The sequence below is a fragment of the Argopecten irradians genome, chromosome 13, assembly GCF_041381155.1.
Source record: "Argopecten irradians isolate NY chromosome 13, Ai_NY, whole genome shotgun sequence".
Taxonomy (NCBI): domain Eukaryota; kingdom Metazoa; phylum Mollusca; class Bivalvia; order Pectinida; family Pectinidae; genus Argopecten; species Argopecten irradians.
This window is the reverse complement of record NC_091146.1, coordinates 15,130,238-15,202,326: the sequence shown is the minus strand read 5'-3', so window position 1 is coordinate 15,202,326 and position 72,089 is coordinate 15,130,238. Positions and strand designations below refer to the sequence as shown.

At 36.6% G+C, this 72,089-nt stretch overlaps 4 protein-coding genes and 1 pseudogene across 5 annotated transcripts; 3 read left to right on the top strand and 2 right to left on the bottom strand.

The window, feature by feature from the left end:
• Positions 1-1,811: 1,811 nt before the first annotated feature.
• LOC138305630 (integumentary mucin A.1-like) lies at positions 1,812-2,947 on the top strand. The gene has a single exon (XM_069245929.1). The coding sequence runs from the start codon at positions 1,812-1,814 to the stop codon at positions 2,928-2,930; it is 1,119 nt and encodes a 372-aa protein (XP_069102030.1). The 3' UTR covers positions 2,931-2,947.
• A 6,185-nt stretch (positions 2,948-9,132) lies between these two features.
• Positions 9,133-14,963, bottom strand: LOC138305629 (mucin-2-like). The gene is made up of 3 exons (XM_069245928.1): positions 14,868-14,963; positions 11,318-13,073; positions 9,133-9,323 (listed from the first exon to the last, which is right to left on the bottom strand). The coding sequence occupies exons 1-3, from the start codon at positions 14,961-14,963 to the stop codon at positions 9,187-9,189; spliced, it is 1,989 nt and encodes a 662-aa protein (XP_069102029.1). The 3' UTR covers positions 9,133-9,186.
• An 11,712-nt stretch (positions 14,964-26,675) lies between these two features.
• Positions 26,676-28,077, top strand: LOC138305531 (uncharacterized; annotated as a pseudogene).
• Positions 28,078-28,501: 424 nt separating this feature from the next.
• LOC138306006 (uncharacterized) lies at positions 28,502-34,278 on the top strand. Of its 2 annotated transcripts, none has more exons than XM_069246321.1 (2): positions 28,502-28,566; positions 32,856-34,278. In XM_069246321.1, exon 2 carries the CDS (start codon positions 32,924-32,926, stop codon positions 34,001-34,003), a length of 1,080 nt encoding a protein of 359 aa, XP_069102422.1. In that variant the 5' UTR covers positions 28,502-28,566; positions 32,856-32,923; the 3' UTR covers positions 34,004-34,278. The 2 variants fall into 2 exon arrangements, with proteins under 2 accessions (XP_069102422.1, XP_069102420.1); XM_069246319.1 differs by lacking the exon at positions 28,502-28,566 and adding an exon at positions 29,868-31,845.
• A 9,552-nt stretch (positions 34,279-43,830) lies between these two features.
• On the bottom strand, positions 43,831-62,800 carry LOC138306139 (uncharacterized). Its single transcript, XM_069246523.1, has 9 exons — positions 62,765-62,800; positions 61,693-61,753; positions 60,766-60,860; positions 59,661-59,732; positions 58,545-58,659; positions 55,922-55,969; positions 54,453-54,560; positions 47,211-47,442; positions 43,831-43,925 (listed from the first exon to the last, which is right to left on the bottom strand). The coding sequence occupies exons 2-9, from the start codon at positions 61,742-61,744 to the stop codon at positions 43,886-43,888; spliced, it is 762 nt and encodes a 253-aa protein (XP_069102624.1). The 5' UTR covers positions 61,745-61,753; positions 62,765-62,800; the 3' UTR covers positions 43,831-43,885.
• Positions 62,801-72,089: the final 9,289 nt, after the last annotated feature.

Below are 72,089 nucleotides of genomic sequence, written 5' to 3'. Positions count from 1 at the left end.
CATATTGTAATAGCTCTGGTACATACTGTATCTACGTAAAACTTTACAAATAGTAGGCCAAATTGTGATTGTGAGGATTTTATTAAATGAGATTATACATGCAGTTTGTAATACTATTTCGCCTTTGCATATTACAGAGTTAGCTCCCTTGTGGGTAGGTATTCATTGTGATGTCATAATTTTGTGGACGCAATTCACTTCATTTTATCAAGAAAATATGACGATACGCTCGCAAACACATGGCGTCATAATCAATACCAACCAAAAAATAAGGTTATCTGTATTATACTAATAAAACTATTCCAATCCAATTATATGTAACAACAAATAAATCTCTACCAGTTTGCATTAATAGCATTCCTATGAATACATTTACAGTTTGCACTGACATGGACTCAATAACCATGCTTTCTAGTATTATCATTATCAGTGTATAAAGTTAGCACAACATGCGCTGCGATTCTATTATTACGTGAATAGTCGATGGCGTAGCAACGTGGGGTCATGACCCCACTTTTGGCGGGAACATGAATGACTCGATTCCAATCAGCTGTTCAATCGAATTCGTTGACGATGACGGGAGAGAAAAACTTATGGGTATTTTAATAACAAATATGCAACTGCCGCTGGCAAAAATAATATTCATTTACTTGAAAAACTGTAAATATAAGGAATAGATGTTTATTTTTTGAGATTATGAGGGTATAATGATAATGGAGCCCGTGCAAATTTTATGTAACCCGGCAAATTTACACGTGCTCCATTATCATTATACCCTCATAACCTCAACAAAATAAACATCCATTCCTTAAATATCGACAACGATAGGGGTTAGAATGCACATAACGTCGCAACCAATACCTACCCGCAAGGGCACATAACATTGTAATGTATATATACAGAATAAGTCGATAGGTTTACAGGGTTAGATTTAAGTGATCATGATGATATTGAGATAGTAGAGATACTACAGATGAAAACATATATTGATAACGACGTATGATAATGGGAAAGCAATAGTTTTATAAGTTTATAACTTAAGTGAAGCTTTCGCTTCTTAGCCTCCTTAAACATCTCTTTAACATATTCGGCGTGTTGACTTCATTTTACTTCCCGTGTATAGTGCGTAATATAGGCCATATTCTTCTAGAATTTGACAAACCAGCAACCGATAGATATATATATTGATCTGCCAGTCCAGTGTTTATCATAACCTTTCGTTAAGTCCTTTGTCTAATTGAGTGCCACATGATGTTTAATAAATTGTGTATAATTCGTTTTTCTTATGTCATTGCATTCGTTTACTTCTCATTACTTCAAATGCGAACCAATGAAATACAAATGTTTGTACTATAGACAAGGCAAACTAGCCCTACAATACAATTACATAGCACTGTGTTTATGTCACAGCTGAATGGTGTTTTCAGGTTTTCAATTTCTTTTATATTGGAAGCATTAACTACATAACATTTAAGCCGACACATAATAAATCATAGGTAAAGGTCATATCAATTTGAAACGTAATCAATATAGATTATATTGCTCATAGCGATACATTTAATAAAGCCCACGTCATTTTCTCAGTTACATAATGGATTTAGTATTACGTTCATATACATATTTGGTGTTAAATACAAGTTAAAACTAAGATACAAATGTGTGAAAAAGTTGATTAGCTCTAGACTATCAATTTTTTTTTAGTTTGCATGTACCTTTTAAACAGCCATGATATACCTTGTTATGTTACTGAGCTTTATCGCTGTGTTTGCGTCATATTTACAGCTGTCGAGTCCTGCCAAATTAAGCCTGAAATGTCTACCTTCTACCCTACAACTGATGACGTCACAACTGGAGCAAGTACAACTCCTGACGTAACTACCATAGGATCGACAGTATATGACGAACCAACAATTGTTACAACAAATGTTGACGTAACGACAACGGTAACAACAAATGATGACGTAACGACAACGGTAACAACAAATGATGTAACAACGGTAACAACAAATGATGACGTAACGACAACGGTAACAACAAATGATGACGTAACGACAACGGTAACAACAAATGATGTAACAACGGTAACAACAAATGATGACGTAACGACAACGGTAACAACAAATGATGTAACAACGGTAACAACAAATGATGACGTAACGACAACGGTAACAACAAATGATGTAACAACGGTAACAACAAATGATGACGTAACGACAACGGTAACAACAAATGATGTAACAACGGTAACAACAAATGATGACGTAACGACAATAGTAACAACAAATGATGTAACAACGGTAACAACAAATGATGACGTAACGACAACGGTAACAACAAATGATGACGTAACGACAAAAGTTACAACAAATGATGTAACAATGGTAACAACAAATGGGGGCATAACAACAATGACAACACCAAGCGTGGACGAAACAACAATAGTAACGACAATTGATGACGTCACGGCTATAGTAATAACAACTGATGGTGCAGCAACAAATGGTGACGTAACAACAATGTCAACAACAGAAGCCGCCGAATCAACAACAACGGAAAATGCTGACGTCACATCAATGCAAACCACAAACGACGGTGTAACAGACAATGAATTGACTACAATGTCAACAATTGGCTTATGTTATTGCACATGTGTAGACTTGACAAACAGTTCTTATACATTTACGTCACATGAACTTCTCACGAGATTATATAAATTGCGGACATCGACTTCCGTACTTAAAAATGAGACGTCACTGTGGCGTAGAAAGTTGACATGCGCACACGACCCTCGCCCATCAGCTACAGCCGTAGGAGCGACTGGGACTCTGCTGCTCTGTTGTTTTATACTCATCATTTGCCTTAGTGATATCTTTACGCTTTTTGCTAACTGTTGTAAGCGAATTATGCGGTCAGTTGATAGAAAACCATGACATACTAAATGTTCTAAAATACTTAACGGCTAAGTTTGTTTTAGTTTTTTCCTTTTTCAATCATAAATTTCCTTGAATCAAGTGCAGGGCATTATTCAAAGACATTGAAAAAGTGATTTAAGGTAGACCGTCCCTTCTGGTTTCCTCTCAGGGATTTCGTTCATTTTTTGATATTTTGATTTTAGGTTTATCCTGATCACAAAAACCACATAAAAATCATATGTCACCGTGTTAATTTTTCTTCCAAGGTTGCTTAAAGATATGTACTAATGACATAAAATTCCGGATTTTAAGGATTTTTAAATAAATAATATTTCCTTCCTGTAACATCCCTTAACATATAAAGAATATGCCCGTAACATGTTCATACCTTCAGCAGGTAATATATAATTCATAACTACATGTATATCAAATTAGCTGGGTTTTCCACAATATCATTATTTTAAAATAAAATCCGAGCCCAATTTTAGTGAAAAATTTCATCAAAATAGTCATGTTTTCTTTTTTTCTGAAAAAATTATCTCAGGAAAATTTGATTTTTTATAATCTCCAGGAAGATTGACTTATTTGCAAAAATAAAAAAACCAATAAAAAGTATACCTCACCCTATTATTTTTCAAAATATGACCGATTTGCTTTCTAAAACCCCTTAAATTTTGGCCTGAAAACCTTAGAATAGGCATATCCGTAGCACTTTTCAATGTTTTATGTTATTCATTTACCCTTGTTAATTTTCTATAGTTTTTACATGTATATTATTGGAGAATACAAGATAACACAATAAATGTTGTTTGTTATTTTTTGTCATGGATAATTTGTGATAGAGTCAGTTTAAATACGTTTTCAATTAATTCCCATTTCCGAATTCCGGTTAAGTAAAACGGAACTCGGACCTCGGAACCAATTTCAGCCTCCAACATTTGAAAGTATTTGAATGCAAAAAAGACAATTCTAAACACCAAAAGGTCGGCCCAACATTTAGTCTTTAACAATGTGTTATCACCGAGAGATTCTGTACTTTGCATTAAAACTGAAAACAATGCAGATTAATTATTTAATCATTAATTAGCAAATGTACTAAGGCCTTACTATTCAAATTTCATATCAGTTAATCTAAGTATTATATAACCATATATGAAAGTATGAAAGTTCCGTTTACATAGTACGCTATTTAAAATGTCTGATTTTTATGTTCATATATTGAATCTGTATTTCATTAAACATCTGAATCTTAATGCACCCAAGGGACGGTTTTTCGACCTCTCGATGATAAAGGTTATACATGATTTTAGCTATTGTGCATGGCATTCCGAATATAATCTCTCATATTGTTTGTGTTATAAAAATTAGACCATTTTTGAAAAAAGATGCATTCGTTTAGATTTTTTTCTTCTTTTTTTGCAAATCAAAAATGTTATACAGGTATTTTATGTAAAAATATGGCCATCTATTACGGACTCTGGTAGACAATTCCATGTATCAACTACCCTAAACGTGAAAGAGTTTTCCCTTAGCTCCATGTTGTAACGTTGTTTATACAGCTAAAATTTATGGCCTCGAGTTCTTTCGTTCGTGTCATAAACAAATATGTTAGAGGTAACTCTCTCGTCGAATTTTTTGTTTACAATCTTATATTTGTATTTCCGTTTTCTCTCTGCTATATAACCTTACCAACTGCGAATTTTTTACACTTGCGTAAACACAGTGGTTGCCGCGCAAGAACACACACACCGGAACACTGACTTCCGCAAGTAGTGTGATTGTGCATCCGGTTAGGCCTATTGTTTCTGTATGAAACATCTTCAATAGATTGCATGTATGAATGTTATGTAAATCTTAAATTTTAAGTCAGCAAATACAAAATTAACAAATATTGTGTAAATGGGATGAAAAAAGATAAAGTCAATGTGGAACTATATTTTGTGTACTCTCTAAATTTGACAACATTTCCCGCCAAATTGAAGCCAGCTGTTCCGGGATTCCATCAATTGACCGGCTGGTCCAACGATCGTATAACATTGGAAAAACATTATTTTATTTTATTAAAACACTTGATTTGAATGAAATGGTCAATCGAATTGTAAATATAAGGAATAATTTTATTATTTGTTGTTTACCGGTGTGTAAACTGCATTTTTGTACAGATATTTCAACATGACGCGCTGACGCGCGTCATTTAAAATATCTGTACAAAACAATGCAGTTTACACACCCGTAAACAACAAACAATAAAAATAATTCCTTAAAAAAAGCGTTTATTAAATCCCCTCTCATCCTGCGATGTTTAAGTGTTGGGAGTTTCAGCTTTTTAATCGCTCTTCGTATGACAGATCTTTAAATCCTGGTAGAAGCTTGGTAGCTCTCCGTTGTACGTTTTCTATCATCTGACAGTCTTTAAGTTTATATGGGCTCCATGCGCTGGCTGCATATTCCAAGTGCGGTCTTAACAGTGCCTTAAATAACTGTTTAAACATCGTTTCGTACAGATATGTAAACGATCTTCTGATAATGCCGAGTTTGCTTTATTTATAGAATTTTGAATATGGGTCCGAAAGTCCAAATTGGCATCTACTGTTACTCCTATGTCTTTTCCAGTATGACTTCTCCAGATTGGCTCGCGAGACGATAAGTTCTGTTATTATTTGACGATCCCTTAACTTGCAGTACCTTGCATTTATTCGGATGAAATTTTAGAAGCCAGTCATCTGACCACTTTTGAAGATTATCCAGGTCTGCTTGAAGAATTTCCCGATCCTCTTCTTTTCCTATTTTGCGGTATAATTTAGTATCATCGGCGAATAGAGGACATGAGGAAGCAGTATTCTCTGGCATGTCATTAATACAGAGGACAAAAAGAATAGGTCCTAAAACGCTTCCTTGGGGAATTCCGCTAAGTACGTTTTGTAAATTAGATGCAGATCCGTTTACCACCACTTTTTGATGTCTATCACTTAGAAAATTTTCTACTCATTTAACAGTTCTTGTGCTGATTCCATAATTGTAGAGTTTGTGTATTAGACGGCGATTGGATACCTTGTCAAACGCTTTCATAAAATCCATATAGATGACATCAATTTCTCCTACCGTATCCAGCATATGCGTCCACTCATCTAGTACAATTAGCATTTAAAGTGTTGTTGATCTTCCGGGGAGAAATCCAAACTGATTTTTGCTGAATAAATTATTCAGTTGCATGTGTTGAACTATACTATCACGTATAAGTTTTTCCATTGTTTTAACGATGATGCTGGTGAGACTGACAGGTCGGTAGTTTCCGGGATCGGTTTTTGAACCCTTTTTGTATATGACTGTGATATTTACGTCCTTCCAAGACTTGGGTAGTTTACCTTCAGATAGGGATTTGTTGAAGATTATCGAAATTGGTGTACATAGAACGTCGCGGAGTTCTTTTAGGGCTTTCGGGTGCATCCCGTCGGGTCCTGGTATTTTTTTAGTATCTAAATGAAAAATAGTTTCTTAATTACGACTTCATTGATTGTTGTGTCTTGAAATACTCAAAGGTCTAGCTGTGAACGGAGGTAGTTCCCCGGGAGGTTCTTTAGTAAATACACTGGTGAAGAAATTAACCAATACTTCTGCCTTATCCAAATCACTTGCTGCTACTTGTGTTTGATCTTCGTTCAGTCCCTTTGGGTCCGAAATCCCCGATCTCACTTTTCTCTTAGCAATTATATATTTCCAGAATCGTTTTGGTTGATGTTTAGCGGTAAGTGCAATCTCCTTTTCCATCTCCTTTTTTGCCTTCCGGAGTTCCCATTTAACTTGGTTCTGAGTTTAGCATACTCCTTATATCGATCTTGTGTTTTCGTTTCCATAAACCTTGTCCATGCGCGTTGCTTTTTGTTAATTTTATTCGTAAGGTCCCTGTTTAAAGCCAGGCCGTTTTTTTTATTTTTGTGGATGCGCTCTTCCTTTTTGGAATATGTTTATCTGCAATATTATGAAAAATACGAAGAAAGGTGTTGTAAGCGTCTTCAATATCTAGGTTAGACAAGGTGTCGTCCCAGTCCACTTCCTGTAGTTCCTTCTTCATGTTGGTATAGTCTCCTTTGCGGAAGTTATAACCTGGTTGAACATTTTTGGATTCCGTTTTGCGGAATGCGTATTTAAAATATATAAGGACGTGATCACTGTTCCCTATAGGGCTATCATAATTAATATCATTTACCATCTCTTCTTCGTTACTTAATATTAAATCAAGGATATTTGCCTCGTTTCCCTCTCGGACGCGGGTGCATTTATTGGAATGTTGATGGAGGTAGTTGTCCCTTAAGAGCTCTATAAAGTTTTCTCCTTGTCTATCTCCCCTTGATATCCATGTGCTCCAATCAATACTTGGGAAGTTAAAATCACCAAAAATTAACAAGCGTGAAAACTCTTTATCTGCCGAAACTTTGTTAATTAGATTATGTAACTCATCATCGTTATCCTTATCGGAATGAGGACTCCTATAGATACAGCCGATCAACACTTTTCCGTTATCTGGCGATGGAAGTTTAACCCAGACGCTCTCTTTAAAGCTGGTTTTAATGCTCATATCCACTGGTTTAAGGCCATCCTTGATATATATACCTATCCCACGGTGTCGATTAGGGTCGTTCTCGTTGATGAAGAGTTCATATCCGGGAATATTTAGCTCTGCTTTGCTTGGTAAAAATCCGTAATTTTTGGGGTAGATTTCAGTTATACCTATAACATCTATACCGCTCTCGTTCTCTTGAACCCTTAGTTTTAACTCATCTAGTTTGTTTAGAAGACTGTCGGCGTTTGTGTAGCAGCAGCCCAGACTATCCTTAGTTTTCTCTCTGAGTTTTTGTTTTGATCTTCACAATTTTTCTGTTCCAGGGAGGACCTTTTGTTCTGTGGGTGAAACCCCCAGTTTCCGTATCGTTCCGTTTTTTCGCTTCCTCTCTTAGTACAGCTTCCTCTTCTCTAGATCTGTTTTAGTCAGATCGTTGCTAATCCGAATTGATTTGTAGTCTTCGGATGTTTGTAGGTTGCGTATACTTTTGAAGAACGCAATTTTATCGGCAATGCATCCAAAGGTGACTGAAGTGGGTCGTGTTTTCTCCTCCTGCTTTTTCCCTAATCGGATAATTTTTGGAATGTTATCAAGTGCCTCGCTTGTGACTCTACACGTCTTGAGCATCTTCGATACCACTATCTTGTCATCCCGTTTTGCCTCCTCGGCGTCTTCTTTTTCTACCATCCCGAAAATGATAATGTTGTTTTCTCTGCGTTTCTTGTCGTTGAGTTCCGACAGCACAGTAGATGTTGTAGTCTGTGGTGTGGGGGTTGTCTGGGGAGAGCCTGCCAGTTTGGCCAGTTCTTCCTTGATTATTTCCCGCACTTCTTCCGATCCACATTTAGATTGTACCTCACGTTCCAAGCTCTTAATTATGTCCTCGAATGCTGTCATAATTTCGGCACATTTGTTTTCCACTATAGATTCTATATGAAGGTTCTTCTTCACAGCCACAATGCATGGCGAACAGAACCACAGAGAGTCCGTTCGCATTCCAACATTTTGGCATTAGGGTCATTATCAACCTTCTGGCACATCTTGCAGAACCAAGAATCTGTCAAAACGGGTTGGAATTGCGTCTGTTCTTGCTTCCTCTTCGTTCCGAAGAACGCGTGACCACTGCCTCCTTCCTATCGGTCGCTTTGGCGGACCCTCCATGACCTCCAGCGGGTGGCATGGCGAAAGTCGGTTGAATCTAACTCCTTGGTAGACGGGGACTCCGAACACCACTCCCCGTGTGTAGAGATCGTTAAACACAGTCTCTATGACAATTTTCAGCACGTTGGACGTTGATAAACTATATAAAAACTAATAAAAAGTCTCCTATTTACCGGAGACCGGAACAATGGCGCCTGTTACCATGTGACGTCACAATTACAATAAAAAATGGTGACATCAATGCCTAAATAAAGAAAGAATCCGAGAATGGCGCGAAAATCCGACGTTATCATGACGTCACAATAAAGACGTCGACGCTGCATATTGATCTGGAAAATTAATGGAATCATTCGTTTAAAATACTGATCACATAACGTACAGTAGTGTATAATGATGATCTGTATTTTAATCCGATTGGGCTTGAAACTCGCTAAGAGGATTCCTGTGGCACTTAAAGGGTTAAATGAGTATACTAAAGAAAATAAACAACAATAAATGATCAAACAAAATGTTTATTTAACAACAATAATAAAGATTTCACTTATGCAAAATTTAGGCGCATTCGCAGCGTTCACAACCATTTGCGTCTTTACGATATTTTGGAGGGTTTCCGCATGGCAATATACAGAATATAGGCACGCAGGGAGTTTTCGTGGTCTGTAGATTAAGAACAGGGAGTGGCGCCGGTACTGAAACAATAACCATATAACATTGACTGAAGTATTATCTATCACTCGTGTGAGATTTACTTTTGTGAATTTTGCGATCCAAGTGAATTCGCGAAAATTTATTTCCGCAAATCAAAATCTACATCAGTTATATTCATAGAGGAATCAGTATTCAATTGTGAAACCCGCGAATATTAATTTTCGCGAATTTGTTTTGAAATGGAAATCGCGAAATTCAATAGCCTTTTAATAGTACTACTGCAAACCAAATTCCCTTTCGCGGCTACTAACTTTTACGGGGTTTTTTTCAAAATAAATTTGCGAAGACTAAATTCGTAGATAAAAAAAAGAATTCATATCGATTTAAGAAGTTTATATATTGATTCTAGAAGATAATCTTTCGCGAGTTTATATTGATCGAGAAATTCAGGAAGTAAATCGTACGCGAAGGAAAATATGTTTATAGTATAATATATCTGATATGAAACAATTGATAAGCTAAGACTGCCATTATGATATGTGTATTTTTGTTTTATTACTCTGTTTCTTTACAGCAGTCCTTACAACAGAAACTTGTTTTTTCAACTACACATCATCGTAGCCACTGAGATAATGGTTTATACCAGGTGAAATAGCATTATAAGTCAAACGTTTAATCCTGACGTATTGTTTTTCAAATAAGTCTAACAAAAAGCTGGGACAGGTTTTGAAAAACTGCAATGTTAACCTAAGATCGACGAACACCTCTTAAGAAGTTGACATTGTAAATCGTTAACCCGGCTATACTTCCGCATTTTTGACCAATCAAAATAGAGCTTGCCGATTATCGGGCAATAACCATACTGTATGTAAACATGACCGACGACAGTGCAATAGGATTAGAAAAGATGTTATACACGTGTAGCTATATGTGCGAAGTTTATAATGTTATAATGTGAAGAAAGCATAGTAAACGTACTAACAATACCTACTGATGATATGTCAGTGAAGATTTTGCTTAATATTTTGTTTAATTGTCATGGTGATGTCTTTGCTTCATGACTGTTTGAAATACTTCAATAGCAAACCTTGTTTCATAGGCATCAATGCATAAAACAAGATAATTATCGATTTTATATATGTTAATACGTTTTGCTTAAAATTGTTGAACATTTGAAAGGTGATATGCCCCTTTGTTTTACGACTGTGAAATTTTTTCGTTTTCTGATTGGTCTAGACCGCTCGGTCAGGTCTTGACAAAATGCAATGTCAACCTGAGACCGATGAACACCTGTTCAGAGGTTGACGTTGCTAATCCGGTAACCTGGCTATAAATAGACACAGGGAATTCCCTTTCTCTTCCACATTTTTGACCAATCAAAATAGAGCATTGCCGATCATCGGCCAACAGCCAAATCCAACAAGGCAGACAACAGTGAGGTAGAATTAGGAAATATAGAATTAGGAAATATATTTTAACACATTTTGTTCGAAAGTTATATTGTGAAGAATTACAGCAGACGCACATGTACTGAGGATACATGGATGAATATTTTCTTGTAATTTTTGTTTAATTACTCATTGCGCTGTCTTTGCTTCAAAATTGTTTCAAGTGTCAAATTTCGTATCATTGTAACTTGTTATCGTTTCATATAACAAAACAATTATCGACTTTTTGTAGGTTAATATGAGGAATTGTTAAACCCTGGAAAGGTGATATTTCCCTCGGTCTTCAAAAAGTCAATATTTGTATCATATATTGATATGTGTATAATTAGCAAAAATATTATACTTGCGATATCACTAGATATCATGCGGGTTATGTAACAGACACCAATAGAAACTGTAGAAAATAACATCATACTACCACAGTATTTCCTCACGTCATCATATCCGGTAATGTCATATTGGTAAGGGATGGACCACATATGTTACACGTAGTGAATGGCACAAACGCAAAACAGACACTGATACTTTTGCAACAACGAATTAAGCAGGGATTTACAAATACAGTTTGTGACTACTGACGATGTTACCTGAGTTGGTGGTACTGGAGCTTGTCGTAGAAAGCTTAGCTGACGTCACAACAGGAGTAACCGTGCTTAATGAATCTGTGGTCGGGGAGTTTGGAACAACGGAAGTCGTAATATCCGTTGTTGAATACGCAGTTGTTGTTTCAGAAGTGAATGTTGTGGTGCTTATAGTTGTGGTACTTGTGGTTGGAGTGGTAGTTGTGGTCGCTAGAATTGTCGTTGTTGTTGTTGGAGTGGTTGTTATGGTTGTTGGAGGTGTATTTGTAGTTGTTGGAGTGGTAGTTGTGGTTGTTGGAGTTGTAGTTGTAGTTGTTGGAGTGGTTGTTGTGGTTGTTGGAGGTGTAGTTGTAGTTGTTGGAGTGGTTGTTGTTGTTGTTGGAATTGTAGTTGTGGTTGTTGGAGTGGTTGTTGTGGTTGTTGGAGGTGTAGTTGTAGTTGTTGGAGTGGTTGTTGTGGTTGTTGTAGTGGTTGTTATTGTTGTTGGAGTTGTAGTTGTTGTTGTTTGTGTGGTACTTGTGGTTGTTGGATTTGTCGTGGTCGTTCGAGTTGTCGTGGGCGTTGGAGTAGTGGTTGTGGTTGTTGGAGTTGTCGTTGTGGTTGTTGGAGTTGTCGTTGTGGTTGTTGGAGTGGTAGTTGTAGTTGTTGGAGTGGTTGTTGGAGTTGTAGTTGTGATTGTTGTAGTTGTGGTCGTTGGAGTTGTAGTTGTGGTTGTTTGTGTGGTGCTTGTGGTTGTTGGAGTTGTCGTGGTCGTTGGAGTTGTAGTTGTGGTTGTTGGAGTTGTTGTTGTGGTTGTTGGAGTTGTTGTGGTTGTTGGAGTGGTTGTTGTGGTTGCTGGAGTTGTCGTTGTGGTTGTTGGAGTTGTAGTTGTGGTTGTTTGTGTGGTGCTTGTGGTTGTTGGAGTTGTCGTGGTCGTTGGAGTTGTCGTGGTCGTTGGAGTTGTAGTTGTGGTTGTTGGAGTTGTTGTTGTGGTTGTTGGAATTGTTGTTGTGGTTGTTGGAGTTGTAGTTGTGGTTGTTGGAGTTGTCGTTGTGGTTGTTGGAGTTGTCGTTGTGGTTGTTGGAGTTGTAGTTGTGGTTGTTTGTGTGGTGCTTGTGGTTGTTGGAGTTGTCGTGGTCGTTGGAGTTATCGTGGTTGTTGGAGTTGTAGTTGTGGTTGTTGGAGTTGTTGTTGTGGTTGTTGGAATTGTTGTTGTGGTTGTTGGAGTTGTAGTTGTGGTTGTTGGAGTTGTCGTTGTGGTTGTTGGAGTTGTCGTTGTGGTTGTTGGAGTGGTAGTTGTAGTTGTTTGTGTGGTAGTTGTAGTTGTTTGTGTGGTGCTTGTGGTTGTTGGAGTTGTCGTGGTCGTTGGAGTTGTAGTTGTTGTTGTTGGAATTGTCGTTGTGGTTGTTGGAGTAGTAGTTGTTGGAGTGGTTGTTGTGGTAGTTGGAGTGGTTGTTGTGGTTGTTGGAATGGTTGTTGGAGTTGTAGTTGTGGTTGTTTGTGTGGTGCTTGTGGTTGAAGGAGTTGTCGTGGTCGTTGGAGTTGTAGTTGTTGTTGTTGGAGTTGTCGTTGTGGTTGTTGGAGTAGAAGTTGTTGGAGTGGTTGTTGTAGGTTGTTGGAGTGGTTGTTGTGGTAGTTGGAGTGGTTGTTGTGGTTGTTGGAGTTGTTGTTGGAGTTGTAGTTGTGGTTGTTTGTGTGGTGCTTGTGGTTGAAGGAGTTGTTGTGGTTGTTGGAGTAATAGTTGTAGTTGTTGGAGTGGCTGTTGTGGTTGTTGGAGTGGTTGCTGTGGTTGTTAGAGTTGTAGTTGTGGTTGTTGTAGTAGATATGGGAGTAGTGGTTGTGGTTGTTTGTGTGGTAGGTGTTGTTCTTGGTGTGGAAGGTGTTGGAGGTACCGTTGTTTGTGAACCTAGAAAAGATTATAAATATTATAATTGACTTATAAAATGGACTTTACGATTTCACCTCAATAATAATATGGTAATCAATGATAAGGATATGCTACTTACCGCCACATAGACACCTAACACAACCTGTTCGGAAATCTGTAAAACGACAGCTCATTGGACAGTATGGATTGTAAGCTTCACACCCATTGGCTCCCTTGTTAGGTCCTCCACCATTGATCCCTCCTGTTAAAGTTCATACTGACGTTTATGTAGTGGTGTATGCTATATTATATGTTCGAATTCACTTATGATAAACACTGTACCTCATTTAGCGACTAAATATTTTCACGCTTTCATATGTATGACTCTTTCGCGGCAAAATATTTCGACCAAATATTTCGATTGATCTTTTCCGCTTGCTAAAAAAGTCGGTTTACATACAGTATTATATGTAACATCATTCAGTATAAGTCAAAAAGTCGGTTTACATACTGTACTATATGCACCGTCTTTCAGACGCGTAATGTCCTCCTTACCTTGATTAAACTGACCGGAACTCCCTCCACTACAAATAGGACAGCCCTTACTGTCACGGATGATCTGCCAGGAGGGACAGTTCCCGTGGGCCGGGCATCCTATTCTCAACATCAGACACATTGGGGTTAAAGGATTTCATTACTCTAAATGTGGTATTTCAACAATCCTTTTTAAATTATGTACTTCAGCCAAGAGGTTATTTCAGAAAACACATCCCGACTTTGAATAGTTATAACTTCTTCATGAAAAATCATAATTACACTCATTAAGATATCACGATAGGCAAGTTTTTCATCATTTTGTTATTTCTGTTTGATAAAACGCTTCAGATGTATGATGTAGGCCTAATTCAACTTTAATGAAAATGTCATATATTTCTTTAATCACTATTGAAGTTCCATACATTAAATAATGGTCAACAGAAAATTAAAATACAGGGAAAAAAACCTGGTCCAGGGTCGCTAACGGAGCCGGAAGTTGATTGAGATTGACTTCCGGAAGTGGAACTAGTTGATGGCGATCCAACAGACCCAAGGCCGTTTACTTCACTGCTACTTCCGCTTCCATCTATTAAAGTAAGGCTAACATGCAATGACGAAAGAAATAAAGGACTATGTATGGTTTTAGTCCATTCTGGCCTCCAAATCCGTCAATTTTTCAAAACTGTTATTTAGTATTTAAATTGTTGTATTTGACTATGTAGAACATGTATTGTATTGAAAGTTTTCTTATTTTGCAGCTTGAACAAGCTTAATATTTGCTGAGAATATGCACTTCCGATACATCTTAAGGAGAAACATAATGTTTGTTCAAAGTTATGCTCTATGGTTTCTTAGACCAAAACATGCCCGAAATCTTCAAAATTTTCACATTTTTATAATTTATGCATATTTTGGATAGTAACCATGGCAACTACAGCTGCAAAATTAGAAAAAAGGTGAATTTGGGATGTACTAAATATGAAAAATACAACAATTTAATCACGAAATAACGATTTAGAAAATTTTGTTAATTTTGGGGCCAAAAAGGGGCTCAAACCATACATATTCCTATATATTCATGATTAAAGACGCAAACATGTATCTAAACCAAAGAACGACTTATTTATATCTAAACGAAATAATTTTGTATTGTAGCAAAAGATGGCCACTTACCTTGGCAAGGACACTGGAAACATCCGTTAAAGTATTGTAGACAATGACAATTGAACCCGTTGTAACATCTTCGTTGTCGGATGGTGGAGGCTGCATTACAAATTGTAAATATTACTGATTTAATATTCTGTAGATACCGATAATGCATTCAATGGATGATAAAGTCCGTTTGTTTGTTTGTTTTAGTCAATGTCTTATTACCAGCCAGGGTTATACAAGGACGGCCTCCTATGTATGCGGTGTGTAGTGTCTATTTTGTGCGTGGTGCGTGTTTTGGAGACAGCGGTATATTCATGTTAAATCCAACAATGTTAAAGGTTAACAAGACGAGATACTTTTTAACATTGCGTCGTGTGACCTCTAACGAGCACGACCATTGATTTATGTTGCTGGGCCACAGCTGATCAAAATGATGTAAAATGTATCAAAAGTCACATTTTATATGTTGTCACCTACCTTTTTGGATTTATATATCATAAATACACATATTTGCAAGATATTTCCAACAATTTAGTCCAAGAAGCTATGATAAATGCATTTCTTATAACATTCACCGTATTTCACTTGTATTGACAGCCATTTTTAATTTATATAGGAATATTGAGATTTTATGAAATTTAGTTATCTTAATTTGTACACAAAACAAGCGGAACGAAGTAAGCCTCATTTCCTTTATGCGTTTCGCTAAATCTAAATTTTATGTTTTGTATTAACCATAGCAGCCATTATGTTTAGTGACAGTAGAATTGAGCACATCGACTTGCATACGATTTAACATGGATTTAACAATATATGGGTGTTGTCATACAAAATTATATGCCGGAACGGATTAACATATAATCAACAAGTAAGTCAATCAGTAACCTTTAATATATCTTGCCATTTAAATTGTCTTAGATGCGTTTAAACCCAGCGACAAATAACTGGGCGCTGCCAGCAACATGGCGGACATACGGATGTCGTATGAGGTCGCATATCCATCCAATGTAATCAGGTGGAATAAGACCTCATACACGTGTAGGAGTAATTCATGTTATGTCCCTGCGAGCGATAATTCATCCGTATTGAACAATATTTCATTTCACATGTCTGTCACATGTGTGGTCAAGCGACAAGCCACCAGCATCAACAGTATCAGCTCTTTACGATTTTTTTGAAATAAAGCTAGCAGACGTAAAATATAACCATTTACATCATACATATCAAAGTAGAGTCGTTTGGACTGGGGTCACGGGGTTCACCATGTCGTCATTAGCCCTCCTCCTCTTGATATCGTGTTCGAATCCGAAGTGAGGTAGGTATATATAACCGGAAATTGAGACATTGCTCTACACCCCTTTAAACATATCCTTTTTGACCATAGATATTATATGAAGCATATGTAGAGATCAACGAAAGTCGCAATCCGTCTTTGCATATTACAGAGTTAGCTCCCTTGCAGATAGGTATCCATTGTGACGTCATCATTTTGTGGACGTTATTTCTCCTAAACGTATGGCGTTACGTCTGCAAGCACATGAGGTCACAATCAATACCTACCCGCAATCAATATCTACCAGCAAGTACAGAATACATTCCATCTCTTTCGAAAACAACATCGGGTACTCCGGCTTTAATCTACATTTTGTACCACTGATAGCTATTTTTGTTTATTTTCGTTCTCGAAGTGTTAAACATGAAATTAGTTATTACTGTATTTAGTTATATAAGCTAATTATTTATTTTCGCTGTTAAAAGTTCAGTTATCTTTAAAGGCTCACTATCTTTCCGGAGCAAAATTTCCGGAGCAAAATTTAGAATATTATAACATAAGAATATACATATCGATGGCCTAAGATGTACATGTGATAACAACTCCAAACAAATGCAAGATTTCCTGTGTAATATATGATAACTGTGAAGATTCATTTCGCAGTTTTGCCGTCTGGCGCAGTAATAATCAACTACCGCGCGGTATTTAGGATGACGGCGGGAATCATAAGACGACCCGCGTTATGAAAATTGATATTTTATTTATCCTAATTAAATTATTTAGAAGGTGATGATAAGTGTAGTATTAACAGTAAGCTAATAACTTATGCGACTTTACAAAACTATCCATCTCGTTTTAAAAATAATAGCCGTTTTGGAAAGGTAGTGGGACTTTAACCTGTACCTCATTTAAGTCTGGACCAGTCCTTAGGTAACCACGTATATCAATATAACGTAACAGTAAAACAAAGATATACTCACCTTCTGTATCTAACAGCCTGCCGGCGATTACCAGCAGGAAAACATACACTATCTTCTTACTTTCCATACCTTATCATCTAATCTTTAGAATAGACTGACCATTACAATCCAGTCTTCTACAGGTGAGACATGGTCAAGACACCTTTAATTATCTACAGGTCACTTAGGTCATAAGGCCACATATCCTCACCTGCCGTGATAATGTCCGATTAGATTTAAGGACTACCTGTAAAAACTGGATATTTGTACAATTTTCCAAAAAGAAACGTTCCGGCGGTGTTACTTTTTTCAGCTTAATCTGAAAGAGTAGTTTATGGATCCTCGATACTCCTGGAATTACTATCACTGTCGTTACCCTCATCCTCGCTACTCTAGGGGTTGCTATCATTTTCATTATGTCTAACCTCATTCTCGATATTCCAGGGGTTACTATCACTGTCGTTATATGCAACCCCATCCTCGATACTCCAGGGGTAACCATCTCTGTCGTTTAATTCACTCTTATCCTTGATACGCCTGGGGTTACTATCACTGTCACTATATCCAACCTCATCCTCGGTTCTCCAGGGGTTACAAACACCATCGTTATATTCAACGTCATCCTCGATACTTCAGGGTTTATAAACACTGTCGTAATACCTCCCTAGACTATGTTATAGCAAACCTGAAGATTATGCGTGCGACGAGAGATGGGATAGGTAGTTTGGTCATTTAGTATACATCAAAATGAATCTACATTTGTAGCCTTGTGTGGGTGTTTAGGGTATGTTAGGGAAATTTCCCGAGGATGGCCGAAGATCAAGGCATTAAAGACATAAAGGATAATGATAAAAAGACACAAAATAGTAGAAAAAATCAGAACCGGAATAAGTCGAAAATCCAATGCAGAAAATAAAAGGCGAGGTACTTACAGATATAAAGCAGGTCATCAGACAAATTTTAGATGAGAGACTTAAGGAAATAGATTGAAAAAAAGACGCGAACTAAATGTTATGATCTATGGTTTGTGTGAATCAGAAATCGTCAACTAAGGAAGGAAGATGACACCAGACTCTAACAAGTGATAATACGGAATTGGACAACTGGATTTTAAGCATGTGATTAGAATTCGAAATCATAACAAACAAGCAGAGAGACCTAGACCTGTAAAGTCAGTGTTCAACGAAAAGGGATCCAGGAGAAAGCTACTACCACAATCTCATTAAAATCATATCTTGATTTCACGTCGGTCCGGTAAACCTCCTCTCTGTTGTATGTTGAGGAGGTTTTAATAAGATTGAAGCTACAACAAAGTGGCAGGAAGATATTGACCAGGACATGCTGAAGTCAATCACAGGCGTCTGCTTCTGGTTTGATATAATAACCTACCCCTACTATATGAACATATGGTATGGGTAGGACATTGTATTTTTCCAAAACCAAATGCAGACGCCTGTGAGTCAATCTACATTGCTCGTGATCTAACTCCGAAACAACGAGAGTCAAATAAAGAATTAACGAAGGACCTAAAGCAAGAAAAGAGCAGGAGAAAAAGAGAATCAGAGGAAACAAGGTGGTTAAAGACGATTTTGTTAGCTAAATGATATGTGAATATAAATACTACTATACGCATAGAGAAATTTTATACAAATGAATTGAAGGTGCACTACAAATGTAATCCAATATTTTCATTCCGAAAATATAATATAAAAATCAAAACTTTTAATGTCTACTGGTGACTTAAACCAAGGTATTCAAAATAAATAAATGTTATAAAGGAGAAAGTGAAAGTGAAGGAGATAATTCTTAATGCGAAAAAAGCTACTAAAATGCGTTTCAAGTGAAAAACGTTACATGTAGTGAATGTGTATTTCGATTTCCTCTAAACTAAGATCAGTCTTCGCCTTCCTATGGGCTCTGTTCTCCCCACGGACAATCTTTTTGTTTCTGTGCTTTGACTCCAAAGCTGTGTCGCCGATTGCGTGTTCCTCTATTAATTTCCAACCTGTTCTCCTAGCTAAACTGGATTTTGTTTGAGGGATCAAAGTTCCATACCTTCATCTTTCTTCCGCGAGGCTTTGCATTGACCGATAAGAGCCGCCAAGGCTTTCTTTTAGAGCTCGCTGTCTTTCGTGATGTTTGAAAGCCATCTGGGATTTAAGCTTGAATTGTTTATCAAAGTCCTTTCAATTTTGTACGAGTACTACATCTTTTGCATAATTTGGGATATTTGGACCTATGATAAACCCTTTTGACTATCTTGCAACGCTTGTCTGAGGCAGTTGAACTTTAGAGAAAGTATTGCTTCCAACTGCGAAAACTTACCTTGTTAGATTGTCGGGTGATAACAATGCCTTGAAATCAGCAGGACTATGATGTACTCAACCGGAACACCTGTGCATCTTATGTGACTGGCATAACGAACATGCAACCTGTGAAAGTTTGCTGTGTTATAAACATGATAAATAGGAGTAACGCCCCTTTGCGCAGTGTTTGTGGATAGCGAATATTCCGTCATTGCATTTTAGAGTTATTTTCCTTTCGGGAATTATCGCTTATTACGTTATTATTTTGTGAGAGCAAGTTTACATCGTTATTCCCTAGACGTACGACGTTACGCTCGCAAAAATATGACCTCACTATCAATACGTACCCACGAAGGGAGATAACTCTGTAATATGCAAATAGGGTATAAATGTACATGCTGTATTGTCAGATGGGACAAACTTCATATTTACATATGTCTCTATATAGTCAATGGAAGAGGAGCTGCGTTCAAATTAGCGTAGTCGCAATGACGTATGATTACAAATTAAGCTCGGTTAGGTAAGGTAATGTGCAACTTAGGGTTAACAAAAATGTAAACATGGAGACCTACATTGTATGTTTTTATAGGATAGTCTTTTGTCTGTCGCTGTGCGGTGTAAGTTTACTTTTCCTTGTAGACACGATAGCGTAAATAAATATCACTTTAGCTTTGTAGAGTAAGATCTCGGAGTCATGACTTGTTCGATAGTTTCTCACGGTGTTAATGCTCTTTGTAATAATATCATTATTGGACTTTGTTAACACGATAGCATTAGTTTATAATAACAAAACTTAATGAAACTTTGTATGCAACCTAACGCTTTCGAAAGTTATTGACGAAGTTTTAATGCCCTTTGCAATAATAAATATTAGACTTAGTGTATTACAATGTAACTGTTAACACTTTATACATTCTACGATCATTGTAGAACCTCACTTTTAGTGTTCCGCTGCTGAAAGAACATAAAAGATATTCATCATTTGAACAATATTTGGTGTTTAATCGAGTATATATATGTGTAATTAAAATTGAAAATAACACAAAATAATTTTTATTTTGCTTTAGATAAATGATCAATCAGTACTTTATTCATATACGACATTCAGGAGGCAAATAATTATTTTAAGTAATTATATCTTGAAGTAAAACTAGAAGCTCAAACTTTTCAATGGTGGTTCATGCAAGTAACATTTATAACTAAAGAAAAATACTTATTCGTCTGCTCCTGTTTTTGATAAAGAAAAAATACCGTTTGTCAGCGGTGGAATATCTTTAACAAACTACTGAACATTTACTTACTAGTGGGCGACACCTGAAGGAATGTCGCAAATGAAATGAAGAGAATTGCAAACGGGATTTAACTCTAGCTAAGAGAGCGATTTTACTAGCCCATGAAATAATGTCCCACAGTTTAAAGTCATTTTACGATTTAAGTCTATTTGACCCTTGTGACTGTGACCTTGACTGAAAATCAAGGTCATTCATTTGATCAAACTTGGTAGCCCGTCATCTCAGGATACTACAAACGCAATACCATGGCTACAGGCCTGCCAGATATTGATAAAGGAGTCATTTAAAGATTTTAGCCAATTTGACACTGACCTTGAATGAAGGTAATTAGGGCATTTATTTGAACAAATTTGGTAGCCTTCCATTTCAGCATGTTACAGGACCAACATCAGGTCTGTTGACAATAACTCATTGCATTTGGAATGAAACTTGCACTCCCAATTCAAAACTAGTAGCCAATTCTTTTATGACTTATCCTAATATTCGGCAGTATATTTTAATTCATTAACAAAAATGTAGAGAATGTAAAGAATGTACAAATTTAACACACCTTAAGCTTATCCAATGAAATAAAAAAAAAACCAATGATTGCAAAGTATGTATTTAACCCTGACATATGACTTCATAATCACTTAAAAGTGACAATTTTGAATTTGCATTAAATGTTAATTCATATTGGAATAAACCAGTTCTTTTGAAAGTTGAAGTTGTAATTGGTATCACTGTAATCTGCTTACAGGCATGTACTGTGGAGTGATCCATGTTTGTAGTGCAAAGAAATAAAGAATAAGCTGGACATGAATTAATCAAACAAACAAGCTCGCCGAACTTGAACCCAATTCAACCACATCAGTGGAGAAATGTTCAGAACTACTCGAATCACTCTTACAATAGTGTATTTAACTTTTAAGATGCATTATTGTGTCTTAAAAGTAACTTTCCCTAATAAAAGTAGCTCCAAACACAGGAAGACCGTAAAGGCCTAATTTTGACAAAAATTACCCTAATTTTCAAGACAGGCCTAATATTGAGAGAAAATGACCTAATAATCAGAAAAAGTCTAATTCTGAGCAAACTGGTCTAAAAATAACCACCATGGTACTTACAGCAGCAGTCTAATTTTCAGTGATCGGTCTAATTTTCAGTGACCAGGTCTAATTTTCAACAAGGATTTATAAGTGAGATCATATACGTCCTTGTTTTCAATGATGGGTCTAATTTTCAGTGACCGGTCTAATGTTGGTGACCATAGTCTAATATTACAGCAACGGTCTAATTTTCAGTGACCGGTCTAATTTTGGTGACCACAGTCTTATATTGCAGCGGTGGTCTAATTTTCAGTGGCGGGTCTAATTTTGATGACCCAAGTCTAATTTTATAGTGGTGGTCTAATTTTCAGTGACGAGTCTAATTTTTTAGCGACTGGGTCAGATTGTTGTGATATACGATGGCCTCAGTCTAATATTACAGCAATGATCTAATTTAAGCGACCGGGTCGAATTTTGATGACCTCAGTCTAATTTTATAGTGGTGGTCAAATTTTCAGCAACCGGGACTAATGTGTGACATCAGTCAAACATTATAGAGACGGTCTATCTTGCCGAGCCAAATATTGAAGGACCACGTACTAGATCTGTCTAATCATTCAAAGGAGTTCACTAAAATTTCCTTATTTTGTGTCTTAAAGTTTCTCCACTAGTTTGAATTTTAAACCATTTTCTGAAGAAAAAAACATCACTGATTATCTATTGTCTCAAATATCTTTGACGGCCGAATTACGACGACCTTATCTAAACTTTTCATCGTGCACATGTCTTAAATTATAGCCAGGTCTAAATAAAATAGTTTGTGGTCGATAACTAATTTGTCATGACTTACGTATTCATAAGACCGGTCTTGTGTACGTATAGTGTATCGTCTCTAATGTAGCTTACGACCGCTTTCTAACTATACCAATATACTTCCAAGAATTCATGTTTACAACAAGAACTTAATCGGTTTCTCAATATGAGTTTTATACTCATTGTGTAATGAAGATGACCTTTATTTTAAGACTCTTCTCCCGTCACTTTCAGATCTAATAAGCTATTTAACTCAAACTTTTTATTGGTATCAGCAATTACATCACCAAATATCTTTATTCAAATATTCTTCCTTTCACTACTATTTTTTTCTTTTCACTTTAACCCTTTCATTAGCAATTACGTGATACAAATGTTATTCTTTTCAATATTCTCTTTTTTTCACTTTCACTCATGTTTTCTCTCTCGCGTTTATATCCAGAGTTCATACCTACTCATACACATGGGACCGCGGTGGCCGAGTGGTTAAGATGTCCCGACATATTACCACAAGCCCTCCACCTCTGGGATGCGGGTCCGAATCCCATGTGGGGCAGTTGCCAGGTACTGACCGCTGGCCGGTGGTTTTTTCCGGGTACTCCGGCTTTCCTCCACCAACAAACCTGGCACGTCCTTACATGACCCTGGCTGTTAATAGGACGTAAAACTAAACAAACCAAACTCATACACATAAACACATACTTCCATGCTTAAAACCAACTTAGTTACTCTATACACAAATATGTACCTTACATACAATATTTCCACTATTTTTTATCGTTTTTTTTTTTTTCTTTTTTCCCCCCTCATTTATCCCCCTTTTGTATTGTTAAATGTTTCGATGTGTTGACCTTGAAAATTTGCTTTTCTGTCTTCATGATGCTGGACCTATTGCTCAGAAGCTGTAATAAATTATTTTGAAATGTGAATGTTATCTTACTTTAGAAAGCGTTTTATTAATTCATTCAACCTTCAGAAACAGGGAACAAAAAAGAGTTATCGAATTTAGCATAATATGTTAAATTACGTAATAAGAAATAATATGCTATAATTTGAAACTAGCATTATCCCTCTACACTGGTATGGCTTATACAGCCATGTAATTATGACGAGAATGGCTATTTACATGGATGTCAGAGTGGACTTTATGTATTAATTGTGTTTGTATAATTAAAGTTTTAAACCGATGAGCGGAGAACGCTCAAGGTAAAAAAGGAATTGAATACCTAGTCACCGATGATAGTCCCCGTCAAATTTATTTGTAGTTACAGTGTAGTGTTTATATACACAGTAAATGTTTATTCAATGAGAAAGCCGAGTAATACATGTACATTGTACACAGCTGGTGATCCGTGATCATCGGTGTATGTCGACTATTCCGTCTATGCATTTACATAGTTAACTCCCTATGGGTCTTCCCGAACACCAACTCTAGGTAGGGTGGGTGTTTACATAGGGGATTAAGGTGTGTTGATAGGGAGTTATAGTCTATTTCAGAATTGTTCTCATTGCAAGATCACAGGTAAATCTCAGGTAAATCAACTGGGGTCTTCCCCGAACACCAACTCTGGGTAGGGTGGGGTGTTTACATACACTGTAAACTTTTAGTGTTAACTAATCCATTTATTGTGATTTTAACGTGTAACTTAACACCAATATCGATGTAAAAAAACGATAACACCGTTCCTGGTGTAAAGTTAATCCGAACAATGAAAAGTGTATTGTTTACCCAAATTTGGTGTAACTTCAATCCAAAGTTGGTGTAAGCGTGCAAAGTTACACCAAAATGGTGTAACTTTACACCAAATTCTCACTTGAAATTGTAACGTTACACCCCGGTGGTGTTACTGTACACCAACTTTTCACTTGAAAGGGTAACCTTACACCACAGCGGTGTTACTTTACACCAGATCTCCGTTTGAAGTGTAACCTTACACCACAGTGGTGTTACTTTACACCAAATCATAATTTGAAAGGGTAACTTTACACCTCAGCGGTGTTACTTTACACCAGATCCTAACTTGAAAGTGTTACCTTACACCACAGTGGTGTTACTCTACATAAAAACCTAATTTGAAAGGGTAACCTTACACCTCAGCGGTGTTACTTTACACCAGAACTTTGTTTGAAGTGTTACCTTACACCACAGTGGTGTAACTTTACACCAAATCATAATTTGAAAGGGTAACCTTACACCACAGCGGTGTTACTTTACACCAGAACTTTGTTTGAAGTGTTACCTTACACCACAGTGGTGTAACTTTACACCAAATCATAATTTGAAAGGGTAACCTTACACCTCAGCGGTGTTACTTTACACCAGATCTCCGTTTGAAGTGTAACTTTACACCACAGTGGTGTTACTTTACACCAAATCATAATTTGAAAGGGTAACCTTACACCTCAGCGGTGTTACTTTACACCAGATCCTAACTTGAAAGTGTTACCTTACACCACAGTGGTGTTACTCTACATAAAAACCTAATTTAAAAGGGTGACCGTACACCTCAGCAGTGTTACTGTACACCAGATCTCCGTTTGAAAGGGTAACCTTACACCTCAGCGGTGTTACTTTACACCAGATCTCCGTTTGAAGTGTAACCTTACACCACAGTGGTGTTACTTTACACCAAATCTTCGTTTGAAAGGGTAACCTTACACCTCAGCGGTGTTACTTTACACCAGATCCTAACTTGAAAGTGTTACCTTACACCACGGTGGTGTTACTCTACATAAAAACCTAATTTAAAAGGGTAACCTTACACCTCAGCAGTGTTACTGTACACCAGATCTTCGTTTGAAAGGGTAACCTTACACCACAGCGGTGTTACTTTGCACCAAAGCGTAATATGAAAGGGTAACCTTACACCACAGCGGTGTTACTTTACACCATATTTTCGTTTGAAGTGGTACCTTACACCACAGTGGTGTTACTATGCACCAAAGCGTAATATGAAAGGGTAACCTTACACCACAGTGGTGTTAATTTACACCAGATCCTAACTTGACAGTGTTACCTTACACCACAGTGGTGTTACTTTACACCAGGTCTTAATATGAAGTGGTACCTTACACCACAGTGGTGTTACTATGCACCAAAGCGTAATATGAAAGGGTAACCTTACACCACAGTGGTGTTAATTTACACCAGATCCTAACTTGACAGTGTTACCTTACACCACAGTGGTGTCACTTTACACCGAATTCTAACTTGAAAGTGTAACCTTAAACCTCAGCGGTGTTACTTTCCACCAGATCTTCGTTTGAAGTGTTACCTTACACCACAGTGGTGTCACTTTACACCGAATTCTAACTTGAAAGTGTAACCTTAAACCTCAGCGGTGTTACTTTACAGCAGATCTTCGTTTGAAGTGTTACCTTACACCACAGTAGTGTTACTTTACACCAAATCATAACTTGAAAGTGTAACCTTACACATCAGCGGTGTTACTTTACACCATATCTTCGTTTGAAGTGTTACCTTACACCACAGTGGTGTTACTTTACACCAAAGCGTAATATGAAAGGGTAACCTTACACCTCAGCGGTGTTACTTTACACCATATCTTCGTTTGAAGTGTTACCTTACACCACAGTGGTGTTACTTTGCACCAACGCGTAATATGAAAGGGTAACCTTACACCACAGTGGTGTTACTTTACACCTGGATGAGGTTACACCTTTTTTGGATGAAGGTTACACCAATTTAGGAAAAAGGTTACACCTATTTTGGATGAAGGTTACACCTATCCTGGATTAAGGTTACACCGAAAAAGGTGGCACCACAGCTGCCTCCTTTTTTGATGTAACGTTACACCAAATTTTTAGGATTAAGGTTACACCAAAAAAGGTGGCACCACAGCTGCCTCCTTTTTTGTTGTAAATTAACACCAGTGTTGTAACTTTACACCAGTGGTGTAACCTAAAAATTTGCTGTAAAGTTGCACCAAAAAGGAGGCAGCTGTGGTGACACCTTTTTTGATGTAACTTAACACTCAAATGTTTACAGTGTAGGGATTAAGGTGTGTTGATAATTTCTCATTATTTTCTTGGAATTTCTGACTTGTTTTAGTTTTCAGATTTAGGTAATATAGATTTTGTAAAACATCTTTACTAGCATTTTCCAATTTACTGTAATTTCATTTTATCACATACGGAATGGCAAACGCACATATCAACGTTAAGTTCATCATCAACAAAAGAGGCGGACGTAACCTATCCCATGACGGCTTCATCTACAGACAGACTCGTAAAAGTGGCGACAGGACCTTCTGGAGATGCTCTACTTTCGGCTGTTCAGCCTCCCTCTCAACACTTAACGACATACAAGTCAATTTCGGAAAACATCCTCACACACGTGCCTCTGACCCAGCCAACGTTGTTGCCAAGCAGATCATGAACCAGATTAGCAACCGCTGTGCAGAGTCCGTGCGACCCATACCATCTATCTTCGACGAGGAACTCAACCAACTTCGAGACAACGACTGGGATGACTCTTTCAAAGCTGTGGTCCAGCATCTGCCAACCTTCTACGGTGCCAAGTCATCACTTTACAGAGCTCTTCGTAAGCAGATTCCACCACTACCAAAAACCATGGCCGACCTCAACCTGGATGGAAGATGGACAGAGACATCGACTGGTGAACAATTTCTACTGTTTGACGATGGTGAAGACAACAACAGAATCCTCGCGTTTGCTACATCAGAGAACCTTGCCGACCTTGCTGCCTCGGATGTATTCTTCAGCGACGGTACTTTCTACACCTGCCCCACACTGTTTTATCAGATCTACAGCATCCATACGCAGATTGACGGCATCATGACTCCGATGATTTATGCACTACTTCCCGGAAAGAGCCAGACTATCTACACCCGCTTCTTCACGTTACGTCAGGAGCATATGACCAACTTCAACATTCCCTTCCACCCGACTACTGCATTCGTCGACTTTGAGATCGCCACACACAATGCTATCCGAAGTGTCTTCTCTGGAATAGATGTCAAAGGATGTTTTTTTCACCTCACTCAGTGCATATGGAGAAAGGCTCAGTCAACAGGACCTCAGACACTGTACCGCGACAACGACGACATGAGACTCCTTGTGCGTCGAGCTGCTGTTTTGCCCCTCATTCCCATGGAGCGTGTAGAGGACGTCTGGTTCCAGGCCCTGGAGGATGCCAATGATGCCGACATCCCTCATCCACTCATACCATTTACCGACTACATTCATGGAGACAAAACGACATGGAACCACTTCCTGACTGAGGGTCCACGCACTACAAACCACCTGGAAGCATGGCATGGGAAACTGAAGAGACGAGTTATGCACTCACATCCTAACATATACACCATTATACAGATGTTCAAGGACATGCAGAACATCAACGACATCAGCCGGATACAGAGAGATGCTGGAGCTCCAACCAAACCCCGCAAGAAGAAGTATGTAAACATCGACAGACGCCTGGCAACCCTGAAAGACCGTTACCAGACTGGAGCCATCGACTTAAAGCTTGATGACATACGCCGACTCAGCATCACAGCTGCTGCATCTTGGTTAAATTGGCTAGAAATGAAATATTTTGCATATCCAAATGTATATGAGACACTTTGATAACATATCTTATCATTATAGATTATTTTAGAAAACCATTGAATTACCTTAGTGCTTAAATGATATTATACAATATGATGATTTAATAAAACTGTAAATTTTATTGATTTATGATTTTTTTGAAAATAGGCTTGCTATTGTAAAATATAGATATTGTGTAGTGTGTATTATCATATGATTATTTTGGGAAAAAATAGTAATAATTGATACAAATACTTAAACAAATACTTGCAATTAACAAAATTGTATATTTATTGTATCTTATAATGTATCTTATCATATTAGTTAAAAAATTACCTGGTTCAAAAGTTACCTGAGTTGGTGTTAGATTTTGAAACAGACTATAACTAAACTGAAAAGGGTTCCCTACATAAACACCTCACTTTGTCTTTACCATAGATGGTGTTCGGGGAATTCGCCGCTTCCTAGCATGCAGGTAGGTAAACTGTATCCATTGTGATGTCAATATTTTGTGGGCGCAATTCACGTCGTTGTCTCCGAAAAATATGACACTATACTCACAAACACGTGACGTCACAATCAATACCTACCCGCAACGACAGATAACTCTGTAATATGCGAATACAGAATTCCTAAAACGGACCTATAAAATGGCTATACATATATTACTTCTTAGGTGTAATTGAACATATTTGTAGTAAATAAGATACAAATGTACGATGGCCAATATCAGCCGACATGGCAACTGCTTTACTAAACTGTAGATGTACACACATTTGTGGTGATTATCATGGCAACTGATTTAGTAAAAAGCACTTGCTAACGTGTTTTGTCATTTTACTCGTTAGGCAACTGTTTTACTAGAGTAACTGCTATGTCATTTTTACGCGTGGCCTATATCAGCCGTATTGGCGAGTGTCTGGCTTTTGAGACAATTAACATTCCACGCCGATATCTATCCGAGTTTGATGCCGTACAGGTGTGCTGATTAAATGACATTTGAAACCAAAAACGATATATCACGACGCTTTACCAAACAAAGGCGATTACAGTCATTAAATAACACAGTCATAGGTGGTAACAAGTTATTGTACGGTAAGTCACGGTAAATAATGTTGACAGCCGAATGAAGAGAGGTTACAGTCCTGGGAGGGGGACAACCAAATAATAGCTAGATTATCTCCTCCTATATGTAGTTTGAAACTTATTTCAGTGATTTTTTCCCAATAAACTTGGCCTGGTAGTCAGTCTAGGAGGGAAGCTAATTCAATGCAGGCATTCAACCCACCTAAATATATCATTATATGCCCCTACCTAGGGAAAACCTAAAATCTCACATAATACCTGATATTATTAAAGATGAGTATTAAATTTTATTTAACGTATATTGAGTTACTTCACTGAAAGCCTATTTTCATTCAAACGCCAACATTAGCCACAGATTGTGTCACCTACCAATGATTCTACCAAGAAAAGTGTCATAAAATATCGTTTTTGTTTCAAAGGTCATTTGATAAGTACACGTGTACAGCGTCAAACTCGGATAGATATCGGCATGGAATGTTAATTGTCTCAAAAGCCAGACATTCGCCAACACGGCTGATATGGACCACGCGTAAGAATGACAAAACAGTTACCACGCGTAAAATGACAAAACATGTTGGCAAGTGCTTTTTACTAAAGCAGTTGCCATGACAATCACCACAAATGTGTGTACAACTACAGTTTAGTAAAGCAGTTGCCATGTTGGCTGATATGGGCCATCGTACAAGGTACCTACTGTATTACTGTGGAATTGTTAATTGTTGAGTTGTTTGTAAATTCTGACAATATAATTAAGTCCAAATGGTTCAGTAGATAAGTATGACACCATGTCACTATATATACTAGTGTCTAGAGTAGGTACATACAAGGATCGTTTTTTGGACTGGATTAGACCTTACAAAAGCATTCATGTTTAGTAGTTTATGACCTTGTAATGTAAATAAAGAGGAAATTCACCATTTAATCTAAATAAAGGACACACCATGAATATTTATGGAATCACGTGTTTAACTTTTTTAATGTAAATGTTTCATGTACAATATATCAATACCGGACAGAAAGACTCCCCATTGATGTTGAACTGATGGTAATCTGATGAAAAATATACCACGAACGTTACTGTATTAAATTAGATAAAGTTTTTTCTTGTTATGCATTGCATATTAATCGACATACTTATGCTGAGACACAGATTAAAACATATTAATTTTAGTTTAACAAAACATGAAACTTTAAAATTCAATTCTGGGTTCGATATTTGGAACCGCGGTGGCCGATTACCTTAAGACCTTCACCTTTGGGTCGCGTGTTCGATTTCCATGTGGGGCAGTTGCTAGGTACTTACCGCTGGTTTTCTCCAGGTACTCTAGCTTCCTCCACCAGCAATCCTGGTACTTCCTTGCATTAACTTAAACAAACTAAATCGACATTTGGCACCGATGGGAAAAAGTCAAGTGTCACCTGATCATGAAAGATCAAGCGTCCTTTCTCCGGACACACCTGTTACCTCCTTCTTTAAGACCCCCTAGCATTTGCGCTTTCATGCGGCGTGCGAAAGTGAAATGACTTTTTTCGAATGTTTTTTTCTGGGTGTCGGGCATTATTCTCAGAAATCACACAAGGCGGCGCTACTTGTACTCAAGGATTTATAAGTGAGATACGTCTTTGATGTACTGAATAGAATATATAGTATTTAAGTCTAGAGAGGTTTTAAATGTTCGTTGATATGCCGAGTTTTGTTCATCTATATACAGTGTATAGCCTAACTGTTAGCTCGCTGATCATGATTTACTTGTATTAACTGTCCGTACATGGGAGATGCTGAAACAAGATGTTAGGCTTTACTTAGGGGATGTTTGTGGAACTGAATGCGCTAAACAAAAGTGCAGTTTTAACCGAAATATTACTCTTGTTTACATACCTAAGTATGTCACGCACCTGTCCAAGTATATCCGTACTTCGTACATTGTATATTAGACGGAAAACTTGTTAGCCTTAGGAAAAGGCCCACTACGCTTTCTAAACAACTTCATTTAAATATTCAAAACGTTGATTTTTATCACGCAGGCCGTATTATGTTTGCCGACGTCGTCCTAATTACCACGCGTCAGTTGACTTTTACTGCGCCAGACGGTAGAACAGAGACATGAATCTTCATTGTTAATATGTAGATTTGAATTTGTTTGGTGTTCAATTTTATTATGTTGTTATTGTTTTAAAAAAACTTTTAATATTTTGTTTCGGAAGGTAGCCTGGTGGCCTTTTCATGAATATTATGAAGTTGATTATCTTTTACATTTAATGTGAAAGCATTTAAATTAGCATTCTTCAAAAATTAATTGTCATAAGAACCATTCCAGCTAACTGTGAACAATTCGTCAAGCTGAATTTGATTGCTTTCTAATAGATAATGCTGTATGGTAGCCTTCTTAACTTTTTGGAACGCTAATTCGTGTAGCTAGTATGTAAACACATCAGCGTTTAACCCTTAGTACGGTATCGCGCACTACATATACCTATCACCCCAGTATATCGCTAAAAATAACATAGGGATCTATTGTAATATAGAAAGGTCATGGGTACGATCAGCGGCGATATTTATAGGGAAAGCTGAAAGCATTGTGTCTGAAAGAGTGTGCATTCTGCTGACTACAAACAGCGTGACTTGATCAGTGTTTCCATCTTACAAACAAATAATCCTGGAATACAAGTAAGTGTTTATATGTACACGTAGTAGATATCAAAGACAACATACAGTTACCATATGCTATCCTTATGTAATATTTACAATTAATCTTTTAGTGTTCGCGGTGGTCTGGAATATTGTAGCTCAAAAGACTTTTAGACAGAAAATGTTGTCGTCTTTAGAGCTACAATTGGTGCCTATTACTGCTAATGGAGCAAAGTAATGGTTGTACAAACCATTATTTAAACGTTTGCATGCATTATATCGTACTTGTTTTATATCGCTTACCTACTAGGCAATAAAACTGAACCATGTAAAATATCAAATTCTCAGGGAGACATTTTGTTTTACATATACACATATGAAGACCTTTCCGCAGTGAATTTATACAGCAAGTCTACAAAGTATGAATTTGGCGTTTTGTGAGCGGTACGGTAGATATTAAGAATGACAGTTATGTTTATTTTCAACAAAAATAATATTTAAATACTTGTATACGCACAAAATACTTGGAAACCCACAAAAAAAGTATAGAAAATTGTGCCCGAGTGATTTTCGGAGGCACTGCTCCACTAGGACACATAGGGACCAATTCGTACCCGGCCGAAAGGTATAGTAGGCGGCCGGGTACGTATATTTGTTCTAGTGTTCGCGGTGGTCTGGATTAAACGTTCTTCCACCGTCTATCATCGGTACACCAGAAATAGCTACACTCGAAGCTACAGCTCAAAGATTCAGTCATTGTTTTTAATTATACAGCACAATTACGCAGACTGTATTCTGGTCTCGTCGTTTCAGAAAACATCCGAATTATATTGAACGTAAAACTTGTGGAATTTTAATGCGTCTTTATTGAATAATCTGTGAAGATATATGGTGTGTACTAAAAATTTAGGTTACTTACATATTTTCGGTTTTTAAAAAAAAATGATTATATGGTTTTAACCCAAATCACCTTTCTTACATAAAAGGATATACATATATATTCATTAATGCAAAATGTTGGTAACCTGTGTTTCTTCATTGATTTGTAGATATTCGTTTTATAAGGAGACATCAGTGTACGGAGTATAGCTAAAACACTTATTGTGGTCACAAAACTATGAAGGTAAAAGCAAGCGTGAAGTTCATTATTACTCTAACTGGATGTATAGGAGTTTTGCTATATCTCGGTAACGCCTATCTTCAACGTGACGATACTGATCTTCCTATGCAAAGACACTATTTCAATTATCGCCAACGACCTCTGAATAGCCAGCAAAATTCACTGAATAGCAAAATGCGACCACTGAATAGCCAACAAGGACCACTGAATAGCCAACAAGGACCACAGAATAGCCAACAAGGACCACAGAATAGCCAACAACGACCACAGAATAGCCAACAAGGACCATTACTTACACTATTCACCACGTGGACAACAACTCCGGAGCGATATGACGTCTACAACAATACCTTACGTAACTGGCCGTCCCTACAACCAAGTATTAATATCATAGTGTTCACAAATGACGTCATTCCGGACAAGTATAAACTCTTAGGGTGGACAATCAGACCTGTGAAACATCAAGTCAATGGCCATCCGGTACTGAAATACATGTTCTTAGAAGCTATGGAAATACAACCGATGTCTAAACTGTATGGATTTTCAAACGGGGATTTACTATTCACGAATTCTCTCATAAAAACTTTGCATGCCGTAGTAAACTCGCCTATGCTTGTCAATAACACTCTTATGTTGGTAGGACAACGGATGAACACCCCAGACGTTTCTAAAGAGGATGCGGGTTCGTGGAAAAATATTACAGAGGCGTCTAAAAGGGGTACATTAATGAAAAATACGCTAGGAATCGATTATTTCATAACGACTCCAGACTACCATTGGAAATATATACCCGAAGTACAAGTCGGTCAAAAACTTTATGATAACTGGTTGGTATTCGATGCCCGACGGACGGGAAGTGACGTCATTGATGTTACAAGGACATTACTGGCGGTGCACCAGGACGCGCCTTACCCAAAACATCATGGAAAGATGAACCATAATCGTGATTTAATCACGGAAAATCCACGACTGCTTTATAATCGAGGAGTCGTTGCGTGTAGCAACCTCAGAACTATTAAAGATGGACAGAATGTACGATTTAAACGTCCGAAGCTGCCACGCCATTGCTTTGGGTGATTGTATGTAATTAAAATGTCGGATAAAAGTCTAATCAAATAATCAATTCTTCTTTGTTTTCATACTAAATCTGAATTTTTGATTGACCTCTTTTCTTTTGTTTCTTACCACTATGAAAAATATAATCGGAGAATGGTGCGAAGTAGTGACGCCATCACGACGTTATAATTTCGACTTTGACGTTGTGTATTGACTTGAAAAAAATACAATTCATAGATCTATCAACAGAGTCATACATTAAAACGTGTTTATTTTGTCAAGTAGTCTGAAAAATGTTTGGCAATTTTTGTCTTCTATGCGAATTGGATTCACACAGTTTGCAAAGATTATTATTATCATTTTTAGTGCGAGTGTACTCGTACTATTATTTTCCTTGTCGTGTGTAGACTAAGAGTCTGTGTACATCCGCTATGCGCAAATCCCAACTGCGCACGCAATACCGGAAGTTAGTGTCTTATAGCGTTTAATAGATTTCGTCATGATTTAGTTCCGGGATTCTATCAATTGGCCGGCTGTTCCATCAATCGTAATATAATTTTAGGCAAAGCCTAACTGAGAGCACAGCAGCAAATCCATTCTTTCGTTTGTTTTTTTTAATGTGTAACTAAATAGAAATATGCCAGGTAAATACAGGATATCCAACGACGAAAGAGTAATCTCCCCTGACCCATCAGTCTTATCGATATTGACATGTGTTTTGTTTTTATAGCTTATTGGGTGTGCAGAATAACTGTACGGCTAAAAATCATTTATAGAATTATTAATTATTAGAATCATAGCTTTGCTGAATTACTCGTATTGAGTATATAACAAGAAAAACAATATTGAACACAGGATACTTATGCCTTTACTTTCTGCAAAAATACGTGACCGCGGCTACAAATTATATCTCAACGTCATTCTCCGTTGCCAGGCGGAATATTCCGAAGCAACTGCTCACGTAAATCAGCTTTTAAGTTAAGATTTAAGACTAAATGTAATTGTTAGATTCAGGTAAGAATGAATTGGAAGGTTTTTTTTCCACTAATGTTTTCATTTAGAATTTGTCCAAGCGTTATTTGTTTGTAATCACGCGTGTGTGGTTTTGTAATCACGCGAGAGTGTGACTTTGGATACTGTTTTGCGCGATGCTGCATCTTTTGTTGATTTCCTGTTTCCGGTTTTTGAGAAAGTTTTCCAACTCTACATATATTGGATGATTTACATAGAATAACGTTACCGAGACACCTCTATCACAAGAGTTCGCTGCGCTCTCTATAACATTGAAAAAAAAGTTTCATTTCGTTTGAACACTTAATTTAAATGAAATGGTCGGTTGAAATGTAAATATACGGAATGATTTTTATTGTTTGTTGATTACTGGTGTATAATCATTTTTATACAGATATTCCAAAATTAGATAAGATTTAAAATATCTATACAAAAATGCAGTTCACACACCTGTAAACAACAAACCATAAAAATCCTTCCTTAAATATGTAAAGACGGAATAGTCATAGCTGATTGTACAAACTTCCTAACTTAAAACCATGTTATTCTTTATGTGCCGTTATTTTCATTCTACCGACTCAAAAAGAGCATTTAATATGTTATTTATCACCAGAAGTTACCCAGGTACCGCACGTGACCTTGCATTATATATAATAATATAATATATAATATATTATTATATGACTGGTGCTTTTGCTTTATTTTGATTGGCCAATACGTTTCTCAGAAGTATTCATCAACTGCGATATCAACCCCGAAATCGGCGGCAAAAAGCACGCGAGGTTACTGGACTCAGTCCATATACCTCTCGCGAGTCCAGTAACCTGTGTCAAAATAGATCGAAGAAAACTCCTTTGAAATGTGACGTCATAATCACTTTTGACGTCAAGTCGTACCCAAATATAGCGTAACAAGAGTTTTCCTCATTTAATGACGTCGGGATAATCTATTGTGACGTCAATATTATAGTCGGCCACATATATGGCGGAAGGCAGCAAGTTTACTGCGATCAATGGTGACAGCTGAAAACTTCAATTTATCGAAAACGTTCAAGAATGCCAGACGGGCTGCAGTTGATACAATATTCCAGTTCTACCAGTCTAAACCGGTAGCCAGAAGCATTTGGATATTTACCATATACTACGAGTAATTGCTTTTGTAAACAGAAAATTTGCAAATATCATCTTGTTTTTTTGTAGTTTTAAAAGTCTTTTTGAAGAGCCGGGTTAATATTATGTAAGTGTCATATAATAAAACAGTTATCGACCTATTTTCAGGTGGATACGGTGAGTTATCAACCCTCGAAAATGATATAACCCTCGGCCTCCGGCCTCGGGATATATCACTTACTCGGGTTGATAACTCACCGTATCCACCTAAAAATAGGTCGATAATTGTATGCTATATAATATAGTAGTTTTCCAATACAGGAACACATGATGTTCCTCTACACTGGACTCAAATTAATGATAAAAGTTAAATACATTACAGTTCATTTTCCGGTTATGGCATGGTTGCCCTATAGTTATAAATAATATCATGTTTACTAAAGAATTGATCAAGTCTGTTTTTTTAAAAGTGTTTATGTTTGGAGCTGTTACAATTTCTTCTGTTAGACTATTCCACCATTTTACTGTTCGGATCGAAAAGCTGTTTCCTCTTTTGTTGGTCTTAAACTGTTGTGGGAAGATCATTTTGGTGTGACCTCGACTACCCCGTGTGTATCCTACATCTTTCCAAAGTTTTAATAATTTACAAGACTCCTTGTCATAAATATTGTTTGCTATTTTAAAAAGTTCAATCATGTCTCCTCTAATCCTTCTATATTTTAAAGTAGGTAGTTTTAGCGTCTGCAGTCTTTCTTGATATGGCAGTTCTTTTATGCCTGGAAGACTTTTAGTGGCTCTTCTATGTACAGATTCAATTTTATCGATATCTTTTATTCTAGTCTAGTTGGTGACCACACAGAGCTTGCATAATCAAGATGTGTTCTTACTAAGCTTTTATATAATGGAAGGAAAGTTTTGTTGTTCATGAAGTGAAATGTTCTCCTTAAAAGTCCAAAATCTGGTTTGCTTTGTTTACTTTTTCGCTTATGTGATTTTCAAAAGTTAATTCCGGGTCAATGATTACTCCATTATCTTTTTCTTTTTCTGTGAGTTGTAAATCCTTTCCAAGTAAATGATAGGTTGCTTCTGTTCCATTTCTTTGTTTTGTGTTTCGACCAACTGACATATATTTACATTTCTCTGGGTGCATCTTCAATAACCATTTGGCGCTCCAACTTCCCATGGTATTCAGATCATCTTGTAATATTGATTTGTCTTCAATATTTTTAATTATTCTAAAAAAATTGTATCATCAGCAATAAGATACATATCGGATTTTACAATGTCTGGTAGATCGTTTACGAATATTACAAATAATAATGGTCCCAAGACTGACCCTTGTGGGATACCCGGTGTAACCTCTTTCCATTCAGATTTGTGGAGTTTATTGTTACCTGTTGTTTTCTCCCTTCTAAAAAAACTTGATATCCAGTTGATGATTTGGTCCGAAATGTTATATGATCTTATTTTACTCATAGATCTTCTGTGTGGCACTGTATCAAAAGCCTTTTGATAGTCCATATATATATACAATCAATTACATGTCCATTATCCATAGCGTCCGTCTATCTGGCACCTCCAATAGTTGTAGTGAAGTAGATCGACCTGACATAAATCTATATTGTAAGGCTAACTGGCCTGTAGTTTCCTGCTACCTTTTTATCTCCTTTTTTATGTATGGCACATACTCGGGCAAGCTTCCAGTCTTTAGGGATAATGCCCTCACGCAAAGTTTGGTTGAAGATTTGTGCCAATGGAATTGATATACTTTTGGCATGCTTCTTTAGGAATTCTGGGTGTATTTCATCGAGGCCTGGTGACTTGTTGGGATTCAGGTTTTTAAGTACCTTGGTTATCATTTCACTGGTTATCGCAAGTGTTTTCATGCTTTCGTTGATTCTTTTAGGTGCTCATTTTGGTATGTCTCCATTTTCTTCTTGAACGAATACACTTTGGAAGAATTCTGCTAGTATGCCTGCTTTTTCCTTATCCGATGTAACCTTTCTAGATTTGTTATCTTCAGTATTTTCATATAACTCTATCATTTCCTGCTTTGATTTTGATTTCGAGTTTATATATTTCCATATTACATGTAGTTTAGGGTTATGTTTAGAACTTGCTGCCAATAAATGTTCGATTTCCTTTCGTAGCTTCCTTGTCTCCGACTTAACTTGATTTCTTATTTTGTTATATTGTTTCTTTACTTCAGGGTCAGATGTTTCTACCACTTTTCTTGAGAGTTGATGTTTAAGTTTTATTTTTTTATAGTACTTTCATTTACTTGAAACTGGTGTTTTTTGTTCTTGCTAGTTTTAAAAGTTCTTGTTGGTACATGTTTTTCAATGATAATCTGAATGATATTCTTGAAATTTTGCCAATTTTCGTTGATTTCGTTTTGCTCCTCCATTGCCTCGTTCCAGTTTGTGTCTCTTATTTGTTTGTTAATTTCCTCGTAGTTTGCCTTCGAGTACTGCTTTTTGCTTATATTTCTACAAGTAACCGTTGTATTACATTCGATGCTGGTAAGAATTACGCTATGATCACTCTTCCCCAGATGACTCTGGTATTCTATTGATGGTATTGTGCTTTCCTTGTTAGTTATAAGAAGGTCTTGTACATGAGGTTTATCATGCCCTCTCCATCTTGTAGGTCTAGTAATTTTTTGCCATAAGAAGTTGTGCTGTAAACAATTAAGAAATCTAAACTCCTGAGATTCTGTACTGTCACTCATAGTGTTTCACGTTTCCCAGTTTATTTTAGGGTAGTTGAAGTCACCCATCATTACTAGGTGTGTGTAGTTTTTATTTGATACTTCGTTGATCAGTTTTGTTAAATTTTCGTTGTTTTCATCCGTTCCACTCTCCGACCTGTATATCAATCCGATTAATATCTTTTCGTTTTTGTTTAGAGGAATTTCTACAAATATGTTCTCCTGGAAATCGTGCCGAAAGCATTTTGTGTATGTAGAGAATCATGCCCCTTCCTACGTTATTGTCAACGTTTTTATCAAACATGTTGTAGTTGGTGTTGCCCTCAATGGAAAATTCATGTGGCTTCATATTTAGTGATCTAGTTTTTTGTTTAACCTCTGTAATTCCAATTATGTCGGGATTATCGCTGTTTATTCTCAGAGCTAATTCAGAAAGTTTATTTTTCAGCTGATCTGCATTAGTATATAAGCATGTAAGTTTGGAGAATGTGGGAGTGTTTTGTTTACTATCCAATTTCCTCTTGCAATTTAGTCTTGCCTTACTTTGATTTTCATTACTTTTCTGGCCCATGGTGGGCCCCGAACTTTGAAGGTAAATTCCCCCGATGGGAGCGAGTTTCTTTTCTGTATAGCCTCTTTCCATAGTTTATTTTCTTGCTCTCTTTCAGCCTTTGTGGGATCATTACTAATCTGTATGTTCTCGTAACCATCTTCTCCTAGATTTTTGATATTTTTGAACAGAGAGTTTTTCTGTTCTACGCTTTTCAGTGATACCAGCAGGGGTCTGGGTTTTGCCTAATGCTCAGTTTCCTGTGAGGTATCCTTCACGTATTTCCCCAATCTTATTGCCTTCGCAACAAGCTCCTCTATACTTTCGCTATACATCGCATTGGTGTAGGATTGATTTCACTTTGTCCGTATCGTGGGATATTCTTAGGTCCTTATAATGCTTGAGCTACGGCATTTGAATGGAAACACACGCGTGCTCGATCACGAGGCGGGGCGACATACATTTATGTATTGCTTGACGACCAGTCAATTCCTTTATTGACAGTATAACAGATAAAAAAAATGATCAAATACCGTAGTTATATATGTAGGGGTGCGAAAAGTGATAAATGCTACAATAAGCATATTCATATTGTAGTATACTGACATTACAGACACACGTATATCAAGTAGAGACATGATACCAAGTACATTTGTATATTATTCATTTGCGTCAAATAACTACACCTTAATCTCCTATCAAAAACCCGAACAGGACAATTAGCTTTACAACTTCTGCTGACGTACTCTCGTCTATACACCTCAAAAAATAGTGATTTCCGTTCAGGATGGATGGTTCTAATGTTGTTGTTTTTTTCCTTTTTTTCTTATTATTAGGATTTCCATTCATTCAGGATGGAAATCCCTATTGTTTTTGTTCTGTTTTTTTCTTATTATTAGGGATTTCTATTCAGGAATGATATCCTTATATTTTTGTTCTGTTTCTACTTCTACTTCTTCTTCTTCTTCTTATTATTATTATTACAAGCTAACCGATATTTACATAATATATAATTTATTTTTTCGCATTTTTCAGTAATGTGGACGTGACGTACATATCAATTATTTTACGTGATGAATAATTTGCGTGTCCCTGTGCTTGGGCTGAGGTGACCAATGTCACATTTTACAACCTAAAATAGCGGTTGAAATGGGTCGTTTTTATCTTGTACACACGTTCCATCCGTATAATCATATAGTTCTTAATATAATTGTCGAAGACAGATATATCTGGATCAAATAATCAACGAAAAATTACATAATATAAGACCATGTGCACTGTCATGTGCGTTGTGGGTAGTGCGATATTTGATGGGGCAGTTGAAAAAGTTTAGTGCCGAACTGCCGTATTGCCTTTTTCTGGCTCATGATAAAGGTATTGAAAATAGTTCTTTTTCATGAACTTATGTTTCGTAATGTATGTTTAAATCAATGAATATTTGACAGATAATACACAATGAATTGAAAAGAGAATTGCGCTTTTATAGTTCCCGCGGCAGTAAGTAGCTAGACCTTTTCATTCAGGTACAGTTAATATTTTCCTAGACGAAGTGGTGTGTTTTCCCAGTGAAACAAAGTGAACTGTCACAGCAGTTTGCATTTGTATTGACTGCCTTCCTGACGTGAGTGATGGTTGATGGTTTTCTCCGAGTACTCAGTCTTCCATCCATCAACAAACCTGGCATGTCCTCACATGACCCAGGCTGTTAATAAGATGTTGAAATAATGAACCCAAACCCGTCTTCCTGTAACTTTATACAGGATATAATGGATACACGGTTAGCATTTTAAAATACAAGGTTAATCTTAGTGATCGATATAAAACATCGATATAATTATGCAAAGCCTTGTCATCTCGCACCAAAATAAACCTTGTATTGTAATATACTAACCATACATTCTGTATACAATAAACAGGTTTGGATACTCGACTCGACTATTCTACCTGGTGTAGAACTATAAGTATGAGTACTCTAATCATTTGTTTGGACAATGTAACGGTAATCTTCGGTGTTGCAGTCTTTGGAGATTCTCCGACACTAGAACTGTTCACAGTTTTTTCATGATCATAATGATCCTCAACTTGAGGGTTCTCTGGTGTCAGCAAAGGGGCGGACACCAGATGGCGTCGATACCTCCGGACCTGTACAGTATGTGTCTCTATGATGTATGATCTATCATTTCCGGCTGATGACGTCACAGTTCCGAAACCTCCACCAGGCCCTCCAAACCATACAGCCTGCCCTGGTTACAGTTTCGGCAGAGATCTGGCCTGATGGGAACAGTCAAAGTTCTCTTTCTGCTTCTCTCTCTCGCGTGTCTCCCTTTTGCGTACTTGAGCCAACTCTGGCCACTTGGGAGTAAAGTTCTGTGGGTTTTCAGGTAGGTTTGTACGCAACCTCCTCTCCATCAAGAATTCTGCTGGACTATATCCGCACATCAATAGTGTCGCGCGATAGGCTAGTAGAGCCTGATATAGATCACTCGCGTTCCTTATCGCACGTTTGATAGTCTGTACTGCGCGTTCCGCCTCTGCGTTGCCCTAAGGGTAATATGGACTACTAGTCTCATGGCAGAATCCATATCCCTTCGCGAATTTCACAAACGCTTCACTCGCGTATTGCGGACCATTGTCCGACACGACAGTCTCAGGTATCCCATGCCTTGCAAATATCGACTGCATATGGTTTATGACCGCCTTGGATGATGTTGATTTCAATAAGGCAATTTCAATATACCTTGAAAAATAGTCAACAACGAGTAAGTAGATCGCGTTCTTAATTTGGAATAGACTGCTGCCAACCTTCTGCCAAGGTTTTTCTGGGAATCGAGTTGGTCTCAAGGGTTCAGCATGGTCAGCTTTCTGTTTGACACATACTGTACAGTTTCTCACGATGTCCTCTATTTCGCGATTAATCCTTGGCCGCCACACAGCATTTCGTGCGCGTGTACATTTCACGATGCCCTGATGGCCCTCGTGTATCCTCCGCTCTCAGATAAGTATTTCCGCTCTCAGATAGGTAGGGATGATCAGACGGTTCCCACGCATGAGTAATCCTTGACATAGAATTATCTCCTCCCTAATCTGCCAATATGGACGTGTCACCACATTTATAGAGTGTTTTTCAAACCCAGACCAGCCTCCTTGGCAATATTTTGCGATCACGCTTAAGACACTGACCTCATGAAATGCTTTACGTAGCTCTTCAAGTCGCGTTTCACTTGCTGGTATTTACATTACTACACTTTCGACAAAAGCCTCAACATCGGACTCAAAATCCTCTTCCTCTGGCGTCATATTTTGTAAAGGAGCTCTAGAAAGTGTATCTGCTGTGTATAAAAAATTCCCAGGAACATGTTTTACTTCATAATGGTATCGCGCTAGCCTCATTCTAATGCGCTGTATCCTCAGTGGCAAGTCTGACATTGCCTTTGTTCCAAGAAGAGATACAAGAGGTTTGTGGTCGGTTTCTATAAGGAATGTCATTCCAGTCACAAAGTAAAGTCTGCAAATTTCTCACAGGCCCATGTTACGGCCAATGTCTATCTTTCAACCTGGGCTTTCCTGTGTTCTGTACTACTCATAGCTCTAGATGTATGCAACAGGTTTCCAAACGTCCTCAGACTCCTCACTGCCTTTAGGACATTGAAGAAGGACAGCACCCAATCCAAATGACGACGCGTCAGATGATATTTTGGTCCTAGCCTTTGATTCATGTAGGGCTAACAGTGGTGTTGAACTGAGTTCCTTCTTGATACGATCAAACGCCTGTATCTATGTAGCCTCCCATATCCACGAGCTCTCCTTCTGGAGTAGGTCTCGGATAGGTTTACTATGTTCTGCGAGATTGAATCTTTCGTGTTGGTTCCCCATGCCCATGAACCGTCGTGCTTCTGGAACGTTGGTTGAAGCCTGAAAGTTGACAATGGCCTCCACCTTCATAGGGTCGGGCCTGATCCCTGAGGCATCTATCACGTGTCCAACAAAGGTAACAATGCCATCACTTTATTCGAATGCCCCCACACAATCAATGACGTAATATACATATTACATAACACCGTTGTAGTCTGTATCATTCTATAGTCTGTTCATATAAACTATATGACCACAAAAGAAACTTCACGAGTTTAGAAAATTGTCTTAGCCCCATCATCACAAGGAACATCGTAATATGTAAAAGCAAGTTATGATGTCGATGACGATGGGTATCCCATTTATTGAGGACATCACGTAATGGCTAGAACTCGTCCACGTGGGATCCTCCTGTTTTCTTCGATGATATCGCTTCTATAGAAACTACGGAATATTGGAGAAATACCTAAAGACTATGTTTATTGAAACCCTACGTGTAGTGATGATTTACCTTGAATTCCAGGACTCCAATCTCCAGATCGTTTTGAAGTAAACAAATGATTATATTTGAAGCATCTTAAGAGATGAAGGTAAAATAGTAAAAGAACTCACAAAATCTTACTGCGGTTATTTATTTATGGAAATAGCGCGATGGTTGAATAGATTTTGATTCAGTGATGGCAGGTAGCATTCAAATGAAGATGTCTTATTCTGCAATATACATATAGACAAAATCAGTGGTTATAATACAGATACAAAATCCAGCAACAGATATCATTAAAGAGACAATATAAATAGCATAATGGTTAGCTTTTGAAATTAGGATTCAATAAAGAATATTTCCATTCTACTTTCAGTTTCCCGTTTGATCTATGTTAAACCAAATGGGCTATAAACTCCAATCTGGTCAAGCGTATGAATATTTAAAGTTTCCGCCGCGTCACTGACAATGTATACAATGTTTACTTACGACTAAACATAACGGTCAAATAATTTAAAAAGAGGTTTTAAAGTTATACGGTCTATGAAATCTTATAGTATTATCGTTTTGACAAAATAACATATATTAAAAATATCATGGCATAATTTTCATTTGTTCGCTTGTTTCAAATCGTTTTGTGTTGAACTTTAATAAGAAGCTGATTGGCTGTTCCGTTTATTGAACTTTGTGACGTCATCACTAGCAAAAGCAGGAAATTCAAAGGATATACGTGTATAGTTTTGAATTTGAATAATCGTAATAGAAATAGAAGTAATACATGTAAACTGTTACCAGATTGGACATACAGTTGATATGAAACCCATCCGGAATGAATATAAATAGAATGGCGCCCGTTAGGGTTTATTGCCTTATTATACTTAAATGTACATTTTGAGATATTCTTCCCTCCCGATCTAAAACATTAACTTCAGTTCTAAAAAGTATAACCATAATAGTATAACATCTTGGATTATCGATACCACACTAGCAATACAATAACCCGTATAATTACTTCTATCTCAACGTCTTAATGCAATACTATATTTATCACTGTAAGGCCTAGTATGTTTAAATGTTTAGAACTTATGAAAATCAGTAAACAAAAAATATATCTTTTTCAACTAACAGGGACAGAAGCTTAATTATTAGATAAAAAATATAATAGCGATTCCCTTTACATTATATTCCAGCTGTTGTTTTTGTATACTGGTAAGCCAAATGGCTTCATGTAATGAAAACTTGAACTTAAAACACTAACAAGAGGCCCAAGAGGCCTTGACGGTACCTGAGTGCTGCTACTGAAAAGCATTGTAAAGTTGGTTCAAATCTGTAAAAAGTATTTACGAATTAGAATAAACTTTAAAGTTAAACTTTTAAGAATTTTATTTTTTGTTTTTCATTTTGATAAATATATAATTAGTGTATTACATTACCAAACCTTATGCTTAAAATTCCAAATTGCTTTGCCAACGTTAAACAACAAAACCAAACTAGAAGTCAGTCAGTGTCAGTGATTTTATAAATTTCACTTTTTAATCTATGAAGATTATTTGGTTCCATCAAACATTTTGACCCCGCCCCTCTGGTTCCTGGGGGTCAGACAAGACCAATATGGATATGGTGTTAAAATGCTATTTCAGGCTAATCTCTAACCCAGTTTGACTCATTTCCTATTAAAACCAAGCAAATAATGTTCATACATGTGTTTTCCTATATAAACTATAGTAAATTTGACTCCCTCCCCAGGGGAAATCTGAGATCCCATGGCCATGAAATTCACACATTTTGTAAAGGGCCTTAAGACCTTTCAATCTATGAAAAGTATTTGGTTCCATCCAATCTGTGAATCAGAAGAAAGATTTTTGAAAATTTAGCAAATTTGACCCCTTTTGGCCCCGTCCCTCTGGTTCCTGGGGGTCAGCCAGGACTAATATGGATATGGTGTTAAAATGCTATTTCAGGCTGAAAATTCAAACCCAGTTGACTAACCTCCTATAGAAAATAAGCAAATAACATTCATAAATGTCTTTTTCCCATATAAACTATAGTAAACTTGACCCCCTCCCCAGGTGGAAACATGAGACCCCAGGGTCATATAATTCACATTTTTTGTAAAGGACCTTAAGACCTTTCGATCTATGAAGAGTATTTGATTCTACCAGTTCCAGAATTTCAGAAGAAGATTTTTGAAGTTTTAGCCTATTTGACCCGGCCCTAAGGCTTCTGGGAGTCAGTCATGGAAAATGTGTTAATAGGATTCAATGACCATTTCATATGGATAATTCTGACAACATTTGACTAATTTTCTATTATAAATGAACAAATAATGCTCCAAAATGTGTTTTCCCTATAAAAACTATAGTAAACTTAACCCCCTCCCCAGGGGGAAACCTGGGACCCCAGAGTCATATATAATTCACAATTGTTGTAGAAGGCCTTGAGACCTTTCTATCTATGAAAAGTATTTGATTTTACCACACCTGTGAGTGGAGAAGATGATTTTTGAAATTTTAGTCAATTTTATCCCTTTTTGCCCCTTCCTCAGCCCCCTGGGGGGTGGGGGTTATATAATTCACAATTTTGATTGGCCTTATGCCTTAGGAGGTTTGTGCAAAATTTCATTGAAATTGCTTCAGCGGTTTTTGAGAAGAAGTCGAAAATGTAAATTGTTTACGAACACACGACGGACGACGGACGACGCACGACGCACGACGACGGACAAAAGGCGATTAGATAGGTCTCTTGAGACTTCGTCTCAGGTGACCTAAACCTAAAAATTCGGATAACCGAATATTTCCTTACATTTAAATTTGTAATGAAAAAATACAAAAAGAAAAAAAACAAGGGCCTTAACGGTCATCTGACTACCTTGGCAATAATAATATAGGAAATTAATTAGATATAGTGTCATGGTAACAATCTTCGATTTGGGATCAACCTGAGATGTAACAACACTTTGTCGCTACCATGTCAGGATCATTTGATGCAAGTTTCAGCCAAATCGCACCGGTAGAACTTGAGCAGAAGTTTAAAATGTGTTTTCAAGATGGCGGCTGTGACGGCCATCTTGAATTTCGGATCTACCCGAAAAATAACAACACTTTGTCAGGACCATGTCAGGATCATTTCATGTAAGTTTCAGCTAAATTGAGAAGAAATGTGTGAAGTTAATGCCTGGCGGACGGCGCACGGCGCACGGCGCACGGCGCACGGTGGACGACGACGGACGAAACATGACGACTATAGAAAAAAAAACATTAACGAAAATTTGTGATGAAATAAAAAAATCGAGATACCTGGATATTAACTTATTAAATATAATAGCGATTCCCTCTACACTATATTCCAGTTGTTGTTTGTGTATACTGGTAAGCCAAATGGCTTCATGTAATGAAAACTTGAACTTAACCTTACATTTAAATTGTGATCTTACATTTAAATTTGTAATGAAAAAAAAAAACCCGGAAATTTGTAATGAAACAAAAAAAAATCGAAATATCTGGATATTTACTTACATATCGAATTCCTGTTGTTCCGCCACATCACACTGAAAATCTGGACATGTGTATTTGTTTAATTTCTTGTTGCAGTAATAGCAACAGAACATCTTCATCTTCGGATCCGGGTCTGAACAGATCGACAGTTCCTTATCTAGGAACGAACACTGGCACTCGGAAATTGGGTCTGCGCATGTGTTAGTCACGACAGGAGTAGTGGGAACAGTGGTAGGTGAAGCAGTGGTGCCACCTATCGACGAGAAAAAAACCAATATCATTTCGTTAATTCGAACTCATTTAAGGATTGAATCTTGCTTTGGTCGATTTCATGGGGTGATGAATTTAGTTGCTTTTAAAACAAATTAAATGAACTGCGAAGCAGTTCATGTTGAATTTGTTTCAAGAGCAACTCAAGTCGTCAAGTCATTTGATAGAAAACTGCCCTAATGTAAAATCATTGAGCTCCAAATTCCATTTTCTAGTACCTGTAGAAGTTGTTGTTGGAGTTACATGTATGATAAACCTATACAAGTCTTTCATAGTCCAGCAGATTAGCATAAGAATTGTGCACTTTGTGGTAAAAGCACCAAATTTGACACAGTTATTCTATAGGGTATTCTGAATAATTTGAGCGATGGGGGCAATCTGCATATGTCACGTGACCAACATGGCGGCCATTTTGAAAAATGGCTGCCACCTCATTTTTTTCATCAACATATGATATTCATGCCAACTTCTTCGAAAATTTATTATCAAAATCAATGTTTTTGTTGTTGTTAAATACTTCCAAATGTTTGTTAGAGTTGATTTACACCAAAAATTAGGAAAAGTAAAGAACACAAGTCTATAGCAAGAATTTATTTAAAAAACCGTTCTGAAATGAAAACCATGATTAGAAAAATTGTAATTACATACAAAGTTATAAACATGTTATACATATACAATATTTGTTAATCATTTGGAATATGATTCAATGTTTCAATAACATTTTAAAAAGTGTACGCTCCTGTACATATTGTGTTAAAGCGTTTATGTTAGCCTGACGAAGACCGTCATATGTGAGACGAACATTTTGGTGAGTCAAGGTGACCACCTTTATGAAAATAAAATTATTATAGTTGAAAGGACCATACACTGAGTAACTCCCAAATTGATTTTAGATATTGTAAAGCTATCACAAATTGAGTCACATTAACTTGTTGATCGTGGTACTTGAAGCGAAACTATTGAGTCGAAAGAATGGTCACCTGTCCAAATGAGTTTTGAAAGCGTAAAAGCAATAGTTTTTCAAATCGATGTGTCAGTCATCAATGTACGGTCTATTGTACATGCTAAACATCAAATAATACTAGTCAACCATAATTTTATATTCTACAATCACACTTCCAACGGACTTGTCCAGAAAATTCACACTGGTGGTGTACACATTGCCCCACAGAAGCACATGGCAGTGTATTCTATTGTATTTGACGCAATATCCTTTGTGTCCAGGACAAGCAAGTCTCCACTATCCTCTGTAAAGGGGTTTCCAAATTCGTCCAACGTTTCCACCATATATCTAACGTTTGTTAGGAAAGATTTCTGCACTACTTTTTGTCCTCGTGATATGAAACGGTTGTATTTGATTGTGGTCGAACTAAAGTCTCGAACCCCTTTGCTAATCTTGCCATCTTGCGACCTGCGACCATCCATCGTCTTAGGACGATCGGGCTTTTGGTCAAGCCAATAGCTCCTCCATCAGCTTTCGATCTACTTTGTTGTTTTGTTCATGTGCGTTGTCTATTGCCAAAATTGTGGTTCGTCTTACGGATCACAAAATTCCCTGCCAAAAACTCATGGCATACTTCGTTCAGTGTATACATATCCCTGACGTACACAGATAACCACCTTGAATAGTTTACATGGTCCAGCGCGGACATCCATGGGAGAACTTTTGACAGCGTTTCACAGTAGAGACTGAAGTTCCTTTCCCTGAAGGATCGTACAAACAAAAGTGCGTTCAGTTCACATGTGAAGTTATGCAACCAGTATTGGAACTGGGGACTCTTCTCTGCCATCTTCTTGCACCAGGTGTCATAATCGGATGGCTCTTCTTCCGAACTCGCGTTAACAAATTCTTAGGCAGTCTGAAGGAGAATATATAACGAGCACGGAGTCACCTTGTGTGCGCGTCTGGTTCTGGGAACATTTGATACTTTCAGAAATGTCTCAACAGTTTTCAGAGAAGCAACATTGGCTTGCACAAGAGCACTAGTCCATCCAGACCCGTCCAGCCAAAATTTCAAGATAGCCATTTCGATCTATTTACATATGCCTCTATATAGTCAACGGGAGGGGAGTTGCGTTCAAATTAGCGTAAACGCAATGACGTATGAATACAAACCCAAAGTAGGATCGGACTATTTCTAGTTCACGCTTCGGTAAGATTTTGCGTCATATGATAATCTAAATAAACTATAATTACTTAATTTACATTTTACCTTTTCACAGATGACAGATTTGCTTTGAATTAATAATAAACTAAAAAACGATTTCGGTCTTCTATTTGTCTCAAGACTGATCCTTAGGCGGCACAGACAATAACATGCTCGTCATTAGCCTACTCGGTTGGCCTACTGTATGAAATGTAAACAAAGTTTCATCGTTATCGGATTCAAAATAATAATAAAGAGTTGTTATTAGATCCAATTAAAATGTATTTGATATTAAAACAGAATATGTGTTCAAGCATTGTAACGGTAATAAACAACAAAAAGAATCGCTGGTCGGGTCTACAACCGGGGGCTTTCCTCAGGAATGTTCAAGGAATTCCATAGTTAAGTCAGTCACACACCATGCAAACACTTGTCTATCATCCGTACAATAAAATAAAAGTCATGACTATGAAGAATTTAGTCTATATCGCGTACGTAGACCGATACATACATTAGAAACATTCAGCAGCTCAACAGTCATACCATTTGATCAACAGACTATTTCACAATTACTTTCCTCGGTTGAAAATCAAATATGGCGGCTCGCTCCACTTCGGACCGCATCACTACCCTGGCAACGATACCGGTAGTCGCTCCGCCTCGGTTATCTCAATTTTTATTCGAAATGGACATTATTGATACATTATCAAATTGGAAAAAAATATAATTTAAAAATAATTAAAGGTGTCATTGTTATATTTCAAATCAAACTGTAGCTATAACATTCAACAATCGGAACTATATCTTCGGTCATCCTGACTACCGTAGTTACCCAACTTAGCAACCATCACCGTTTTAAATTTGACGTAAAAGTAGACTTTTTTATGTAAATATAAAGATTGAACAGTGTTTTGATTGCGTTAAAGGTGGTATGAACGCAATAGGATACAGACATATTCTACATGAAACGCTAACACGCTACATTGAATATGTCTGTATCCCATTGCGTTCATACCACCTTTAACGCAATCAAAACACTGTTCAATCTCTATGTGAAGTCCCCCGAACATTACCATGCGTTTGTCCTGTCCGTAGATGTTGGGCCAGTTCAACTGAATTGTTTTGGCGATGGCGTGTGCGTGAACAAATGCGATGACAGGAATCTGCCAAGGATTCAGTTTCCGGACGCACTTCTGTACTAAAGTAATCGAATGAAGAATCATTGCTACGGATTTATCCTCATCATCGAACAGCGATAGAAGAGCGGCTAATGCTGGGACAATTTCTCAGACGGGACCTGTCTGTGCGTGAAACGCGAACAAGGATACTGCTGTTTCCTCGTCGATGTCGTGGTCACCGTGAGTCATCTTAGATACAGTCTCTGCCACCTATGATATATAGTATATTTTAACAGAATTAAAATATCTATCTGCTAATAAGATAATTGGTTTTTATTTAGCAGCATAAAAAACAATAACATGTCATAATATATTTTGTTTTGTTCAGTAAATGAGTTCCTTACGACGACTTTCCAGGTAGTTTTCCTCTGTATCAGTGATGTCCAAATTGTCTGGACGGTATAGGGGGTTTCGTGAAGAAAATAGATGGAGGAATGCTTGTGTACGTGACTTGGAGACTTGTCAAAAGGCTCTTCGGTGAGGATGTGACGTAAAAAGGTTGTCTGTCCTGGCCTGATCTGTCGTTATCGGGGAGTTGGATGATATATATCCCGGTCCCTTGGAACGAATCTTTTGCTGTTGTCGAACTGGGGTTATTGTCTATATTATCGCTGCAGTGGTGAACAAGTTCTTCAGTGCGGGAGGGCATACCAAATTGTCCGACTGGTAACATTGGCAAAGTAAGTTGGTAAAATCTGTCGATATGGCAAATACTCTGTCATAAGAAACTGACACTCCAAGATGGAACAGGGTATCGATGAGGTTCCGCTTCCCAGTCTGACGATGAACCATTATACCGAGATAACCGGGTAAAGGCGTTTCCCTTCTCGCATGATGTCGCTGCGCGCCAGAACTTAGTTCCCCGCCCTTGAATGTATTATGCATCAGTATTTGTGAAACAGAAAGAGTCTGTTGCGAATATGCCTCTCTGTTGATATCAGGTCAATGCATCACCATAGGCCAGTAAAAATCTTGGCACTGACGATTTCTGATATCCATATGATGATATGAAAATGTGTGTTAAAAACTGATTCCGTTGTCAAAATATCCTGACGTATATTTGATGATACGGCCCTCATCTTCATATAATTTAGGTCGTAGTTTTCTTCACAAACTTTGCGGACAGCAGCTCCTACATCATCCTGGAACACTAACAAAGTCTTTCCTTATGAGCCTCAATATCTGGAATATGAGCAAGAATTCTATTCATCAGTCTGGTACTATGTAGTCGTTTTTCGTGGGTCAACCCCAGTTTTTTTTAGTTCTATCAATATACATTTTAGTTAATTCCGACATCTTGGAGACTGGGGCAACGTTTTCTTCACATCGGGAATCCTCTATGTAACTGATGAGTTCCGCAAGCTCTACTCCATGGGTCGCCCGTTTATTCAATTATGTTTCTGTAGTAATACCTGTTCCCATTCGCGAAGTCCTATCGTATAAGGCTACCAAACATTTAGTATGATATTTGACTTCTTGAGCTACCAGGTCTCCTGCACTTAACTTTGCCAGAATAGCTAAATCTTGGAGCCTTATAACACACTTGCGAACACGTTGATCGATAGCAAAAGCTGATGATTGGTGTAGTTGTGCAACTACAGAATTTTGCAACTCAAAAGAAACATGTTGATGCGTCAATGGTGGTTTTACATGACAGGCTTCTTCTGGTAGCTTTTTTCTCAGATGGACCATCAACTTCAATGTCTTTTTTCTGATGCCTTTTTTAAGCTCGTTTCACCTTATTTGTATTGTATTTTATGTAACACGATCTATGCCATTTTATACATAACGACTGATTATAAAAATTAAGGTAACACATATATATAGTATAAACATATGTAGAACAAAACACTTTTTTTTCATTTGCTGCTTCTGGATTGTTCCGGTGGCGTCTTGTACATAGTTTGAATAACTAAAACAGAATTGAATCATTAAATTAAGTAAATGCAGTTATAAAAACATGGGTTAATGCACAAAACAAATAATCAAAGTGTCTTTTAGAGTCATCATAACAATAAAATCAACAGTTTTGGCGGCCATCTTGGAAAATGGCCGCTATCACCCCACACCGGATGTTACAAGTTGCCCCCATCGCTAAAATGAAAGAGTATACCATGAAGAACATTTGTGCCAAATTTGGTGCTTTTACCACCTTGTGCACAATTCTTCTGAAAATCTGTAGTTATCTGCTGGACTATCACGCCCTTTTTGCTCTTTAAGGAAATTTCTAATCAAAGTGGTATAAAAGGATATGACAGTTTTTCCTGGTTTTAACTTGAGATTTCTTGAAAAGCGTTTTATTGCCAATCATAATCCATAGTATTGCAAAAAATAGTAGTTAAGATACCTGATCTAAGCCATTGTGGATAAAAAAACAAATTAATTTTTAACTTTTATGTCATTGCTGTACCAAAGAGGTGTTTTGAGGATACGTTTTCGTCTGTTTAGCCCCTTATCTTCAGAATAATTTCTTTTTTTATTGCAAATAATATGCAAATGGATTTGGCAACAGGCAAAGCCTATATTAGCCATCTCCAAACAAATCCGGTATAGTACAATTATCAACAAAATATTAAAACATTTAACCTTACATTATGAATGAATATTATTATTAGTGTATCTCCCCAACCTATCATAGTAGAAAAATCTAAAAAAAAAAAACTTTTAGTTTCAGATATATATTCTGATATGCATTGCAATAAATATGTATTTTTTCTTCATCACAATTGTCACAGCAATTCAGTAAAGTTTTTGTGTTGAAATGCGAGTGGGGAATATTAGAGTTATGTATTTTGGGTCTGAGTGATGATCTGTGTTCATTAAATAAAGGACATATGAAAAGATAGTGTTCGGCTGTTTCATCTTCAAGGCCACAAGAATAAATTGGAGAATCTCTCAAATGATCGCGAAATAGGTCAGAATTTAGATTGCTAGAGGAATTTCTCAGCTGGCACAGAGTAATATTCAAAATTCGAGAACCTTTGTTTATAAAGGTATTTGTTATATCATGTTCCATTTTATTAATGTTAAAAAGGAGTGTTTTAAATTGTGCAACAGTTTTAACATTCGATAAGTCAAAGTTTAAAGCGAAAGAATTAAATTCTCTAAAGGTACTTGGAAAAAAAACTAGTATAGTAACTTGCAGTTCTGCACATAGAAATATTAAAATATCTTGTCATCCTTAGTGGATATCTCTCATTTTCAGGCTGATATAAAAATGGTTGTACAATTTCAATCAAATGCTGTGGAGCAAAGCCACGGAGTATCTTAAACATAAGAATAAGTTTGTGCTTTTGACGCCAGAGAGAGATTCCCAAGCTAGTTCTTTATAAAGTATATCATGGGAGGTACCTCAGAATAATTTAATTTATCTCACGCTTTAAAAACTTCTTACAAGGTTTCCAAGATTGATTATCACACCAGGATATGCATAATTCTACATAATCTCACCCAGAATTATATAGATTATTTGAAGAGTTGACTTGAAGATCAGATACCATTTGCCAGAAGACAAAAATAATTTTCTAATGTATCAAACCTTTAATAAAAGAATGAAAGCATTATAAGTCAATCATATTAAGCCCACTTTCTGCATAATTTTGAATCATAACTTCCAATAAATTTCCATATTTATTCATGCAAGATTCTCTATATACAGTCAAACTTACATAATCCGCATGTTTTTGCACACAGCTGTGGTTGGATGTTACAAATCAATGATGTAGTAGCCACGTCGACACTGCAACGGTCTCCGGCATCAAAGCATCCTGTAAAAACTAGTTCGTAAATCAGATAAATTATTTTATCTTATTTTATTGTTAGCATACAATTCAGTGATAGCATATCAGGTAAAGTACGGCCTCTAGCCCATGGAATGCAAAACTTAACCGTGTTTCTTTACTCGATCATTTGTAGTCTCTGCCTATATTTTTACCGCAATGACGGAACAATATATATTTTTGCGGTCACATGACCAAATCGACCCCTATATAGACGGTTTTCTAGTTATTTCGATTGCAAGCGATACGGAAGGTTTCTGTATGTATTTTCCACCATGAACTGAAATTTTCAGTTTGGCTGCACAAACCCTTTATCATTATCAGCATCATTATTATATCATCATCCCCATCATCATCATGATCATCATCATCATCCCCATCATCATCATTATCATCATCCCCATCATCATCATCATCATGATCATCATCATCATCATCATCATCATCATCATCATCATCATCATCATCATCATCATCATCATCATCATCATCATCATCATCATCATCCCCATCATCATCATGATCATCATCATCATCATCATCATCATCATCATCATCATCATCATCATCATCATCATCATCATCATCATCATCATCATCATCATCATCATCATCATCATCATCATCATCATCATCATCATCATCATCATCATCATCATCATCATCATCATCATCATCATCATCATCATCATCATCATCATCATCATCATCATCATCATCATCATCATCATCATCATCATCATCCCCATCATCATCATCATCATCATCCCCATCATCATCATCATCATCATCATCATCATCATCATCATCATCATCATCATCATCATCATCATCATCATCATCATCATCATCATCATCATCATCATCATCATCATCATCATCATCATCATCATCATCATCATCATCATCATCATCATCATCATCATCATCATGATCATCATCATCATCATCATCATCATCATCATCATCATCATCATCATCATCATCATCATCATCATCATCATCATCATCATCATCATCATCATCATCATCATCATCATCATCATCATCATCATCATCATCATCATCATCATCATCCCCATCATCATCATCATCCCCATCATCATCATCATCATCATCATCATCATCATCATCATCATCATCATCATCATCATCCCCATCATCCCCATCATCCCCATCATCATCATCATCATCATCATCATCATCATCCCCATCATCATCATGATCATCCCCATCATCATCATGATCATCATCATCATCATGATCATCATCATCATCTCCATCATCATCATCATCATCCCCATCATCATCATGATCATCATCATCATAGCCTTTAACACTATTTCAATAGTACATACCTAGTACCGTTTTTGTAGTAGATATGAAAGACTGCGTTGTAGTTGTACCTAGAACATAAATTGTTTGAAGAAAAAACAAATGATGAAATATTTTTTCTAATTTGAGCAGTAGCAGAAAATATTTAAATAAATAAACAGACAGTTAATCATGATGACAGGGTCACAGACAGATACATATTACAATTATATGTATAAATATAAAAATGATAATAATAATTAAGGATTAACTTTAATATTTTTTTCATGTTATGGAGTATAACACAAACACAAAAATCTGAGTGTAGTCTACATAAACCGCCAAGATTTTTGTTTTATATCTCCATAACATAAAATAAGGGTCAAAGAAGTTATATCAACAGGATTTTTCAGATGACACAGGATCCAATCAAACATAAGTCTGTTCGATACGAATTACTTCAAATGGTAAATATGGGACAAGGAAGTAATTCCTATCGTGTGGACAAAAATGTCAAATTTTCGAGGCGATCTGCCCTTTTAACAAGACAAACAAAACGAACACGATTACATAATAGGATACGAACAGTAACGCGGGACAAAGTACACAAATATTTAACTATACAGCACAATGGAGCGCAATTTATCCTTCGGCAAGGGGCAGCCGAAGGCCGGATCTAGCAAAATGTAACCATGCTATTTGGTATAACGCTAAAATATGAGCGATGACTGGAAAGCGTGCCACGTGTGACGTCAGATGTGTGACAACATTTATATATAAATATAATGAGCATTTATATATAATGCTCATTGGGAACGGATGCAAATTAGTCGCCTATATCATCGGTGTTGTGTGCAAAGTAGCAGAGTCCTAAATTTAGTCGCCTTTTGCCGGGCAGCATATGTAAAGGATCAAAAACGCGTAGAACAGAACGGGAAAATGCTGAAAGTAGGGATAATTAATTGTAAAGCGAGTGATCAATTGATTTCAATAAGTATATTTAACGTTCGTTAATGCCTTTGGGATAGCGGGTCTGTAGTCAGGTAATCCAGAATCTCTCTCTCGATCGACGCTTGGTTTGTGTCCAGTAGGAACAGTGCTCAATTGCAATCGTCTGCATGTCTTTAACATAAAATATATATTTAAATTCAATTTGCTTAAGATGATCTATTCCGAATTCCATATTCATTTTGGGACTCTTTTTTTCTATGAAATCATTACGCCGTTGTATTAGCCAATTAGAAGCGACGTTACAAACGGCAACGCCATTTCGTGCTTTATCGACTCCTAAAGTTTACTATTAAACCATTGAAAATGCGTGTTACAACGCAAAATAGAATTATTAATAATAAATGCGAAGATAAATAAAAAGACAAATAAATAGATAAATAAGCCAACGTACTACATTTTTGAGAATTGTCACTTTTGCCTCCAAAACAAATGTATTGCTGTGGGTTGCATTTATATCTTTGTTCAATGCATGTGTGTATACTCTCTTTGTTTGTTTGATAAACGTCCTATTAACAGCCAGGGTCATGTTAGGACGGCCAGTAAGTGCGGGATGCGTGTTTTGGGAGACTGCGGTATGTTCGTGTTGTGTCTTCTTTTATAGTGGAACTGTAGTCCTTTTTTATAGTGCTATATCACTGAAGCATGCCGCCGAAGACACCAAGCAATTATACTGACAACGGGCGAACCAGTCGTCCCACTTCCGTTATGCTGAGCGCTAAGCATTAACAGAAACTACCATTTTTATAGACTATGGTGTGTCTCGGCCAGGGGACAGAACCCAGAGCCTTCCTCACAGGGGCGAACTCAAAGCCAAAAGTGAGGCGGTGTCAAGGGAAGCATTAGGAAAGATAATCTCCCGGCTACACAGGACAATATATGGTAATGAAGTGACTCACTAGATTATATTTTATATAAGATGGTGTCTAAAGGGTTTGATTTATAGATTTGATAATGTCTAACATTGTAACAGAGAATCACAATATAAAACCGCAGTCAAAAGGTAGCGATGCATGAAAGTCCCCACAAAAATAGGCTAGTTTTGCTAGGTATTTGGTTTGCGTCCCATTAACAGCCAGGGCCAGATTTTGAAGGAGGATGAAATCCGCAGTAGAGGGGAATCGAATTCAGAACTCAAACATAGGAGAGTTTGTGGTAAAAATAGCAGTTCCCATCAAAATTGCTCAACATATGAAGAAATCAATTTATATTATAGGAATCCTAAAACGTCATAATAGCTAGCTATGTTCGTGTTGACATTTTCATGCAGTCTCCCTTACAAAGAGTTTGGCGAATTTATATTTAGAACTGTTCTCATTGACATGGGACTTTCGTATAATTTTCAAAATGGTCAAAACTGAACAACATACATGTATCAGCAGAATTTGACTGTCGTTTTTATAAGTATGGACTTCTGAAAGTCCAATGAACGCATTTAGACTGGTTTTCCTTGGTTAACTATTCACTTTAACTAAGCATTATTCGTCATCCTCAAACATACGACTTAAATAATATAGCGTAACTCAACAAAACAACATATTGACTATCATTTATAAGATGGATCTGCGTATATACTTTCAATAAGATATATGGCCTACGACCTGGACGATTACGTCTAAAGAGTATAAAACAGAAGAATGAAAAAGATGTATTATTTACCAGTAAAGTGGTTGAGGTTACACAATGTGGTAGAACAGCAAATTTCTTGTATTGTAGAACTTCCGTCATTATCGCGTCTACCTACGACTGGCGATAACGTTTTATTGACACATTGCTAAAACATGAAAATATAAACATAGTGTTAAAAAATTCAAAGCACACTACCTTTCCGAAAAGGCTTTTAATTCTTCAAATTTGGAATGTGAATCGGGACTGATAATTTTGTAACGTAGCAATTAGCTTACCGTTAATTCTACACTTATCGTCACCTTAAGAACAATTTAAATAAAAAAAATGATATTTTTATAGCGTGGGTCGTCTTATGTTTCAGAAAAGTAGTGGGCCTTTAAAACATCGCTCCAACATTGATATTTTGTTCTTGCATAAAAAACACGAAGTTGATAGTATCAATATATCGACACATTGTAGGCAACATGAAAGGCCCACTACCTTTCCGAAAGGCTTTGTAATTTTAAAATGTGAATGTAAACGAGATCTAGTCGAAAAAGTTATTAACTTACCGTTAATAATACACGTTTCATCACCTTCTGAACAATTTGATTAAAATAAATACAATATTAATTTTCATAACGGGGGTCGTCTTATGTTTCCCGCCGTCGTCCTAAATACCGCACTGTAGTTGACTATCACTGCGCCAGAAGGCAAAACCATGAAATGAATCTCCACTGTTATCATATATTACGCTGGAAATCTTGCATATGTTTGGTGTTGTAACCTTATCTTAGGCCACCAGTATATATTTTCTAATGTTATTAATGTCTTAAAGAAACCTTTATGTTTTGCTCCGGAAAGGTAGCAATGATAAATGACAATGATAATATATTAACAATTGTTAAAATAAAAAAATATTATTTTGCATCAGCGATATCATATGAACATACAAGCATTGCTGTGCATGTATACAAAACGTAAATGTTGTTTCTTTCGTTGATAATGTACTATGACGTTGTTGCTGCCTAAATGAATTTTCAGGAAAAGTTAATTCAGTCCAATACGATACTAATATAACAATTCCCAAAATGAAAACTAACAATGATTCACAACGGACTGTAAGGAAGATCGCATTTCATCTATTGTCACGAATGTAGTACTCACATTTGCTGGTTTACAGCTGAGCGTGTGTTTTATACTAAAGCTTGGAGCCATGTAGGTCACTGCACTGCACACCTGTAAATGGTTACGCTGTCTTTTCACGGATCATATGGTCTATATAGATGCTTTCCAGACAATCTTGATAATGCGCACTTGCGCATCATAAAATGGATAGACTTTAAAAGGGATTAGGTATTATTTTATATGAAAATGTCATGGATGAATTTTCATCATCCTAACTGTTGATATGAATCTAATACTCGGATATCAGAGAGACAAAGAAAAAGTACAGTAGAGTATGTTTCACCGACAAATCTTTCAAACATCAAACAGTGTAAATGTCTCTTTCACAAATTTTCCGCCATTTTGCCATCTTCAGGTACATAGAAACACAAGAAAAGCTAGGTGAAATCCATCTTGAACCTTTTGATATTTTTTCTTTAGACACCATCTTAAAATTCATAGGCATGCATCATACAAAATAAACAAATAAAAATGTATTAAAAGGTTCCAGACGGATTTCACATAGCTTTTCTTGTGTTTCTATGTATCTGAAGATGGCGAGACCGAAAATTTGTGAGAGACTTTTATACGGTTTGAAGTTTATATATATTTTCTCCATATGAAGGACTAGTATTTGGAAGTCTATCTTTCAAACATCGATGTTATTGTTCGACACAACGATTTTATGTTTTTTTTTTAAATAATTCTAATTTGGGACATGTTTTCTGAAACACCCTATACTGAAATATCAAAATACCTAATATCTAATATCCATGGGTTGTATGGGTTCCCTTTGAAATTAATTTTGTAAAGTGCTTTTAGTAAATTAGCCTGCGGTTATAAAACTGTAATAGTGATATAACCGACAGACGTCCGAAGGTAATGTAGTATTCTATCTTTGGAAATCGCTTAGTATTCTGTACTCTCATCATCAGTTGTTTCGTCAATTGTTTTTGAAAACAACGTTATCAGTTTATGGGTATTAGCGTATTTGTGAATTTTCCTCCTATGCTTAAATTGAAGCAAAAGGCATATGCTCACAGAATAGATAGCTCCGTAATATAAAGATATTCACTTATAAGAATATACAACACGTGATACTGACCTCGCCCGGAGGACAGATAGCGAATCCTGGACATGTCGTGGGGTCATCAACATCCTGACACGTGGTGCAAAACAACGACTCGGCAACTGGGAAGACTTGGAATAAAGGTTACAAGGTCAACAGTAGGAATTGTGGGTAATACACTCTCGATACTCCAGAGGTTACTATCACTGTCGTCATAACTCACTCCTGGATTATTTCATAGCAAATCTAAAGACCGTTCAGGAGAAAAAAAGCTGAAACCAATCACAAGCATGCAGATACTACCATTGAATGTTACAGAGAGTAACTGCTTAGTTTCTTAGCCATACTTCGTACAGTTATTCGAATCTTTTGGTATCTTTGTGTACATCAAAGGAACAAACTACTCGTATCATCTGTTGTCAAACGAGGAGGCTCCGGTTTTGCTATAACATGGTCCAGGGATGGATATAACGACAGTGATACATGTAATAGCCCGTGGAACATTGAAGATGTGGATAACATTATGCTGTGCTAATAGAATAAGTAGTAACCTTATTTAATGTGAAAGATAATTGCAATAACCCAAATAAAACCAGTAAAGCATAATCTTTAAATCATGGAATAGACGTCGCAAAAGTCACAAATGTAAGGAGCAGAAGTAATAGCACATGCATATAAATTGATGTACATTATGGAACCGTTAATTGTAATCATAGGGAAAAATGATCGATAACAGAGATTAAAACAGTACAACATTAGCGATAACATCAATAACAAGAGTTAAGATAAATTGTATACTAGTAACAATATTTATAAATGAGCAAATTGTAACGCAAATTATAACAGTAAAAGAAACAGAAGAGTTTAAGATTAAGCTATACCTGTTTTTGAAGATATGTTAAATGTCAAAATTAAGTTATTTAATTAAGATAAGATAATACATACCGTCAGAATGCTACTTACCCACAATACACGCGATAATGACACTGAGTGACAGGTAAGGATGACGCATCATTCTGTCTGACTGTAACGATTATATTGTCAATGTTAGTAATCAACTATGTTTAACAGCTTATGTCATGTTCATCATTATGAAACAAAACTAAAATTGTAGATCTATTTTTATAAATTGGGTACCTACCTCACATATATGTAGTTTTGTATTTAATTTCTTTCTAGCTGACCATAAGCACATATGTCAGGTACATGTAGATATAATTTATTCTCAAATGGTCGATTGAAGATAGTTTTTAACACATAATCCGTCTGATATCCAGTGAGTTCGTCAGTATATTATTTTTGTATATGTCACTAGTGTAATGTGACATGGAGCGATTTTTTCTTTAAACTCCTTTAATCGTCACCACATAAGTAGACATGTTACGTCTTTGTATAATTAAATATTTACATTCCTTGCGAGAAGGTATCAATTGCGATGTCATTTTTTGTGAGTGACACCGATGTCGTTTTCTCTGAAACACATGGCGTTTTGCTCGCAAACAATGACGTCACAATCAATACCTAACCACAAGGGCAACTAACTGTGTAAAAGGCTCAGACAATATAACTATAAAGAGAGGACGTTCTTTATTAGATATTCATAATCTTCTTTCGATAGGACAAAATAAGTCTTTACATCCGTGGATGTTTGTGTGTTCCATTCAGCCATTCATTTGTACAAACGATTACAACCATATTGTCACCGTTTTAAGATTATGGTAGGATTACATATACACAGTGACTTCTTTATATGAAATAAAGCATGTGTTTCAATTGAAGTCTCTCCAATACTGATGTTAAAGCGTCTTAATTACTGAATATTTACAGAAATTCGAATTCATACATATCAAATCCAATATGGTTCACTCCCAAATAGGAAACTACCTTCCTGTTGTGATGATGTCGTGAGTGAATAAAGATCACAATAACACGACGTGTGATGGGTAATATGGGAAATACACAACGACATGAATTTTGGCATTTACTTGACAACTTTTCGTGTTTTTTCTACTGCTCGGAAGCCGTATTTACTTACCTTTATCAGTAGGCTGTTGTGACAATGAAATGTACTTATCAATGCCAAAGATAAGAACATTCTGGATCAAAGTCACAACTATTGCAGTTTATCATATAATCCGCCTGATATCCAGTCATTTCGCCCGTGTTATTTTTGCATTTGTCACCGGTGTAATATAACCTTGATCTTTTTTTTAAATACATTTTGCAGAGTGAAATATTAGATTCTATTCTGAAATTATTTGTGTTATTTTTCACCAGAGTGAAAATATCAGTTTTGATATTTTCACTCAATATTAAAGATGCCCCACCGCTGACAAATGGTAATTTTTCACTATCAAAACATAGGAGTAGACGATTAAGTATTTTTCTTCAGTTACAAAAGTTGTTTACTTTACATCATTACAACCATTGAAAAGTTTGAACTTCTAATTTAACTTTATGTTACAAATATAAAAAATAATAAATTGCATCCCGAAAAAATTCTGTGACACTATATCCTATATGGAATGAACTACTGATTGTGCATGCACCAAAGGCAAAATATAGTATTTAATATTATTGTTTGTGTTAATTAGACATTTATATACACGATTAAACACCAATTATTGTTCAAATAATGAATATCATTTATGCTCTGTCGGCGGTGGAGCATCTTTAACCAATCTGAGCACAGAACTTTCATTGAAAATACCATTTTGGTCGGAATACTGTTTTTTTTAAACATACCAAAAATATAATATCTAATGCATCTTCCCTACTTATTTTACTAGTATACTATATGTTACATTAAATTATCTTATGTTATTTTTCCTCGAAATGTGTGGAACATAATTAAAGGGACAATTCAGTCTAAGAGAACATTAAAATTTGAATATATATCAGATAAAACAACTTCTAATGGAAATTACATCAGTCAGTGTTACTGTGATATGGCTGAAACGCCTATGGTGGTGACACGTGTGTGAAATATTCAAAATTGCTCGCTGTCCGCCATTACACACTGTGGTCGAACTTCTTGTATGCCGAACCCTGTCCCTTGCTAGTAAAGTAATGCAACTTTTGGCTAGAACTGCTCAAATCGCTCTGACAGTAGTGTGTTTACCTTATTAGGTGAATTGTCTTGCCTAAAAATCATTTTATCACCTTCCCAGTGGTTATGTAGTTCATTTGTTTAACGTGCGTGACTTTGGCTCGGGTATGGGTACAGAGTTAATATTGTACCTGCTTAATCGTATTGATCAACGATTTGATATTTCAACGATATTAATTAAAATACTTAACAATGTTGTGGAATTTGTCAATGTTTTACGTTATATGTTTCATAAGAAATGTAGAACAATACATTTATGCTATAGTTTGCTTATTGGTTATGTAAAAGAATTTGCCTGAGTGAATTGTCTCTTTAAACAGAAATCGTGGCTGATTGGAATACATCATTTGACTTAGTTTAGAACTATGATAAAGACGTAAAACGTATTCGCACTCCTGAAAAAAATATCAACGTTTTCAACCCACTCGATAAAAATAATACTGTTGTTCATGAAGAAATAGGGAATATCCTCTATTCATTGTATGTGCCTTGCGGAAAAACCATTGAGACGTCATGACCGAAATAATGAATGAAGTGACGTCAGGATTAAAGGACGGCGGAACAAAATGTATATTTCTGTGGTATAAACATGTATAATATGTTGGCTCCCTTGATCCGATTGGTTAATACAGGATAGAAAATCTTGGCTCCATCGATATGATTGGTTGATACACACATTTTGGCTCCTTTGATCTGATTGGTCAATACACAATATAAAATATTGGCTCCATCAATCAAAACATTAACTATTTGGGTTGGAAAACAGTTGTCAAAAAGGAAGCCTGAAAACAGTATCTGAATGCCTTGATCTTAATGGTAAATGATGGTGCTAATTATTTTACATAACCAAGAAGCAAAATATAGCGTAAATGTATTGCTCTACATTTCTTATGAAACATATAACGTAAAACAATGACCAATTCCACGTCATTGTTAAGTATTTTAATTAATATCGCTGAAATATCAAATCGTTGATCAATACGATTAAGCAGGTACAATATGGACGTTGTACCTATACCCGAGCCAAAGTCACGCACGTTAAACAAATGAACTACATAACCACTGAGAAGGTGATAAAATGATTTTTAGGCAAGACAATTCACCTTATAAGTTAAACACACTACTGTCAGAGCGATCTGAGCAGTTTTAGACAAAAGTTACATTACTCTACGAGCAAAGGACAGGGTTCGGCATACAAAAATTCGACCACAGTGTGTAATGGCGGACAGCGAGCCAGTTTGAACATTTAACACACATGTCACCACCATGGGCTTTCCAGGCATATCACAGTAAAACCGACTGATCTAATTTCCATTACAACTGGGTTTTTTCCGATATATGTACACATTTTAATGTTCTCTTAGACTGAATTGTCCCTTTAATGGTAAATGATGGTGAAACTATTTTTATCGCTGATTGGTCATAGGGGGCCAACTCAATGAAAATGGATGATGTCATACATTTTTTTGTATTTGGTGGATGGACTGATAAGTATATATGGAAGTCATGTAATCTTTTTTTCGAAAAAATGCAAGATTTGAAAAATTATTAAAACAAGAGGCCCAGAGGGCCTGTATCGCTCACCTGGTTTGTAATGACAAGTAATGTTCTAAATACAGGTTCATTGTTTCTTTTCTGAAGGGATTCGAATGTTTACCTCTAATTCTCCTATTGGGCCCCATCCCTCCTGCCCCCGGGGGGTCAGAGCCAAAATTTATACAAGTTCTGTTCCCCTTCCCCCATGGATGTTTGTGGCTAAATTTGATTACAATCCATGGAGAACTCTAGGACAAGTAGCGATTTATAGGATTTACCTATATTTCACCTATTGGGCACCGCCCCTCCTGCCCCCAGGGGGTCATAGTCAAACTTTATACAAGTTCTGTTCCCCTTCCCCCAAGGACGTTTGTGGCCAAATTTGGTTACAATCCATGTAGAACTCTAGGACAAGTAGCGATTTATACGATTTACCTCTATTTCCTCTATTGGGCCCCACCCCTCCTGCCCCCGGGGGGTCAGAGCCAAAATTTATACAAGTTCTATTCCCCTTCCCACATGGATGTTTGTGGCTAAATTTGGTTACAATCCATGCAGATATCTAGGACAAGTAGCGATTTATAGGATTTACCTCTATTTCCCCTATTGGGCCCCGTCCCTCCTGCCCCCAGGGGGGTCAGAGCCAAAATTTATACAAGTTCTGTTCCCCTTCCCCCATGGATGTTTGTGGCCAAATTTGGTTACAATCCATGCAGAACTCTAGGACAAGTAGCGATTTATAGGATTTACCTCTATTTCCCCTATTGGGCCCCGCCCCTCCTGCCCCCGGGGGGTCAGAGCCAAAATTTATACAAGTTCTGTTCCCCTTCCCCCAAGGATGTTTGTGGCCAAATTTGGTTACAATCAATGTAGAACTCTAGGACAAGTAGCGATTTATAGGATTTACCTCTATTTACTATATTGGGTCCCATCCCTCCTGCCCCCGGGGGGTCAGAGCCAAAATTTATACAAGTTCTATTCCCCTTCCCACATGGATGTTTGTGGCTAAATTTGGTTACAATCCATGCAGATCTCTAGGACAAGTAGCGATTTATAGGATTTACCTCTATTTCCCCTATTGGGCCCCGTCCCTCCTGCCCCCAGGGGGGTCAGAGCCAAAATTTATACAAGTTCTGTTCCCCTTCCCCCATGGATGTTTGTGGCCAAATTTGGTTACAATTCATGCAGAACTCTAGGACAAGTAGCGATTTATAGGATTTACCTCTATTTCCCCTATTGGGCTGCCCCTCCTGCCCCCGGGGGGTCAGAGCCAAAATTTATACAAGTTCTGTTCCCCTTCCCCCAAGGGTGTTTGTGGCCAAATTTGGTTACAATCCATGCAGAACTCTATGACTAGTAGCGATTTAAAGGAAATGTTGACGGACGGACGGACGGACGGACGGACGGACGGACGACGGACGGACGACGGACGCCGCGCCATGACATAAGCTCACCGGCCCTTTGGGCCAGGTGAGCTAAAAACGGGATATTTACTATAAAACATAGGAAGGGACGACAGTCGCCATATGTGAATTTTACCCACACATCAATTAAAGTTATTTTTTTCACAATAGTATACCTTTTTTCCTAGAGTCATACTCACGCATCAGTCCTCCGATAATCCATAATCAAACACATACCATGCAAAAGCATATAAACGATGTCTATATAGTCGAATGCAATATTTTAATCCAAAATTACCGGCGCTTTCTGACTTGTGACATCGAAAGCAACGTCCTAGTGAAGAGCGATTAGAGAGTGAGTTCCACTGCAGTGTAATTCAATCGGTTTAGTCAAAGGTATTCCGATACGTTATAATATTCAAATTTTCCGCGAAAACAAACGTATCCCATTTGACTGTCTTGATCTGATTGGTTAATACACTTTATAACCATTTGACTCTCTTGGTCAGATTGGTTGCTACACTATATACAATAAACAACAAACCGGAGTATAGTGTTTATTATATTTTATTCATTTGGACAAGTATACAAGAATTATTAATACATGAATAATCAAAGGCGGCAACTATGCAAGTGAACACAAAAGGTGTAATAAATCAACCAATTAAAACGGAATGTTAATGATTTTATATCATATCGGGACTGGGTTGGTATATAGTGGCCTTTGCAAGCCCAATCTATAACTTCTAGATATGGCTTATTGTCATATTGTACAAGGGCATAATAGAGGCAGATAAAACCAAAGACAAAACTTACAAAACATACTGTATAGTTGTTCAATTTTGCGGGTGTTTAATTTCGTGTATTAAGCGAAGGACTATTTTCGGGATTTATCTTCAACCCAAAATTACTGTTTAGTTTCAGGTTGTGATATGTAGAAAAATTCTGGAAAAATAACATGAGGTATTAAATTTCTTGCATTGGCAAAATTAGCAAAATTTAAACTCCCGCGGATATTAACACATATACAGTATTATACACACATGTGTATGATTTAACGGAAATTGGTTGATATGCTTGTCAAATGTCATAAGAACTCAAAGAAAAACAAGAGGCCCAAGAGGCCTTTACGGTCACCTGAGTGCTGATACAGAAAGAGCAATGCAAAGTTGGTTCAAATCTGTAAAAAGTATTTACGAATAAGAATAAACTTTAAAGTTGAACCTTCGTATTAAATTTATTATATTTTGTTTTTCATTTTAATAGTTAATGTATTATGTTACCAAACCTAATGCTTTAAATTCCAATTTGCTTCGCCAACGTTAAACAACAAAACCAAACTATTCCAATTTGCTTCGCCAACGTTAAACAACAAAACCAAACTAGAAGTCAGTCAGTGTCAGTGACTTTATAAGTTTCACTTTTTAATCTATGAAGATTATTTGGTTCCACCAAACCTGTGAATTCAGAAGATTTTTGAAATTTTAGCCATTTTGATCCATTTTGGCCCCGACCCTCTTGTCCCTTGGGGTCAGCCAGGCCATAATGGATATGGTGTTAAAATGCTCTTTCAGGCTAATAATTCTAACCCAGTTTGACTAATTTCCTATTAAAACTAAGCAAATAATGTTCATCAATGTGTTTTTCCAATATAAACTATAGTAAGTTTGACTCCCTCCCCAGGGGAAAAAATCTGAGATCCAAGGGCCATGAAATCCACACGTTTTGTAAAGGGCCTTAAGACCTTTCAATCTATGAAGAGTATTTTGTTCCATCGAATCTTTGAATTCAGAAGTTTTAGCCTATTTGACCCCTTTTGGCACCAACCATAAGACCTCTGGGGGTCGGCCCAGGACCAATATGGATATGACGATAAAATGCTATCTCAGGCTAAAACTTCTAACCAAGTTAGACTAAATTCCTATGAAAAATAAGCAAATAACGTTCATAAATGTGTTTTTCCTATATAAACTATAGCAAACTTACCCCCTCCCCAGGGGGAAACATGAGACCCCAGGGTCATATAATTCACAATTTTTGTAAAGGACCTTAAGACCTCTCCATCTATGAAGAGCATTTGATTCTACCAGTTCCAGAATTTCAGAATAATTTTAAACTTTAAGCCTATTTGACCCCTTTTGGCCCCGCCCCTAAGGCCCCTGGTGGTCAGTTATGGGCTGATAAAAGTATTTTTAAGCCAATGAAAATGCTCGTTACAACAAAAATTGAATCATATTTAAATATTAAAACTGGTTTCTCTATTGTGTTACAATTACTTAAGCAGGAGAGGATATTTACTGTTAAAGTGAATTCAACAGCAAGGTTAAATAGCAGTTTCATATATATACGAGTCCAAGGTATGACACAGTCTAATAGAGGCTGTCCTACTTATCTTGAATAACATGACAGTAACCAGTGCACTGTAAATCAACTCGCGTACGATTACATTTACTGTTTGGAGGACGATAGAAATTCGCGGAAATAAATCGATGGGAAACTGCGTGAAATACATGTAAAGTATAGAACTTCAGAAGTCGCAAAAACGTCCTTAGTTGTATAAACGTGAAATGATTTCAACGTGAAAATACGCCGGTTTACAATATTTGTTTTCAATGCCGTATTCGCCATAATTAGCGTCCCTCCCCTTTTCTGAAGAAGAGTTGAAAAGTTGTATAAACGCCCCGTGGAGTTAGCTTTTTTACATAATGTGATGCCTTAACAATGTTTACCACATTACATGAACTTACAAGTCTTTTACATGTGAATCACGACATAATTAATAAATATTTTTCAAAGACAAAAAGGCATATGCATGTTTACTGTAACAGGTTATTGTACCAGAAGTACAAAAAGATTTTTAAATATGGCTGATTTTTTTCGTCCATAACTTACATTTTGGTTCATTAATAAGCGACCCCTTTGTTACAACTATTAGGGCAGGCGCTTATTACGGCGAATACGGTAAATCAAAATTTTTCATTAAATTATTTTAAAAATGCAAATGATTCGCAGCTAAAATTTTAGTTATGCTGCATATAAAATTTGTTCGACATTACTTCTAAATACACAAATATTGTTTTCCCATGGGTCAGATAGAAAGACAAGAAACGAAGAGGAAAAAAACTGAAGATAAAAAATATGCTCACATGTTTGGCATATTGATATAAGCTATTGAATAAAACCTGTCGACTACATGTGGTTAGGCAAGACAACATGCATTAAATTAATTAATATCACAGATTAACATTAACATCGACTCCCATTGCTTGGGGTTAAATTTTTGTCCTTCCACATTTTAACTAAGTATTTAGTCATTTTAGTGTGTTACCTATGTCAATTAGGATATAAAACATGCGTTAGATAGCAGAATACCTTGAGATTACATCTGTATGCGGTAATTGGTATTACAAAATGTAAACATCCGCCTAGAGTGGTAGAGATATCGATAGTATGCATAACACAATGGCAATGGTGAAAACATTGACATCTGTCTAGTGTTTCTTTGTTCTCTAAATCGAATTTTACAAATTCACAAATTCACAAAGTCTCGATGAAAGGCGTAGGCATCATCATAGCAGGGAATCAAAATAATGGAATGATGATAATTTCCACGGGTCACAATTTCCAGTGATTTGAATCAAAATGGGAAGATTAAATTACAACCATTTCAAATTTTGCGGCAAAAACAGGTATTCAAACTAGAGAACATTTTTCAATATAGTTGTAAATGTTGACATGACTTCTCAAAAATTCATTATAAATCGTTATTAGGTTTTGTTGCTACAGTACACCATATTATATCGTGGAATGTCGTCCCGCGTAGAAAAAATGTCAATAACGAGATAATGAAATATAACAAGGGTCAAATATTTACGTCACGGTTGATTGACTTCAATGTTGTTAAAACTTAAAGGCTACGCATGAGTAAACCAGACATGTAATCGTGACTGTGCATAAAAGAAACACAATTCACTCCATGTACTGTATCATAATACCTCACTTAACAAATTCTCTGCCTTAAAGATTTACATCAAATATATAATTAAATTTACACCATAGTTTACACAATAACGATTAACATTGGGAAAAAATAAAACCATTTTAATTAGATATTATAATACACATTAAAACAATTAAGATAATAATACAATTTTGATCATAACGAATGACATTACAATTCAATGCAATCACTTTCATATGATGGAGTATACAACCCACGTCAGCATCTAATCTTCAGAGAAAATGCTACAAAATCTAGAAATCATGAATTAATCAAGAGTCTACCAACAATAACATTTTATACGTTGTTAAGACAATTGCGCCAAATAAATGAAATGAACTCTTAATACAGCTCCTAACTCGAAACAGTAAGTGTAACCTTAAGTCAAATTTTGAGTTTTTTTTATGTTACATATATGTCAAAAATTTTAACTAAGGCAAATTTCGTACCTAAGTTTGTTTCCAGAAATTAGGAGCATGCTCTGATTTCTCTAAAAAAAAGTACAGACTTAAGTTAAAACTGAATTTCTTTCTCCTTAAGTAACTTATGTTAATTTTGTTACTTAAAGATGCTCCACTGCCGACAGAGCATAAACGATACTCATTAATTGAACAATAATTAGTGTTTAATCGCGTGTAGATATGTATAATTAGCACAAAAAATAATATGAAATAATTTATTTTGCTTTTGGTGCATGCACAATCAATAATTCATTCGATATAGGACACAGTGCCACGGAAATTTTCGGGGTGCTTTTGATATTTTATTTTGGAGTAAGATAAGAAGCTCATTTTTTTCAATGGTGGTTATTGTGTAAAGTAAGTAACTTTTGTAACTGAAGAAAAATACTCATTCGTCTGTTCCTGTTTTTGATAGCGAAAAAAATGTCATTTGTCAGCGGTGAAGCATCTTTAAGTTTCTTTTGAAAATTCGGATCTACATGATGTATTGATTTATTTATCACCCACGTGTACATTGCAATTGATCGAGCTTTCAAACTATGCGACAGGTAGAAGCAAACTTTTACCATTATTATAAATTGGGTGCACTTGTGTTATAATTGAATTGAAGAGTTTAGCGTACCGTCACGTAATCGTTTCTGGGTACGCGGATTTTGTTTTGTTTTAGACTTCGTTTCGTTTAAATACTTCATGTTATTCTTTCATTTGGATTTAAAATTTTGCTGATTTTGAAATGGAAATTATATTTAGAAAAGAATCTATGACTCTTTAAAACTGTACACATTTAATTTGAAAACTTTATGTAATACTGTAATTTGGATCCATCTTGCTGATTTTGAAATAGAAATTAT

Excerpts from the sequence above, each read along its gene's own strand:
- LOC138306006 (XM_069246321.1), top strand. The coding sequence starts at position 32,924 with ATGAAGGTAAAAGCAAGCGTGAAGTTCATTATTACTCTAACTGGATGT.
- LOC138305629 (XM_069245928.1), bottom strand. The coding sequence starts at position 14,963 with ATGCAGCCTCCACCATCCGACAACGAAGATGTTACAACGGGTTCAATT. Across the intron at positions 13,074-14,867 it reads TTTCCAGTGTCCTTGCCAAG|CAACCACTCCAACAACCACA; the intron begins GTAAGTGGCCAT and ends TAACAACCACAG. Across the intron at positions 9,324-11,317 it reads CTCCAGTACCACCAACTCAG|TACCGGCGCCACTCCCTGTT; the intron begins GTAACATCGTCA and ends TTATTGTTTCAG.
- LOC138306139 (XM_069246523.1), bottom strand. The coding sequence starts at position 61,744 with ATGATGCGTCATCCTTACCTGTCACTCAGTGTCATTATCGCGTGTATT. Across the intron at positions 59,733-60,765 it reads CTATCTGTCCTCCGGGCGAG|GTGTGCAGTGCAGTGACCTA; the intron begins GTCAGTATCACG and ends AACCATTTACAG. Across the intron at positions 58,660-59,660 it reads TCAGCTGTAAACCAGCAAAT|CAATGTGTCAATAAAACGTT; the intron begins GTGAGTACTACA and ends TTCATGTTTTAG.
- LOC138305630 (XM_069245929.1), top strand. The coding sequence starts at position 1,812 with ATGTCTACCTTCTACCCTACAACTGATGACGTCACAACTGGAGCAAGT.